At 46.4% G+C, this 72,089-nt stretch overlaps 3 protein-coding genes and 2 long non-coding RNA genes across 5 annotated transcripts in view; 3 read left to right on the top strand and 2 right to left on the bottom strand.

The window, feature by feature from the left end:
* The window catches only part of LOC135823605 (uncharacterized), an 8,938-nt gene extending 7,503 nt beyond the window's left edge, over positions 1–1,435 (bottom strand). The window contains exon 1 of the mRNA XM_065336451.1: positions 447–1,435. Within this exon, the coding sequence (XP_065192523.1) occupies positions 447–1,342 (896 nt within the window). The 5' untranslated portion in view covers positions 1,343–1,435. The remainder of the gene's footprint in view (positions 1–446) is intronic.
* A 1,017-nt stretch (positions 1,436–2,452) lies between these two features.
* LOC135823998 (uncharacterized) lies at positions 2,453–6,033 on the top strand. The gene is made up of 4 exons (XR_010554811.1): positions 2,453–3,094; positions 4,617–4,713; positions 5,428–5,534; positions 5,940–6,033. It is a non-coding gene; the product is annotated as an uncharacterized LOC135823998 (long non-coding RNA).
* A 6,161-nt stretch (positions 6,034–12,194) lies between these two features.
* LOC135823604 (collagen alpha-2(XI) chain-like) lies at positions 12,195–19,744 on the bottom strand. The gene is made up of 2 exons (XM_065336450.1): positions 18,662–19,744; positions 12,195–12,260 (listed from the first exon to the last, which is right to left on the bottom strand). The coding sequence occupies exons 1-2, from the start codon at positions 19,742–19,744 to the stop codon at positions 12,195–12,197; spliced, it is 1,149 nt and encodes a 382-aa protein (XP_065192522.1).
* A 2,107-nt stretch (positions 19,745–21,851) lies between these two features.
* LOC135823603 (uncharacterized) lies at positions 21,852–36,721 on the top strand. Its single transcript, XM_065336449.1, has 10 exons — positions 21,852–21,884; positions 25,568–25,647; positions 27,582–27,701; positions 28,244–28,337; positions 28,760–29,506; positions 30,305–30,412; positions 32,898–32,945; positions 33,241–33,383; positions 35,317–35,436; positions 36,062–36,721. The coding sequence occupies exons 1-10, from the start codon at positions 21,852–21,854 to the stop codon at positions 36,159–36,161; spliced, it is 1,593 nt and encodes a 530-aa protein (XP_065192521.1). The 3' UTR covers positions 36,162–36,721.
* Positions 36,722–55,357: 18,636 nt separating this feature from the next.
* Positions 55,358–57,116, top strand: LOC135823997 (uncharacterized). Its single transcript, XR_010554810.1, has 2 exons — positions 55,358–55,728; positions 56,595–57,116. It is a non-coding gene; the product is annotated as an uncharacterized LOC135823997 (long non-coding RNA).
* Positions 57,117–72,089: the final 14,973 nt, after the last annotated feature.

Below are 72,089 nucleotides of genomic sequence, written 5' to 3'. Positions count from 1 at the left end.
CGAAAAAGGACTGATTGAGTTTGTTCCATATGTGTTGGGTTGTGTGTCCATCAATAATATTTTATTACGGACTGGGGGGGTGGGTGGGTGGGTGAGGAAAAATTTGAAGCTACTACGGATTGGAAAAAACATTCGATAATTGCGGACGACCCCTTACGAATATAGGGAAAATAAATTTCAAACGAAAGTTTGTATTTCTACAGTACTCAGTAGTATAGGTGGTGAGATCAGGACTCCCTGGTCTACATGTGTGAACTGTGCCTGTGGATCACTGGATGGCTATGGAAACAATACATTCATGGGTTTGTGTGACTGATTCTTTGTAGTCATATGTCAGATACTCATATCATGAAGGTTCCATGATTTGAAAGCAAAACGACAAATTACTCACCGGCAAAATACTGTTGAACATTGTCAGGAAACCTTTGATCTCTTCGTGTGCCTGCTAGGCTGACGGTCGGTCCCCGGGACGGTTAGAGAGGCAGCGGCGTATCAATGGCTTCAATGGATGTTCATCCGGCAAACGTGCTAGGTAGCGTGCTCTGCGTGTCGTCTCCGGAATCACTTCTTGAACTTCTTGGCCCCGCTCTCGCACGACGACGAACTGTGGCGCTGCAACCACGTCCATGCCAGGCATAACTCCTGTTAGAACGCTCAGCATCATTACACCCAGCGAAAACATGTCTAAGGGACGATCGTAATCCGGAGCCTCGCTCAAAGCCTCAGGTGCCATAAATGGCAGTGTACCTGGGCAGCGAGTCATCTCCATGGCCGATCGGACTTGGTGCGGTTGTTGTCGAGGTGAAGTCAAGCGCACAAATTTAGCAACACCAAAGTCACTGACTTTGGCTGTGCCATTTTTCACGAGCACATTCTTGGGCGCTAGATCGCGATGAATGATTCCGAAAGAATGCAGGTAGCGAAGTCCTGCACTTGCGTCGCAGAGGTACGACACGAGCTTAGGAGTATCTTCTCTGCCATCTCCGATGCTAACGTCTTCTAGAGACGCCGACAACAACTCCAGGGCCAACGCAGCATTCCCTCTTACCCGAGCTAGTCCTATCAGTTGACATAAATTCGGGTGGTGCGTCCTACTAAGACGAAACACCTCTTGACCAAATGCTCTGAGTTTACGCTCTCTGTCTTGAACACCTGGCTCAACCAACACAGGATGTAACACTTTGAGAGCAATATCGATACCTTGCCAGTTGACCTTGTAAACCACTGCATCTGCTCCCCGGCCGATTTCGTCTTCGTCTCTCACCTGAACGTCACCTAGGAACGTGATGTGCTGGTGTGTCAGCCCTAGGTCATCAAGCAACGCCTGACCGTCGCGATTCATCGCTACGACTTTGTGGACGACAGTCACAAGTCTTTAGTCAGTCCGTGTTCATGTGTGATAAGAAAAAAATTCAAACGAAAAGCCTCCTGGCTTCCCTCATATCACTAACTCAGCCGCTACATAATAATGCTCAACAGCCTTTCGTTGCTTCTCTATTAGGTACTCAGTATCGGATCGCGAATGACTGTTGGGACATTCTTCCAAAACATGACGTCACAGAATTCGTAAAAAAAAGACAACTTTTGTCGCAAGCGGCTAGCCTGTCGCGCTCGCGAGACTCATCTTGGGCGCGCTCGAGCTGCGAAGCGCGACACACGAGCGCGACCCAAACTGTGTCACGTGTGTGTCGAATCTGACCGTCATTAGAGAGGTTTTGCAGAGCGAACGTTCGCGCGAATTTTCGTTTGACGTCACGAAAAGCGAAACTTCGTGCGAACGTTCGCAGTTTTGAACGCGAAAGTTGCAGGAAACGCGAAACAAACTTTCGCAGTAATTTTCGCTCTTTGTGGACCGCTGGTCAGCCTGGCCTGCGGCCTGGTGCACGGTGATCTTCATCATGTTTGTGCTTTATCTCTACTCTTCAAAGTCTCTTGGCTTGGTCCGCGAGTGCTAGCTTTCCTATACTTGTGGCAGCCCGTGTTGCTTCATCTCCAGAACCATCTCCGATCTCCTGCTTGCTCGTCTTCTCACTGCTCAGAGTCGGTTACATCAATGATGCCTTTTGAATCTCACGTGTTGATGCACAAGATTACGGCACAAGCCAACCCGACCCGTTTGTCTGTGGTCTCCGGCCATGGACAACGTAGTCAAAGAGCTCTCGTCTCAGGCCGTGACTCAGGGTACCTGGTGCGCGTGCCGCCACTCGCAACAAACAAATAATCGGATGGAGACGACTTCTCAAAAACAAGCGAGTGCACACGAACATTTCTTGGAGCGAGATACATGCAAACTTTCGCAGTAATTTTCGCTCTTTGTGGATTGTTCGTGCACGGTGAGCCACCCTCAGTCCTCATGTTTGTGCTTGATCTATACTCTTGGCTTGGTCCGCGGGTGCTAGCTAGGCTGTACTTGTGGCGGCCCGTGTTGCTTCATCTCCGGGACCATCTCCTGCCTGCTCGTCTTCTCACTGCTCAGAGTCGGTTACATCAACGATGCCATAGATGCCTCTTTGAATTTCAGGTGTTGGTGCGCCAGATTACGGCACAAGCCAACCCGTTTGTGACTGTGGGTCTCCGGCCATGGACAAGGTAGTCAAGGAGCTCTCGTCTCAGGCCGTGACTCTAGGTGCCACCACTCGCAACAACAAAAATAATCGGATGAAGACCACTCACTGCACTTCTCAAACAAGCGAGTGCACGCGAAAATTTCTTGGAGCGAAAAACATGCAAAACACAAATTTCGCGCGAACGTTCGCAATAGTTTTCGCAACCCGGAACGCGAAAATCATTGCGAACGTTCGCTCTGCAAAACCTCTCTATTATGATCGCCTTCGATTATTTATTTTCGTTCTACTCGACAATTCCAAAAATCAGTGCCATTGGCTTTAGCTTTGCCCTTGAACTTGAAATCTCGTGCCTTATTCTTTCCTGGGGACTGGTGTTGGATATTGAACGGGCGGAGTTACCGCCGGGATGATGGATGAAGGAGATGATGGCCTAAACTTGGCTGCGCGCATTCTCATTTTCGCGTGGCCTGCCACTAGTGTTTCGCAGATTCACAAAGGGTGTCACAGGCATAGCTGGAGGAAGAAAGGTGAGAGAATCGGTTGCACAGTGCGTGCAGATCAACCCAACCATTTGGTTGTTTTAATTTTACTTCGCACAGTCAAACGGGATGACCACCCAATAAAATTTCCGAACGTGACATTTTTGTAATTTATTGATTTTCCCGCATTATACCACAGTTTATTGTTCAGGTTATTTCGCTTCAACTTTTGAGGTATGAATTCCTTAACTGCAGACTCGACATGCAAGCTCCATACTCACCAGGCTGTGTCAACATCAGGTCACGGCTTTTTTGACTTTGTCCGTTAGGCTGTGTTTGCATAGATATTCTGATGGCGTCAAAGACAGTTAGAGATTTTGTTGGTCGTGTGTCGGGGGTATTGTCCCCGCCGAAACTGAATGCAAGTTTAAGAAAGACTAGGTCTAGTGAGTTATGATCAGAAGTGTCCTGTGGGTCTAGCCCTCAACCCCTCTGCGGCAAGCAGTAAACTATATTTACACCAAAAAGCGCAAAAGAAGACTTGATTTTTTACGCGGCTCTTTTCACCATGATAATTATTGTACACGTTTGAAAATTTGAAATACTCATGGCAACTGGTGGGTGAATCATTCAAAAATGCAAACGTGCCCGCTGTTGAGTGCAGCCATGTGAATCCACACAGTCACTTTTCTCGTAAATCACTCGCCGTAAAACGTGCAAGTGGCTGTCGTGTGAATCGCCTATAACTGACTGTCTGCAGTTGTCGAAGTATTTCCCTGCACTCACTGTACTTTGTTAGAGATGTTCCGCATAACGTAATTACGTTAGTTAAAAAATGTAGTCGATCTACGGAAAGTCTTACGTAAACTGCATGCGCATCTGGGTTCCGCCATACGGAGTTTTCAAATCATAGCAGACTCAGCGGAGGACGTTCAGGTTGGTTGTAACTCTTGAGTTTCATGCCGTTAGGCAAACATCAGACAACTGATACTCGGGTCTACCCAACAGTGAGTCAGTATGCTTATAAATACATAGGGCCACAAGCATAAACAAATTTAGCGCTAAATCTGGTGTAAGGTATGGGGAGAACAGCTGGTGCGGGCCACGGCGCGACAGTAGAAGTGCCAGGAGGGTGGCAGGCAACAGGCAGGTGTGAGCATGAAAGCGCAGAAAGAGGCGATGGGGAGGCAGTGTACAGCAGATGGGTGGAGGTGCCAAGAGGATGGCGGGCAATGGGCCAGTGAGATCGCTAGGGGGTCTTTGGGTGATGGGCAGGCGTGGGCGTACTATTGACATCATGGATGTGTCCTCACAACAAGGCTCCACCACGAGCATGCCAAACTTTACAAAGTAAGCCTTTCAGTGCAAGTCTTGGTGGCATGGTGTCTTTTGGGTGTTTTCTTAGGTTCCAAGAGACGTGGAGCTACATTGTGTGTGTGTGTGTGTGTGTGTTTGTGTGTGTGTACGCGTGCGTGTGTGTGTGTGTGTGTGTGTGTGTGTGTGTGCGTGTGCGTGCGTGTGTGTGTGTGTGTGTGTGTGTTTGGTACACGCCATGTACTCTTTTGTGCAGATACTACACGAATGCGAAACGCGACAAACTCTACAACGTCATTAGCCTGGAGTTCACCAAGACTAAGTTGGAGCCTCAAGTGGAGTCACCCAGTCTGGTACGTCAGCAATCCTACATACACTTGAGAGAATCAAAAGCGTTTCTGCTGTAACTCTGAGTTTCACGGTTTTAACCGATCATCAGACAGCAACTTGGACTACAATTTTCAGAAAATATGATTGATATAAGCTGCAATCAATCAATCCTATGCATGTAACGTTATATGTAGTACACTCTTATCTGTTGTATCCGGGCGGTCCGGGACCGAGGGCTCTGCCCTTCATTTGGAAATGTTCGTAATCACGTATATCTTGATGTGGAAGGCACGTAGATCTGGCATATTACGTCACTTCTGGCATTTCCACAAATTGGTAGTAAAGTAGTAATATATCCACTAGAACTCACTCACAGGGTTCCCCGTAGACCAAGATGCCCGTAACTTGGAGGTCCGGATAGGAGTCGTGAGAAATGAGTGCACTGTAGTTGAGCACTCCACTGCACTACTGTCTCCCCTGTATGCCGTGTTGGGGGGTTCGGTGGGCGTTTGAGGCTCATGTCATACATGATCATGCTTAGGCTCGTTTTGAGAAAGTATGGATTTTTAACTCCTGATTGGTTTGTGCAATGTGTTTATATTGGTTTATCAATGCCCCATCACAAGCTGTATTATGTATTCGCAACCGTGTACAAATTGCTCATTTGTCTTTTCTTCTTCCTACTGCTTGCTTGCTGCGGCTGCTGTTGCTGTTGTTGTTGTTGTTGCTGCACACAGGTACGTCATATGGATGGAGTGGACTTGGTGTGGCCGGAAACATTGCGCGCTTTGCAGCAGGAGGCCACCAACCGACTGGTCGACATGAAATATCCCAAAGTGCAAAAGTATGTGTTTTGTTTGTTCTTGTTGATGGTGCTGCTGCTGCCGCCGGTGTTGCTGTTACTGGCCGACTGCTGGTGCTGTTGATAGTACTACAGGTGTAGCTGCCCTATTGCTGGTGCTTGTGGTGCTGCTGCTGTTGTTGGCTTACTGATTGTGCTGCTGTTGCTGTTGCTGGCTGCCCTACTGCTGGTGCCGGTTGTGCTGGCGCTGCTGTTGCTGGTCTACTGTTGTTGTTGGCTTACTGATTGTGTTGCTGTTGCTGTTGCTGGTCTACTGCTCTTACTTGTGCTGTTGCTGTTGCTGGCTTACTGATGGAGCTGCTGTTATTGTTGCTGGCTTACTGATGGAGCTGCTGTTGTTGTTGCTGGTCTACTGCTGTTGCTTGTGGTGATGCCGTGCTGTCACAGGTACTGCCTGATGAGCGTCGGTGGCTGCTACACAGATTTCCGTATCGACTTTGGTGGCACATCCGTCTGGTATCACATTCTCAAGGGTGGAAAGGTCAGCATTCCCTGTCTGTTTGTCTGTTTTTGTGTCACACACATGTACACAGTATATAGATGGACGATGGGTGTAGATACAGACATACATCTGTCTGTCTGTCTGTATGTCTGTTTATCTGTCTGTCTGTTTACCTGGCTGTCTGTCTGTTTATCTGTTTGTCTGTCTGTCTGTTTATCTGTCTGTCTGTCTGTCTGTTTATCTGTCTGTCTGTCTGTCTTTCTGTCTGTTTCTCTACCCATCATCCATCCGTACTTGTATGTATATTTACCTCTCTGTCCATCCTTCTGACTGACAAGCTCCTTATAATCACGAATGTGTCTTGTAGAAGAACCTTGGAAGGAAGTGGAATGAGAAGAAGAAAGCTGGCATTGGCTTAAGTGTACAGCATTTCACTGATTAGAAGTCGCACTTGATGATAAGTCGCAACAGGTCTGAGCCAAGTTGTTTCTATACAGTACATTCACATATTACGTAGGAAGAAGTCACGCTCGATTGTAAGTCACACCACCTTCTTTAGGGTCGTCCGTAATTTTCGAAAAATTAAAAAATCCGTCCTCATGCAAATTTGTCTCTGACCCACCCACCCACCCCCATTTTTTCCCGTTAAGTTTTTGATGTTTACCAATGCCCAGCTCGAAAATAATAACTCCTGACCCCATGTTTTCTGACTGCACCTACATTGTATGTCAAGTACTAGTAGCTAAGTACAGTGAGTAGTAGGTCAACCGACGGCCATGCACGTCCTACAACTACATGAAAAATCTGAAAAGTCATGTATATTAGATACTGGTGTTTGCCGGACAATCGATCCTACACTACGTCTACAGCAGGGAGTCGTAAATACCGGTATTTTACGACTCCCTGGTCTACAGTACACGGCTGTTCTGAGTGCGACATTTATCAATATGGCGGCGTACCGTAGCAACCAGCATCGCAACAGCTCGCGTACGCACAGCGTGCCGACGCGTGCAGTCTTTCTGCACATTTTTCAAATTTATCGAAGAAAGTTTTTTGTTTTTGGGGCGATGGATTCGTGCCTTGGAGAGGTCGTATGAGGCCATGCTGGAGGAGAATAAGTCTACCACCAAGACCTGGAAGCCTCCCTTCGGCGAAGTACTGAAGTTAGTATGTCCTGGAGTCAATACAGTCAATACAGGAATTGTTTTCAAGACGATGCAGTGTAATAAATTCTAGTAATGTAGTGCATCATGGAATTCGGTGTGTTTGAAACTTCGGAACAAGAAGGGGGCACGTTTGCTTGACTCACTACCATCATGACGTGAACAGATGGAACCCCACTGCTCTTATTCTAGAACATGTTCTCCCCTGAGGACAGCTTACAGCCAGATTTCCGTGCATAAGAAAAGAGCGCAAATAAATCGTTAGACTGATTGCAATTCATCTTGGAGAAGGATAGAATTCGATCGTCTGCTACTCTCTCAACGCAAAGTTGATGACATAGCAGCTACATGTACGTCTCTTCATGCGTGTGCTCTTCACCTTGGGATCAATGAGGATATTAGGATTGCTGGAAATCAGATTCTGTATACTATTGGTCAGCAGTTTCTGCATTGCACATGCTCCACAGTGCTCATCGGCAAGGATGTTGAATTTGCATGTAACCCTTCACCACCCTACTCTCCATACTATTCCAGATCAGCACTAACTGAACATTGAAGTGTTTCATTTCCAGTAGAATGTGCTCCTCCAATAAGTGCGGCATTGGAGGCGGTGATATTTATTGCCACAGTTGCACTGCTGATCTTCGTTATGAAAGTAGCAATGGATGATGATCAAGTCAACCAGTGGGCTTGCAGTGATAAGCAAAGTACCACAATACATCATCAAGTGTCATAGCATGGCGGAGTTGGTTGCCCGCAACGCTTCCATGTTGGTCTTGTTAGTGTACAAATAGAGGATATCTTCTAGTCTCCAACTTTTAAAGCACATGGACCTGCTATAGGTGTTATTCTTCTATCAATGCTTGTTTCAAGTCACAGAATTATTTAGCTTCTTACAGCTTTGATTTAATTCGCCGTATTGTAATTAATGTGAAGAAGAGGTTGATGCGACTCCGGCGATACTTGGGGAATTGTGTGTTGCTCCCTACGTGGGAGCTTGCGCTATTCCTGCCGACTTGAATTCTCACTTGACCGACTTGTTATTTTAAAATGAATCCATGGACATCTGTCAATTCAGCAGGTGAACTGCATTGCCATCAAAGTAGGAAGCGACGAGCGGGTTCTGGGCCAGGGGGCGCCCGGGTCCCAAAAAATGGGGTATTATTGAAAAATGGGGTACTAATAGTACCCCATTTTTGCGGTGAAAATTATTTTTGGCCCGGTTTTTTTGCGGATAAAAATATGTGCCAGGGGGTGCCCCTACCTCAAAAAAATGGGGTATTATTGAAAATATGTGTTGTGCACATGTGGGTTTGAATCTCACTTTTTTGGGCCACCTTGCCCCGGATGGGAGTGGGTATAAAAAGTAGAATGTTGAATATGGTGTTTATCATGAAGTTTTTTCCGTGACCTACCCCACCTCCCCATGCAATTTTTCAAAAATGGTCCTGCTCGCACACACGTCAGAAAGGTCAGTTCTTGATAGATACGATACATGTCATTACAAAGAATAATGGAACGAACAGTGAATATCGCAATGGAGTGGAGGAGAAAGGTAGTACAATTCAGTTCTTGTTGTCCTGATTTCATCAAGCTGGTATTGGATGAGAGACCACAAAGTTTACTCTTCGAATACGTGTGAGGATGGATTCACCCATGATCTCTTCCGTGACACGCAGTACGAGGTGGAGTTGTCGGACGCTCTGATGTGCACCAATGGTTCCACCCAGTCAGCAATGGAACTGTCAGTCGACGACCTCCTTTGCACCGCCATCGTGTCAACAGTCGACTCGGGTAATTTGGAGATGAATCCATCGTCGCCGATGTCGATCGTACCAACTCGCACACGAATCCGCGTTACTCTTGTTGCAACGGCACGGAGTTGAACGGCCTTGGTACTACGTCGTACACGCACACGATCAACTCGAGAGACTTCATTTTTCGTTCACCTCCTTGACAAGTTGCATTACGTCGCTGGAATCCAAATAGGTTGCATCAGCGAAGAGGTCGATGATGTGTTGAGAGCACGGTTCGTCACGCATGTCACTAAGCTTGTAGAATGAGTGTCTACCATCAGTCCACCTTCGCAGTATGACACCATCATCAGTCTCACTAATAGTTCCGTAGTCCTCCACACCACCGATGACGATTTTAGGAAGGTGCTGTTTCCTATTCTTCACATTCAAGATCAGACTGGTGACCCTGCAGATAATATACTCAGCAGCAGTGAGTGGTGACATATCGAATCTTCTGGGATGTGCTATCATCGGGTCAAGATCCCTGGTTGTCTTGCTAGCACTGAGGCGACGGATTGAGAACTCTTCATTATCGCATGAAAATAAATACCATTTCTCTGCTCTGCACGTCTCAGAAAATGTCCACGCCATTTTAGCTTCTTCACACTGCAAGAAGGAGTCGATAATGAAACTGCAGGTTGAGACTACTTCACCTCGAGGTCAAAGTTCACGCCGCGATGACCTTTGTAAACAAGGCTACGTCTAGACGTCTCAAACAAGACCAAGGGGTCACGCCACGGGGAGGTGACGACCTTGGAGAACACGATGTGTTTCGAAAGCGGAAAGACGCCCCCGTCATGGTGAGTCTTTTTTGTTCGGGTTTGGAATCTTTCGACTATGATATCAGATTGAGATGTGAATGCCTTTCTTCTATTGAAAGGTCGATGAGACGGAGGATTTTTCTAGCTTTCTGCTCATATAATTCTTACTCTCATAGTACTTGATTTTCATATATTTTCAGGGGTGGAAATACGTAAGGCACACGGACCATGGATGCGCACATCATGGAGTGTGCATTGACGTCACAGTGGATTGTAGGATGCATCATGTACCACACAAACACACACACACACATGCACATAATATACATACACTGTGCAATGACATCACAGCGAACTGCACGATCGGTGGATGCTATACATATACGGAATTCCGTGGTCTCTTCTCATACAGAGATGGTAGAGAGGAATTCAAAAGGAATCTTGGAAAGAGGACTCAACTGTCAATAGAGCGATATTCCCCGCTCGGAGCACGAATATTCCCCGGGTCTTGCGACAGAGTAAATAAGGGAGATGTTAGTGCTGATCACGCTCTATTTGGGATAGTACATGGGATAAATGGATTATACCATTCGTACTCTGTGCATACCGTACCCATTATATTTTCAATCGTGCTGACACACTCATGAAAATATCTAGCGGTGTACCCCTCGTACCAAGAGTACATGTACTCTTGCTCGTACTCGTGGGATAATCGATACATGTCTTAGTGCTGATCGCGCTCTATTTGGAATAGTACATGGGATAACTGGATTATACCATTCGTACTCTGTACATACCGTATCCCTTATATTTTTCGTCGTGCTAACGCACTCGTGAAAGTGTCCAGCAGTATACCCCTCATACTCATGCGATAATTCTCATGAACGCCATCAGCTTGTACATAGCACTCAATCATTTATTTTTTATTTTTCAATATGAATGACATTGTGAATCATGACCGAAGACTGTTCACATCCTTCTTTGTGAGCCAGGTATTGAATTTATTATCTGTGTAGCCTTTCCATTGCACAAGACGTTGATCCTTGTTGTATTTTAACACCTTGTCGAATCTCAAACCGGTCTCTCTGGCGTGTTGCAGTTCTGCTTCGTAAAACGATCCGATGATGTGTTCTCCCATCAGATCACGAATCCTGTAGGTGTGTGGTGATGTTGATAGGATTTCATCCACCTCGAATACTTCCTCCGTCCAGTTCGCAGTGTAGCCCTTCTCGAAATGACGCTTAGATACGGTTAGGCGCACCTCGTCACCCACTTTGAACTTGGGTTTTGACTGCAGGGGGTCTTGTTGATCTGCATCTTTTGGTATTCTACCGTTCGATGCTTCGTGAGGTGTCATCCCAATGCTTCTATGCTTTGACTGGTTGTAGCGGTCTAGTAGATGAGATAGGACATTGAGGTGCGTGTTCGTGGATTTCTCTGTAAAGTGACGCCACATTCTTGCCTTCAACGTTCTATTGAAGCGCTCGACCACCACCGCTTTACCCTCGTTATGGGTGCTGTACATGATGACGTTGTGTTGTGATAACCATCGTTTCATGGGGGCATTGTAGAATTCCTTGCCTTCGTCTACCCAGAGTTTTAGCGGTGTCCTTCCGGATGTACTGACAATCTTATCGAACGCATCTCTCACGGCGGTACCCGTCTTCGATTTCAAAGGCATTGCCCAGGCATAGCGGCTGTATAAGTCGATGACTGTTAGCAGGAATTTGATGTTCTTATTGCTTCGGGCAAACCGTTGCATATCCACGAGATCTGCACTCCATATATGGTCAATTGCTCTGCTCTTCACCTTGCGTCTTTTGAAATGCACTCGTCTGGGCTTGTGCAATTCGTTAGCCAGTTTCGTATGGAACTGTGCGGGTTCTGTCTTCTTCTTCCGTCTTCCATCCTGAATTGCCTTTTGCACTTTGTTGTCCCAAAAGGCTCCAGCACCTTCCATGGCACCTGAACTGAGAACCAGTTGATCGTTTTCCAGCTTTTCGTCATCATCAAAGACTCTTCGGAAAATTCGAAGTGCTTCATCCAGACCATATTTGGAAAATAGCTTTCCCATCAATATGGCATACCATCCACATACTGCTGTGCTTCTGTCTTGAACGGCTTGGGTGTTGGTGATGATCTTACAGTCTGCGTAGGCTTCTTTAAAGAAATCGCACAGTGCAGGTTCAGTGTAATCTTGCTCCATAGTGTATAGACTGCGTCCGAAACTGTCAAAAACCAGGATCACGTTTTGCTCGCGACACACGGTCAACCAATGATGTCCGCCTTCCGTTGCATCGTACACCGGTAGAACGTTGTCGGTGTTGACGATACAAAAGTCTCCATTGTTCAAGGGTGGCAAGAGGTCGTAACTCGTGCAGCCCACGAACCCTCCGACACCATTCAATCTTCCTTTGATATCGGCACTGCTGAGAGGATAGTCCATTCTTGATCATAGCCTGAAAATATTTGGCACGTGATCACATGGAGCGTCCGCTCAGGATATCCTTGATGATACGAGTGATCCTGCTTTTGTCCTTCAGCACCTGTTGAATGAATGATGCATCGTCCACCATCACCTTTTGTGCTCTGATCATGAAATGCTCGGGATGGATCAATTTTGCTTCTGTTGTTCTACCATAGGTGGAAGTCATATCGTTGAGATCTTGAAACTTGAGCTGTGATCCCGGTATAGCTATCACAAGGGTGGTTAGTTCCTGAATCTTTCGTTCTGATCGAAGGAACCCATCAACGTGTTTGTTGATTCCCATGGCACCTGCTATGGCTGCAAACGGGTACCTGGACATGTAGATGCGATTCGTCTCGTTGACCAGAGTAGTGTAGTCGTTCATCGTCTGCGTCTTCAGGGCATCCGCAGCCGCTTCCACCCGACTCCTGAACCTCAGTCGATCTTCATCGTAGAGTTGCAGCAGTTGTGATCGGCTTGTGAAATAGTTGCTCTTCAAAAAGGTTACCGGTATATTTGTATGCCGGAGGAAACTGTCCAGGATTTGCAGGATCCATCGGTCAAATTCATGATCTTGTAGTAGATTGAAAGGCACCGATGTTAAAGGTGCCTTTCTCTTCTTCCTGACATCTGAAACGGAATCGCGAACTTGATCGGTAGTGGAATCATAGTTGAGTATGTTGGATGCAATCACATTTCTCACAGACGGGTAACTGATGTGATCGGGATTGTTTTTGAAGTGGGTGTCATATAGACGCTTTACTCGCGGATCGGCTTGCAGTTCCAACAGGGTGGAGGTGCTCAAACTGTGATCTGGTACTTGGGAAAGAACTTTCTTAACGCTTTTCAAGTATGCATTGTAGTTATTACCTCCTTTTTGCCGCATGAGTGGTGGTATACCGAGAACTTCCCACGAATTTGCTCTCTTCTTAATGATGTGTTGAGGATGTTTCGTCATAAACTGCAAGGTTTGCAACCTTTTACGCTTGGGTATCGAGAAGGATCCCTTTCTGAGTCCCACTCTTTGTATACTACTCGGTAGCCCATTTGAGAATTTCACCGTAAGATGCTCCATTCTTATTCATGATTGGAATTTTTTTCAATGTTGCGGCTAACTTTTCGGCTAACTTTTCGGCTAACTTTTCGGCTAACTTTTCGGCTAACTTTTCGGCTAACTTTTCGGCTAACTTTTCGGCTAACTTTTCGGCTAACTTTTCGGTTAACTCTTCGACTAATATCGTACACACACACACACACACACACATCAACGAGGTTTTTATTCAAAAGTCACCTTTAATGCAGTGTCTTCGCAATACGTGTAGTACTGATTAGAAGAGCAATCAATGGTTAGGATAGGTCTGCGACACACCGCCAATAACTTCTCATACAATCTAAAGATAATGGATGACTTCGTGCACAGACCACCAAACAGAGTATTGAGATAACGCTTGATATTGCTTTTATCAGTGAAGCGAAATAGATACATAAAGTTTGCATTGATCTTCATGTCCTTAATGTTATCAAAGCTCTGAGAGAGAAAGAACACGTTCAACTTATGATGATGACTGTACATGGTGAAGAACTTGTAGAGACACTCTCTTTGGCTGCCGTGCTTCAAACCCATCACTCTGATGTCATCAATGATCACATAGGTGTTAGGCTGGAGATCCATGTCTTCGATACACTCGGGCATGGTGCTGTAATGCTTGAAGGATTTGAGGCTTGGGAGACGATACTGATCGGCCGGCGTGTTGGAGATGACAACTATACGCTCAGGTTGCACACGTTTCAGGAGCTTGATGAGAAAGTAGGATTTACCCATGTTGCTCTGTCCCAGAAACAATACGTTTTGACCCCAGGATTTCAGAGCAGGAATGATTTCCGTGAACCAATCCTTAGACTCGAACTGAAGACCAGGAATGTGCAGCCCGTGTCGAGCAGTGGCCGTGGTCGGAACATCGTCGTTCCTTACGGGACTAGTCTTTTTCTTCCTCCCGATTTCCTGTCCAAGGAGCGAGATAAAGTCCATGATCAGATGTTGTAGGATGGACCGATGTGAGCGGAACTCATAGAAGACGGTCCTGCACTGTTAATGTTCTGTCGAATTTTTTGAGCAAATGGAGTTTCAGGACGGGTTAGGGATCTACGAGGTGCAGACAGGAACGATGAAGCTTCGTCGAGGGCACGATGTCCTAGTTTTTTGAACAAGGCCCTTCCTTGTTTCTTTATTCCTCGTGCCCTGCGGCCTTTGGAGCGAACTTGACGAGCTGGTTTCTTGGTTTTTCGAGATGCTCGTTGCCGAATCTTCTTCGGTGCATGCCGACGACGACGACTTTTAGTGCGCTTCATGGCACCTGCTGAGCTTCCCTTCCTTACTCCTCTGCCGAATATTTTATCCATTACGTTGTCACCCAGTGATGCCATGGTACCCATGGCCAAGGGAGCAGCCAGGTTCGTCAGGAGTGGTATGGCCTTGGCGGCTAATCCTGGTGGAATGGCTAGACCTCCTCGGTGCATGGCAGGGTTGTAAGCTGTTTTCATTTGCGCTTCCACAATGTCTCCGGACTCTCCTCTCCCCAAAAGCATGGGAAGAAGTGTCATTCCTGCCATGGCAGCCAGGGGTCCAAGTCCACCGCGTTGCATTGCATCTTGTTTTGTCGTGGGTTCCGCCATCTGCTTTTCCATCTCATCCGGTCCAGCACCGATTAGGTTTTTCCAGAAGCTCTTTTTCCAGAAGAATCCACCGTGTTGTCGACTCGATGTTTTCAAATCACCACCGTAGACACGATGTCTGGTCTCCAGGTCACCACCTTCCATGATGCCCTTTTACTACTAGGTCGGAATTAATTCATACAACTTCGGCTTTGATACCTTCATCTTTGCTCATGGTGTACAAGTACTTGTCCATGCAGAGAAGGTTGACTTTGATCGAGGCGCCATTTTCGCTAGGTCTCCTCACGGGGGCGTTTGTCACGTCGCTAAATTGATAGTCGATGGACAGATTTCCTCTCGATCTTGGATTGTCTGTGGTCCGATCCAGATTCAAGTTGATAGGCACCATAAAGTAGTGATTGCAGTAATCTGCAGCGGTGATGGGGATTTGCGTTCCATACGTCTTGCCGAAAAAGTCTTGTACCAGATTGTAGCCACGCAGGTAGGAGGATTTGTTGTAATCGTAGAAGTATTGCCCTTCAGTATTACGACTCACATCCCACTGGAACTTGAGCGGGTTGTCAAAGAGCGTCTGGTCGTTGACAGTGACACGAAGTTGACTGAGATTTGCATGAATCATGGCCAGTCTGTTCGAAGAATGCGATGCTTGACCTCCAGCCAATGCTGGCTGTGTACCATGAGTCAAATCTGTGAAGAACAGGATCATCCTGCGTGGAATGTCCGCATTGTGAAGCAGTTCCAGTGTACCAGCATCATCTGAAATGCTCTTTTGTATGAGACGAGGGCACCACGTGTGGAAGAGTTGTTTGGGAAGGCGTACACGATCGGTGAGATTGGGTTCCATGCGATAGGTAGTGTACACAAAGTCCAATTGGAGTAGATCGATCTCAATATCACCGACGCTCAGAGCACTGTTGGCACCACCGCCTTGATCGCTAAGCATGATGTATCTGGAAAGCTCGGATTGTGGCAGATCAAAGCGAAGCTTCACCTGTGTACCCGGGGGTAACCAAGCATCGTCCTGATTGAAAAACGGTAGGAAGGGTCTCAGCTTGTACTGAAACCGTCCAACAGCTGCACGAAGTGCATTTTCCTGAACCGTGTTGGAGAAGCCTTCGTTGGTGACAAGCTCGACGGTGGGTGCACGCCTGAGTGTGAAATCATCGACGAAATCCGGTGCTTGTGCTGCATTAGCGTTTGCAGCGTTTGTTTCGAAGGCATAGCCATGCTTACGCTTCACACCAAGTTGATAGGGCGTTAAATCCACACCTCTCAATGCTCTTTGCGGATCCAGTTTCTGTAGACCGTAGAGATCCGAGTCCACGTACTGAAGGCGTTCGCTGCTGCTTTCCATTAGACTGAGGATATGCTGAACCATTTGCATGTCGGCAACTTTACTCGATTGCGTGACCTCTGTTCCGTTGATCTCCACTCGAATGTTCTTGAACCACGAAAAGGCTGGTGACGTGGTGCACACCCATCGCGTGTAGTCTCCAGGCTGGTTATTGAGATTGTTTTTGACACTATAGCGCATTTTCACGATGAAATAGCTCTCCCCCAGAGCAATGAAATTCGGCGACGAGATGTCTAGTTCATTGTTCAGGGATGGTGGTGATCGATCTGCTGTGGAAAAGAGTCGTACTCCGCGTCTACCCTCAAGCAACGAGAGTTTCTTCTCCGTCCTGTCGAGGATGTTCTTCTGAACGATCTTCGTGTTGGTCAGGAGTCCCGTGAAGGACTCCGGAGCTTGTGGTGAGTATATCTCCTGTGCCATTCTTGCGAGTCACATTATAATAGGGGTGAATTTTTTTCAAAGATCCAATATCCAGTGTCTTGCGAAAGTCGTTCATCATCGATATCAATCGTTGATGCTCCTCGTTAGTGAGCTTCCCATCTTCCAGAGTAATGCCCAATTCCAACATGAACGAGTCTTCAGCTCTCTCCATCTGCTGCAGTTGTTCAATACACTTGACAAGCTGACGTTTGGTGTCGAGAACGTGTTTACCAATGCATGCCATGATCACACCGATGATCGTGCTACTGATGGCGATGATTCGAATGCGATGTTCTCCAGATACAACACCACTCCCTTGAAGGATATTGAGAATGGTTTGAATGAGTATGAGAAAGGACAAGATTGCAGTGTTGTAAATTACGTACTTCTCCCGGCAACGCACCTTTTCGCTCTCCAATTTCTTTCGTTTTGCTATATCCTCCACCATGTCACGCACGTGACGGACACGAACATCTGGAAGATCCATCTAAGTAGTTGTGTTGGTGATCCGAAGATCAAGGTAGACGGGATATCCGGAAGTAATGTGTTCACCGGTGTTGAATTTCAACCAGAACGAAATGCTAGTCACGTTTTCGTGTGGAAGCAGCAGTCGTTTGTCTTCTTTCCCGAACACGTAGTTATTCAAACCGTTGAGGGTTTGAATAAGAAAAGTCTTCAGCACCCTCGAATCAGTATTGTCTTCGTACTCCACAGCAGGTCCAATGAGGTCGGTGTAGAGCAGGACAAGTCTTCTGCCTTTCGTCAGATCCACAGCGAACGGGAACGTGTGAGATCCCTCGATCGTGTATGGCTTGAGAATAGTGCCCACACCCAGCACCAATGCGGGTGAGTCCTTCTTCAACAAGCACCGTTTATTCCTGGGTACCGAGACACTTATGCGGCTGGTGTGACGAGAGTAGGAAAACACAATGTCTCCGTGTCCTGCTCGTTTCAGAGTGGCATTGATAATAGACACCAAATCGTCTACATCGCTGTATGTTCCCGTCTTGATGGAAAGTCTATCCTCTTCTTCTTCTTCTTCTTCTACACCATGTACCACATAGAGTTTGTTCGTTGCCTCGTCTATGTTCTCAAAGTGTACTTCAAACTGAGCCGATTCAACATGCAGGACTTTATCACGCGTATCGAGCTCCTTCACATTTAGAGTAAAGTTCGGTTTGTGCAATCCCCTGCTCACGCCCGACGTGTTGTTCGCCACTGTCAATATCACAGACATTCTGGTGTTGTGATGACACTCACTATAGATAGGTTTTATTTTTCATTTTCATCTCAAGAATGTAGTGTAGCATGTGTGCTATATATTATGTACAATCAAAGTAGCACTTTCATATATCGTAGTGTGCCATGAGTTCTGTGTGGATGCGCTGGACTGTGTGAGAAGATAAACTCTCTGCAAAGTGCAAATGACAGAACAACTTTGATGAAGTGCCGTTGAAGAATTGAGTACCACCAATGCTATAATTGCAATCTTCGATTCCATTGGTCCTGGAAAATGGGACAGTGTCTAAGTTGGAATGTATCAAAATGGAGTTTACGTATAGAGTGAATAGGCCTTCTGAATTCCGAGCGTAACTTATGACACACTTTGTACCCAAGAGATCCGTCATACTCGACACAGGTTTATCCAAAGCCGCCGATAATTGGCTGACTACAGACGAAACGGGTATGTTGAATGATGAATGGCCGGGACGCGTGAAGTAGTTGCCACTTATGTGGGTGGCAGTGAACAACACGTACAAACTATCCAAGCTGAAATTTCCGACAGTATCGATATCGAATGCCTTCAATGACATGTTTCTAGGGTCAGGTGCGTCCACTTGAATTACTTGGAACATTGCAAAAGACATGTTGTCGTGAAACAGATTGACGAATCGTTCTCTAATGGAAACTTGGCTGGGTTGTGTAATGTTGAGGTAGAAGTGATCGTCTCGGAACATGTCGATGCTGTTCACGTTGATTCTCTTGTCCTTCATGTCAACGATATTTCCCCCTCTGTATCTGTTTCTGCTCACCCTGGTGACGGATTCAAATCTGCTAGGATGAGAGTATATGTAGAGGTAGGCGTTTCTCCGAATGAGAGGTAGTAGATGAAACGGATCGGATAGGTTCTGATTTGATTGCGGACCCACGGGACCTCTGGCTCCTGGAGGACCTATGGGGCCGACGATTCCTTGGGGGCCCACGGGACCTCTGTTTCCTGGAGGACCGGTTGCACCGATGGTTCCTTGGGGACCGACGGGACCTGTGGTTCCTTGATCACCTTGAACACCACGTTCACCTTGTGAGCCGTCTTGTCCATCTTCTCCTCTAGGCCCAATCTCACCTTCAGGACCAACTAATCCACGTTCTCCACGTGGTCCAACTTTACCTCTGGGACCTTCTGGACCAGGTATTCCTTGATCGCCTTTTTGACCGCGTTCACCACCTTGTCCATCGCCTCCTCTAGGTCCAGTCTCACCTTCAGGACCGATCAATCCACGTTCCCCACGTGGACCAGCTTCACCTCTTGGTCCACGAAGCCGACCGAAAGCCATCCATTTCGAGCTGAATTTCTTGTACACGATCAGCGTGGCTGCATCGAGGTAGAAGTCACCATTTCTCCCTACAGAGTTCAGCGGCATGCCACCTCCACTAAGCCATCCCAATCCCCGATCACCACGAGGACCTTTCATCTTGCGCACAGCGTCGATGTCGTGTTGCAATCTCGATGAGGATTGACGGATTTCATTCTTGACCCAACCGGCAGGGACAGCACATGTCAAAGAGCTATCGTCGTACGCCAAATTACAGATTGAATGTTCGTTCATGTCGAGGTTAGCATCCATGGACACGGATCCGTCTGTTCTAACGTGCAGCTCATCAGTTGCTATGGCTTGATCTGTGTAGCGCGTAGATCTGTTTTCCACATCTTCCACTTTGCTCTCATCGGCTTTCTCCTCTTTCAGTTTCTCCACATCATGAACCAAGGTGTTTTCGGTGTCTTCGTTCCCCACAACCGATTGCATCTCGATAATGTCATTCCGCATGCTTTGCATGTGTTTGAGGGAGGCCTCATCACCATCACTCCTATGGAAATGCGTAGCCCAGTACGCCATCTTCAAACACACACACACACACTGTACTAATTATGAAAGGAAATATTTTCTTTCTCAAATAAATCTTTATGATGCTCATAAGAACAGGTAAACAACAGGTAATGCACAACAAACAAGAGCCACAGTCATCGTGTTGATGAGTCGACCGTTCATCCTCCTCCTCGATTGTTCATGAATGTGTTTCATGAGGAAATCTCGTGCTAACAACACCTTCGCACGATCGCCTTTCCGTGCCAGCATGTCCAACAGAGTGACTGAATATGCCAAGGTCATCTCCAGGGCAACGACGTCGTTTGACGCATGACTCCATAAACCTTCCATGATGCCGCATATGCAACTTTCAAGTCGTTCAGCTTGTTCACGATCACCATCGCCAACAGTAAAGCTCGCAGCATACCTGAGAATGTCAGGTCTCTTCATAGCGACATGTTTAGCAGATGTCCACACGTGAAACAATGTCGAATCACGAACGAACAAATGGTCAATGGCAAAGGCATGACGAGTCTCCGAGCATTCACCTTCATCCTTTGCGTATGTTGCAAGAACATGGTCAGCAACTCGTACTAGCAGATGACACACCTGACATTCGTGAGTCTTGTGGTCAGCCGATCCGTTAAGACTCTTTGCAACGTGAAACCATCTCTCGTAAAGGGAATTCATTTCCTAGAATGCGAAGACACGAGGCAACTGATCAATACTGTATCGGGTGAAGGAATGACTCGACTGCATGTCAAGCATGCATATTTATACAAGTCAGAATGGGGTGGGTTGAAAATGCAAAGTTGTCAACCAATCACCATCAAGCCCGCCAAAAACAGATGATGTAACCTTGACATGATTGATCTTGTCATGAATGACGCATTCATTGATGGTGTTCACATGAGATCACCCTGGTTCATCTTTCCCAATTCCATTCTTTTCACATCCTGCAACCCATTCTCCACTAGTAGTAGCAGTGGGGATACTAGAGTCCGAAGAGGCAAGGCAGCACTCTTCCGTGGACGTACTACTCGACACAACACCACCCATACTTGTTCTTTAGAAGTTTTTTTTTTTAAATTTGTATCATGAGGTATTGACGTAGAAAGTAGTATAGGATAGTATAGGATAGAATAAGAATGAATGATCAGCTGTGTGATAAAGAAGGCAGTTCATTAAAGACTTCTTGGAAGGTCTCTACCAGCTGATCGTCTTGTTGGACGACGACACTGCATAATGATGTGAAGCTCTCAGTCAGCTGTTTCAGCTCCGTGATAGAAAGTGCCATGTGTGCGTCCAGAGCACGATGAAAACATCTGGGTTCCACGTTGATGCAGATGATTGGAGCAACAGCAAGACGTACCTTCATCACTTGCTCGTCAGTGTCGAGGGAGACTGCCCCGGGGTAGATGAATACATCTTGTTCCACATCCAGTTCAAACGAGCTGGTCGGGACTAGCTTGTTTTCACCGTTGATGTACACCCGACATTGACCGTCGGACGAACGTGATGTATAGAAGTTGGTTATGATCTTCTCCACACGTCCACTTCGGAGAGTGTCACGGAGCGATGGACAAGTCTTGATCAAGTTCGTAATGATGAACTCAGTGGACTCGTTCAGTTCGATGTAAACTTGTCCTTGAGCATCTTTGCGAGCTGTTGCCGTACTACCACAGGCTGGCAGAGCTCCCGAAGGGAAGTACATCTTATATCCAGGCTTGTAGAAGGATTTACCAGATAACTTGTAGGGCAGCTGCATGTCCTCCTGAAACCCATCCACCACAATCTCTTTGTGGAGCTTGGTAGGAGCAGGTGATGCATAGCGACGCTTAGCCGGTACTGGATTCGAAGAGAGCACAACTCGAGGAGGGTCAGCAGGAAGAGCGGAATTCTTCTTCATCCTTCGCTCGTATAGGGAAGCCATCTTCTAGGAAGTGAAGTCAGGACAACTCGTCAGCACTGTATTCGATGAACGAATGACTCAACTGCAGACAATCATTCGTTTATACGAGCCAGAGAGGTATGTGGATTGAAATGATAAGATATGTGTCAACCAATCAAGCCCGCCAAAAACATTTCACCAATCAGCATCAAGCCCGCCAAAAACATTTGACCAATCAGCATCGTAATGGGGCCGTTCTCGGCACTTGTGCCAGTGGTTGTGAGACTTATCCACTCACCCCCACCGTTAGGCGCTGCATCTGCCGCTAGGATTTACCGGGTGTTAGCGGCCGTCGTGAGTTCCCTTCGGGAACGGACACGATAATTTACTTTTTTTTAATCAGCATCGTGCCCGCCAAAATCATATCTCATTATAAAGATTCCTTACATGATACCGCCACCTTGGTGAATTGATACAGTATGGAAAGAAGATCACAGTCAAACGTGTGCATGTTCTGGATCACGTGATCAAGTGAATAGATTTCCCAGCAATAAGCATCAATCAATGATGTCATAAGAGATATATCAGATTGAGATAAAAGCAGCAAATTCGAACGCAACATGGACAATTGCAATGAAGACACCATCCTAGTCGACTCCATGAGATGCAGTACGTATAGGAGTGGAAAATGCTGAGGAAGAGGTTTCATGATTCGACTGAACCTCAACCAGGCTACATTGCTATGAGGTAAGTAGGAATACAGTTTACGTAATGCATCCACATTCGTATCGTATACTATACAGGATAATGCTATAGCATAATTTATACTCTTGTACAAACAGGACTTCTTCATCGCACGTATCTGCTCTCGAAGAGGGTGTACACGAAGCTGATCGGATAAGAGTTCAGTTTTCGAAAGAAAATGCAAAAGATGACGATCCACACCACATAACCGCTCATGCGCAGCGTAAGGCTTCTTCATCAAACTACATCTCTGATGCACATCAACTTCAGGTAAGTAAACCACATCCATGACAAGTCCACAAGAAGAACATACGTATCTTCCTTCATGAACAACATGATCAAGATGATGACACTGCTTTTCCTTCCCTTCTTGCTCTTCTTCTTCTTCTCCTCCTTCTTGTTCTTCTTCTTCTTCTTGTTCTTCTTCTTCTTCACGAAGTCTCTTTTCACGTACATAGGCACGTAAGATCTCTAATTCAGAATCCATCTTCACCCCACACCATCATCTTCATAGTGAAACATTATCCATCAATATATCTACTTTTATACCCACTCCTATCCGGGGATAATAGCAAAATACTCCTGAAAAAATAAATAAAAAATGAACAGAATAAAGATTAACAATGACGATAAGTGTGCCTTATTCAACCCAAAGGTCAAAGGTCAAACCCTGGGGGAGTCCCGGGGTCAGACCAAGCACGACCGACACAGTGTGCCTTATTTGGCCCAAAGGTCAAAGCAATAGAAGAAAGGCATTCACATCTCAATCTGATATCATAGTCGAAAGATTCCAAACCCGAACAAAAAAGACTCACCATGACGGGGGCGTCTTTCCGCTTTCGAAACACATCGTGTTCTCCAAGGTCGTCACCTCCCCGTGGCGTGACCCCTTGGTCTTGTTTGAGACGTCTAGACGTAGCCTTGTTTACAAAGGTCATCGCGGCGTGAACTTTGACCTTGAGGTGAAGTAGTCTCAACCTGCAGTTTCATTATCGACTCCTTCTTGCAGTGTGAAGAAGCTAAAATGGCGTGGACATTTTCTGAGACGTGCAGAGCAGAGAAATGGTATTTATTTTCATGCGATAATGAAGAGTTCTCAATCCGTCGCCTCAGTGCTAGCAAGACAACCAGGGATCTTGACCCGATGATAGCACATCCCAGAAGATTCGATATGTCACCACTCACTGCTGCTGAGTATATTATCTGCAGGGTCACCAGTCTGATCTTGAATGTGAAGAATAGGAAACAGCACCTTCCTAAAATCGTCATCGGTGGTGTGGAGGACTACGGAACTATTAGTGAGACTGATGATGGTGTCATACTGCGAAGGTGGACTGATGGTAGACACTCATTCTACAAGCTTAGTGACATGCGTGACGAACCGTGCTCTCAACACATCATCGACCTCTTCGCTGATGCAACCTATTTGGATTCCAGCGACGTAATGCAACTTGTCAAGGAGGTGAACGAAAAATGAAGTCTCTCGAGTTGATCGTGTGCGTGTACGACGTAGTACCAAGGCCGTTCAACTCCGTGCCGTTGCAACAAGAGTAACGCGGATTCGTGTGCGAGTTGGTACGATCGACATCGGCGACGATGGATTTATCTCCAAATTACCCGAGTCGACTGTTGACACGATGGCGGTGCAAAGGAGGTCGTCGACTGACAGTTCCATTGCTGACTGGGTGGAACCATTGGTGCACATCAGAGCGTCCGACAACTCCACCTCGTACTGCGTGTCACGGAAGAGATCATGGGTGAATCCATCCTCACACGTATTCGAAGAGTAAACTTTGTGGTCTCTCATCCAATACCAGCTTGATGAAATCAGGACAACAAGAACTGAATTGTACTACCTTTCTCCTCCACTCCATTGCGATATTCACTGTTCGTTCCATTATTCTTTGTAATGACATGTATCGTATCTATCAAGAACTGACCTTTCTGACGTGTGTGCGAGCAGGACCATTTTTGAAAAATTGCATGGGGAGGTGGGGTAGGTCACGGAAAAAACTTCATGATAAACACCATATTCAACATTCTACTTTTTATACCCACTCCCATCCGGGGCAAGGTGGCCCAAAAAAGTGAGATTCAAACCCACATGTGCACAACACATATTTTCAATAATACCCCATTTTTTGGGGTCAGGGCACCCCCTGGCACATATTTTTATCCGCAAAAAAACCGGGCCAAAAATAATTTTCACCGCAAAAATGGGGTACTATTAGTACCCCATTTTTCAATAATACCCCATTTTTTGGGACCCGGGCGCCCCCTGGCCCAGAACCCGCTCGTACATTCCTACTCGCGTACTATACGGGTGTGGATATGGTCGTCGTTGAATATCCAATAAAATGATAATTATTAAAAATCACATTATTCTCGTCGATTTGAGTACATGGAAGCATATACATGTACCTGGTATGCCGGGTTTACCATACATCTGCCGTAAGAGACCATCTGCCGTAAGCGACCGCTTTTTCTTGCACCAAGGGGCGGTCGCTTACGACAGATTTGACTGTAATAACGGTACTCATGTTACTGCTTGTAACTATTGCACTGTGCTGTAATTCTAGAAAGTGTGTGTTGCTCCCTACCTACTAGTACATTTCCTGCCGACTTCACTTGGCACTTGACTGACTCACGACGGCCATTCAGAGCACACGATACGTCGATCGAATACTCTTTTGTGCAGTTTATAGCGAAAGAAGAGTGATTTGCTTCACATTTGACTTTGCTTAAAATTGCTAGGGACTTTCCCTACAATGCACAATGCAGCTACGGTGAAACTTCAAAGAACATACCTGCAAGGGATACAAACATCTGCACTTTACAGCTGAGCTACTCTATATTGGAGGTCGAGTGGCTGGACACGGATATGCAGTGTCTCTAAAAAATAACAAAACTTTTTACCTGATGTAAAGAGAAAAGCATGTTCTATCCAGGGTACGTTATATCCAGGGTACGTTATATCCAGGGTATGTTCTAGCCAGGGTATGTTCTAGCCAGGGTATGTTCTAGCCAGGGTATGTTCTATCCAGGGTATGTTCTATCCAGGGTGTGTTCTAGCCAGGGTGTGTTCTATCCAGGGTACGTTCTATCCAGGGTATGTTCTATGTTTTACTGAATTGTTCTACAGTACATGTGCTGCATTATGCTGTAGTTAGAGTGGTATTGTCCTGCATCGTCTTGAATCGTTGTCTGATTGTCTGCAGGCAACGTCCTGGCTTCCCAGTGGACCCAAGTTCACCATCACCGTGGAGAACGCCTTGCCGGAGGATGTGATCAACAGAGTGTACGTTCCTCCCTCTTGCGGTGATGTCTGCATGTGTTTGGCATTGTACTGGATACTTTACTCTACTACATAATGCAATAAAAAACAAGGAAACTCAAAGAAATCCAGTGGAAGCCGCGGATGATTATAATCTTCGGCGGAAAAGCGAGGCCTCGAGCTGATTTTCATCGAGTGGATTAAATCTCTCAAATCTCCCGCGCAGCGGCAAATATCCATGGTATCCACGGATTTTTTTCAAATTATCCCTCAGTGTGACCTAAGGAAATGTTTATACATTACGAAGAACTAAAACAACCCGGCAACAAAACTATCAATATCTCATTTGCAAGTTGAAGTTTCATGCATTACGCAATGATCGTGTACTTCTCACTGCTGGGGATGAGGTTCTGGTTTGCCAGCGTTCAGAAGAATTGTCCAGTTTCATCTGCATTGAAGATGTCTTTCAACTCGAGCCCTTTGTAGAGCGCTGGAGGAGGCTGCGCTTATTAGTCCATGTCTGTTTTGCTGACGTCAGTTGACCCGCCGCTGAGAACAGACAACTTTGTCCCGTGCTTGTTCTGTTCTACTGCCACTGCGATGACTTGGAACGAGTTAAGACAATACTTTGCACAAAGCTATAAACAGCATCAAGCGCACACTCTATACACACGTGAAAGTTCTTGGAAACACTAGACCAACCTGGCTTACACGTGCATGTGCATTGCATAGACTATAGAGTCATGAGTGTGCACCGGATACTGTTCATAGCTTTGTTTTAGGGCTGAAATGATCGTGGATTTTCACCTATCGATTACTCTTTAGCTTAACGATCGATTTATCGATTAGAATCGTTTGCAAATAGCGTCAGAATTTTTTCAAAAATTACTCTGTTCCACAAGATATGTCTTCATAATACCAAAAATCTGCTTTAGCGAGAGGGTAGCTCCGGAACATGGCAGTCTTGAAGTCATTTTAAATAAACATCAGAACATGAACCATACCCCTGGCAACTGCATACTCCCAGCAGAATCTGATTCAAATTTCACGAAAACGGGGTTTTCAGTACTTTTTCGACTCAAATTTCAGAACTTTTCGGTGCTCAATATTTTCGGTACGAGGGCAAACGGCCAGGTTAGGCGAACGAAAAATTTAGGTACAGAGAAGCAGTTCCCTATTGGTTTATGTGTGTTGGTGTTTGTTCGGTGTATTGCAATTTTAGGTATGAAACAGATGCACCGAAAGTACCGAAAATAAAAGTACACCGAAAATTTGTGAAATTACAGTAGTCCATAACGTAACGATTAGTTGATTGTTGCGGGATTATCGATCGATTGCCGAGTGATTGGTATAATCGTTTCAGCCCTACTGAAGTGTATTGCTACAGAGGTTATGGGAATTATGTCAGGGTGGTGAATCAGCGGAACCGCTTATGGGCGCAATCAAAAGTACATAACCCCCAGAGTGCGCAACTGGGATGGGGTTGTGAGGCGGCGTAATCCGTGATGTACGTCATTTTTTGGGTCGGACTTGCCTCATTCCATCGACGCGGTGTACCACGTCCACACTTCCCCTACTCATGATGTCATTATTATGACGTGCAACACGGATTTCGCCGTCCCAGATCTGATAAGTGAACTTGCGCACTCTGGGGGCTTATGTACTCTTGGCGCTATGTGTACAGCGCGAATCGGTGGTTTCCATGGTTTTGCTTGAGCTAGTGTATCGCGCTGCGCCGCGTCCTTGCCGAAGTACCTTGAGTCAACTAGTGATGTAATCGCATAACCTCTATACTTCATAGCATGCCCATAGACATACCGTAATGTTGCATATACAAGCCGTGCGTATTCCTGTTCCTACGGATGCTCAAACTCAATCTCAAGCGAACCGTGAATTTTTTTGCTGCATCTGCTCTATGTCCAATACACTGTACACCGCTTGCGCTGCTTGTTCTGCAGGACTGATACACCACTGGCGGTTGCGGTCAGCTCTGGCTCGTCACGCGATGGCCGTGCCTCGTTCGGCCTGCAAGCTTACTCCATGCTGGGCCGTGAGGAGATGACACAGGTCGTAGGAAAGTAAGCTCATGGGATGAAAGCACAAATGCTCTAGTACTTTTGCTCGAGCCCACCTACTAAACCAGATTTCGACCAGTCAGACGTGCACAATCTAGCACAAAAGGAGTACTGAGACATTCCACGGCGATTGAATTTGTTACCGCTGCATTGTAATATTGTTGGTACAAACTGCAGCCCGCAAGTGTTTTCTTTTAAGGTTGAGGTCTACTTTGTTCTAGTCTCTGGTGGTGCACTGATGTTGTAAAGTGCTGCAGTTTGCAGTTTTGTGTGATCCTCTGCGTGATCCTCTGCGTGATCCTCTGACTCTGTGCACACAGACACAGCACTGTGCTTTGCACTCCGTGACTACTAGTGCTTCTTTTCTTGAACCAAACTCACTGCCGTATCCCGTGTTGGTCCTGTAATCCTGTTATGTATGTGCACGTGTGTGTGTTTGTGTTTGTGCACGTGTGTGTGTGAATATGTGCGTGCATGTGTACGTGTTTCTGTCTGTTTCTGTCTGTACATGTGTATGCTTGTGTGTTCACCACTGCCTGTGACAGGACGGTGTTTTACCCGAACCGGGATGAGCTATGGCGGGCAGTGCCACTCAACAGCAAAGAACAGGCTGGCCGTTTTTGGCTCGTGTGCGGACAGGTAACTAGTTGTACATGTTGTACATGTGTGTCATTGCCAGTGGGTGAGGTGTTAGCCTGTCTCCTTGCTTGCCCAGAACATGCCCAGAGTTGCATGTGCTGCTCGCCATGCGCTGCCTATTTGTCTACGAAGCTTGGGAGCAACCACTGCACAAGACGGCTCAATTCCCTTGCGACGGAGCAATATTATCTGAAAATATTCAATGGTCACCGCACACAACAATTTTGCCAGATGATTGCACCAACTAGTGCATGAAATTCGGAGTAGCAAACTGAACTTATGTCGTTTTCTTGGTGACCATTGTCTATCTTTAGATATTTTAACTCGGCATCCACTGGCTACAGCCAATCTGCTTGGAAGAGACCACTGGCAGCAGTGTGCTTTTTTCTTCTTCTTTTTTGGCTTCTTAACTTTCCCTACAGGACGTGGGTGGATCTGGCTCACTTAGCAGTGCCTTCGATGCAATCCAGCACTTTGTGCAGCGCGCTAGTTCCTACCTGTACGATGGTTCAGTGCATCCGCCGAAGAAAGCGCGCAAGTCGGCCTACGGGAATGCCGACGACCTGCCAAAGTCTTACGATGAGTACCTGGCGAACCTGATTGCTGACAGAGGCGGCGCGGACGCTGATGCCTCACCAGAAGATTTGGAAGAGGACGACAAGCTTCCTACGGAGGAAGACGATGACGCTGAGACTGAGGTATCGAGCACCGAGTTCAAGGAAGCTGCTCTTGGCGCTCTAGCAGAGGCCTTCCCACGTGAGAGGAGTAGCATGTCTAGGTTCCTGAACATTGTTGTCAACGCTGTGCTTGGCAGCGATCCATCCTCTTCTGAGTCTGAGCCGGATGAGGCGGACGAGCAAGATGTGAAGCATCCGGAGGCAGCACCAGTCAAGCGCAAACACGCAAGTGACACCACCGAGGAAACAGACTGTGTCGTGGAAAGTACCACCGAGGTGACTGTAACTGTTGGCGCCTCCTCGTCCCCCTCCTCTTCCCCCTCCTCGTCACCCTTCTCTGCTGCTCCTTATGTGATAAAAACACCTTCTGACGAGGAAGAGAAGGCTAAGGATGCTGCGTGCAAAGCTGAACGCGAGCGCGTTGTTCTAGTTTTGCCGCTTATCTCAGCTGGTGGTGGACATTTGCACTCTAGCGAAGTGCTCTCGGCTACAGTAAGTGTTTGCAATGTTCACTGATCAATTACTGTAAAACCGGGAATTTTCGGTGGTGTACTTTTTCGGTATTTCCAAAATCAACAGTTGGGTAACGCGAAAATCTCGGTAAACCAGTTTTCCAGATCCAAAAATGCGTTTTGCATACTGTGTGACATAGGGTTGTTGAATTTTAGGTAAAAATAACCTGTACCGAAGTTAAAGCTATCAATAGTATTAAAGCCGCAGACATCACCACGCTACATGGCACTTGTTCAAGTTAGGGATGTGTAGCTTTAATTAAATTATTGTCTCCTCGCGTAAACACCGATATTTATTTAGAAACGCAAACTAGTCATTTCTCTTCAACCCCCTCCCCCCCCCTGAGAAACGAACACATACAAATGGTATATCTACATAGTATCTATATTTTTTTCTGGACGTGCCCGCACATACTAACTGTACATCGATATTTTTTCGAGAAACGAACAGGCTCTCGACTCTCCTCCCCCCTGAACGACTAGTTTTCGTTTCTAAACGAGAGAGCTTGAAAGCTGGGCCCTATGCTATGCTTTTTGCCTAGCTCATCGTGCATGTTGTTTGAACTGATGGAAATGTTTTTGCAATACAATGATGTAGCCGATCAGTTCTAACAACATGCAGCATGTATGTATGTATGTCCGTGTGTGTGTGTGTGTGTCCGTCAGTGTGTGTGTGTGTCCGTCCGTGTGTGTGTGTGTCCGTCCGTGTGTGTGTGTGTCCGTCCGTGTGTGTGTATGTGTCCTGCACTCTCTGAATGTGACACGTTGCGACACCCAGGTGAGTGCTCTCGGTGACATCAGTACAGACTTCATGCCGGCCTGCGACGTAGACATCATCATCTGCCTTACAACACCTGATCGCAATGCCCAAGGCGGGCGCTTGGCCGTAAGTCGACTACCGTATTTTCACAGTTTACTTTTACTACTAAAAATCTTAGCAGAAAAGGTGAGGGCCGACTTACAACCGGGATTCGACTTACAAGCGGGAACTACCGGTGTTCTCTGAAAATGGCCTGCACTGCATGCCCTAGTGCACCATGTGTACGCATTGTTGCCAGTTTATTTGCTTTTTTCCCCAGAATTTGGACATTCCACCCTCCAATGAGCAGTGTTTGGCTGATTTATTGATGTGTTAGTAGTAGGGAGTGCTAACTTGGTTAGCAGTGCTTGGCTGGATGAAACCTTTAAAAACAGAAAGAAAGCCTTCTGATACCGGCATTCAACGGCCTGATGTTTAGCTGCATCTATGATATAAGCCAGTCTGTTATGACACAACTGGCGAACAAGTACTCTGAAGCGTGCAATTTACTAGTCAGCTCGATTAGTTCATTGCATACATCGAGGTATTCTGCCAGTTTTTGCCACGAAACACTATACTATTATTATTCAAATTCTGATTGTCAGGTAGTTCTAATAAATAGTTGAATTACGAGCAAAGGCATAATACACCACATACTGTAGAGGCAGAAAATTTCGTCGGTCAATAATTTCGTCCAACTCCAAAGAAAAGGAGTTCGTCCGGTTGAAAATTCCGTCCATGGATCATAAGAGTGTATAGAAAAGCTGGACAAATCGATATTCGTCCTACATCTAATTTAGTCCAAAATCTCCTTGGACGAAAAAGACGAAATTAAATTCCAGACGAATATTTCTGCTTATACAGTAACTAGAACATAATAATTATAATGCGCTTCACACAACAAGAAAAAACTACATACGTATTTTTTGACTCATTCACAGAAAGATTGATTGCTAAATAAGGATTTTGGTTTATGCATTACGAAGAGCTAAAACAGTTGAAAAACACATCTTATTCACAAGTCTGAGTTTCATGCATTATAATAGTTATAGGAAAAGTAATCCTCTAGTAAGGAAATGCTGATGCATTATGAAGAAGTAAAACAGCTAGACTACAAAACTATCGCTTACATATCCTTCAATGGCGGGAAGATTGATTGCTAAATATGAATTTTGGTTTATGCATTACGAAGAACTAAAACAGTTCAACCAATTCAAAACTATTACTATCTTATTTACAAGTCTGAGTTTCATGCATTGTCGAAGGAAAAGTAATCCTCTAGACAAGTAAAACAGCTAGACAACAAAACTATCGCTCACATACCCTCTCAGTTGATGTAGATGTGGAGAGTACCCATAGGTACTGATTTGATTACTGTCGTCTGCGGATCACGTCTGATAGAGCCATCCACCTCAACCATCACCTTGCTAACCTCCACTTTGACGATGATGAACTCGGCGGGAGAAAGTTCCAGCGGTATAGTCGACTCGATGCAATCTTTTCGGAAATATGACCCGCCTCTGATCTTCGCGACCAGGGTTACGAAGTCCGGAACTGCTAGCGTCAGAGAGTTGATGTCATCTTGAATGCACTTGCTCACATCTCTAACACATGCCGCATGGGTTGCCTCGATCAGGCCGTACATGCGCCATCTCCCATCCATGAGCTGAATGATCACGTAGTCGTACTTCTCATCACCATAGTCTTGTATATCTAAACCCTGGATGGAGATATTGGGGAGGTGCACCTCCCCAAGCTGACAGGATAACTTTGATGCTGAGATTCTACATAGCGTCTCTATAGCTGCCAGATGGGTGAGCGGTTTCACTTGACTTGCAATTCTCGCCAATGGTCGAGCTCGATGTTGAGACATACGTTGAATTGATACTGTAGGACTCGTGCTGAAAAGCACGCTCAACGCCACCACCACAAAGCCTTCATCGCTCTCCCAATTAATAGACTCGGACGCAGTAGAGAGTACAGAGGCCATGATATTCTCTAAGTGTGGAGCTGACTGGAAGAGAACAGGAGCAGAGGCTTGGAAACTGAGGACGATCTTGAACCACTTCTCATACACCCTCAGCCATTGCTACAGCCTTACCTTCTCATACACCCTACAGCTTTACCATAGGGAAGCAACGGTGCGCGCCGCTTTTACTCTCCACAAACAAAGCGATGCCGCAAGGGTCAACAACAAAGATAGAAAACAGCGGTGCTTTTCTAGCTCATGTGTACAACTCCATGACAATAGTCATGTGTACAGTGTCCTTATGTACACAAGTGTGCATGATCCTATGGAGATTTTATTGCTTTTTTTGGATGAATTGGGCGGACCACATCGGACGAAAGGTCGTACCGTGTGTGACGCTCCTGCTAAAACTAAAGACCGCGATCGAGCTTGGACCAGATCTGGTATGATCAGGAGTGTCACCTGAAAAGGAATCTTCTTCATTTTGTGAGCGTTATGTGTAGTTTACTGATTATCTCAAGGCCAGGTTTAGGTTGGATTTCACGTTCCAACTAAATATGGCGAGCATTGTTTTTCTTTTTCTATTCTTTGCTCCTGGTGCAGTTGATGAATGACATCCAGAATGGAAGGATGCACATCGGAGACATTCTTGTAAGTCGTTGCACACCGGCACTTGTACGAGTACATTGCTGGATCTCTGAGGAACTGTACTCACCAAGTACAGGTGGCTAGCTCCTCACCTCTTTGGACTCTTAAGCTGCATTCCCAAATTTCCAATATCCCCGCTATGCGCGCATGTGTCTGCGTGTGTTGTTGTTTCCAATCTTTGTTCTCATGATAGCCAGTGGCCGATAAGAGATATGTTGTTGTGGTTGTTGTGGGCTTGTGTTTTGATACAAGCTGATAATTGATGTTTGAATGCATTTCTTGACTCACCGTGTTCTAGGCACGCTCCAGCAGCAACACCATGGAATTCACAGCCCTTGCACCCAAGGAGGCTCTGGGTATTCCCATGGAGACGACCGACACAACACGCTGGACAACCCGGCGTGTCCTCTTGCCCCTGAACGGAACACTGCATGATCTACAGTAAGTCAAAGTCCTGGCAGTGCTGCTGCTAGTGCTGCTGCTAGTGCTGCTGCTAGTGCTGCTGCTAGTGCTGCTGCTAGTGCTGCTGCTAGTGCTGCTGCTAGTGCTGCTGCTAGTGCTGCTGCTAGTGCTGCTGCTGCTAGTGCTGCTGCTGCTAGTGCTGCTGCTGCTAGTGCTGCTGCTGCTAGTGCTGCTGCTGCTAGTGCTGCTGCTGCTAGTGCTGCTGCTGCTAGTGCTGCTGCTGCTAGTGCTGCTGCTGCTAGTGCTGCTGCTGCTAGTGCTGCTGCTGCTAGTGCTGCTGCTGCTAGTGCTGCTGCTGCTAGTGCTGCTGCTGCTAGTGCTGCTGCTGCTAGTGCTGCTGCTGCTGCTAGTGCTGCTGCTAGTGCTGCTGCTGCTGCTAGTGCTGCTGCTGCTGCTAGTGCTGCTGCTGCTGCTAGTGCTGCTGCTGCTGCTGCTGCTGCTGCTAGTGCTGCTGCTGCTGCTAGTGCTGCTGCTGCAGCTAGTGCTGCTGCTGCTGCTAGTGCTGCTGCTGCTGCTAGTGCTGCTGCTGCTGCTAGTGCTGCTGCTGCTGCTAGTGCTGCTGCTGCTGCTAGTGCTGCTGCTGCTGCTAGTGCTGCTGCTGCTGCTAGTGCTGCTGCTGCTGCTAGTGCTGCTGCTGCTGCTAGTGCTGCTGCTGCTGCTAGTGCTGCTGCTGCTGCTAGTGCTGCTGCTGCTGCTAGTGCTGCTGCTGCTAGTGCTGCTGCTGCTGCTAGTGCTGCTGCTGCTGCTAGTGCTGCTGCTGCTAGTGCTGCTGCTGCTAGTGCTGCTGCTGCTAGTGCTGCTGCTGCTAGTGCTGCTGCTGCTAGTGCTGCTGCTGCTAGTGCTGCTGCTGCTAGTGCTGCTGCTGCTAGTGCTGCTGCTGCTAGTGCTGCTGCTAGTGCTGCTGCTGGCACGTAGCACCGCCGTTGGAGGTGGTCCGGGGGGCTCTCGCCCGGGAAGATTTCGAAATTTGAGCACAAAATCCTGCATTCTGGGCCCGTTTGGCATTGTGTTAAAAAAGGTGGTCCGGCCAAAGGCGGACCGGCTGCTACGCCCCTGTGCCGCCAGTGCTGCTGCTACTGTCAGTCAGGGTAGTGCTGCCATTGCTGCTGCTACTGTTAGTCTGGGTAGTGCTGCCAGTGCTGCTGCTAGTGATGAGGGATATGATTGCAACAGAGTAATAGAACCTACATAATTATGGCGGTATCTGCTAATATTCTCGAGGGGCAATATTCTCTAAGGTAGGGGGAGGGCAATACTCTCAACAACAACATCACGGTTCGTGTCAGACTCGACTGTAGGCCGAGTTTTCCGCATCCGTAGGAACGCCACCACCCTTCAAGGATCAAGGCGCAGATGCAGCTCCTAAAGCGGTGGGAGGTGAGGAGATCAGATTCACCAAAGTGGTCAAAGACCGAAAATCCCATTCACTGCATCCATGCTTCCCTCGTGCCAGGCCACGAGTTCCCAATTCTCCAAAGAAGGAACACCTGCTTGGGTGCATCACACATTCTCCTTGCAGGGTATAGAGATGCTGCTGCCCTTACACTTGTGCCGTTGGCGATATGATGCAACATTACCATTGCCACTGCTATGCCTCCCCTTAGGACATCGGTTGTAGACACTGGGCTGCTATGATCTGTGTCACTGACCACAGCTCCAAGGTCTCTAGCAATGACTGGCAGCAGTTCACAGCTCCAAGGTCTCTAGCAATGACTGACGACAGTCCACAGCTCCAAGGTCTCTAGCAATGACTGGCAGCAGTCTGGCCGGCCAGTCAGCCCAACTATCTTAGCTAACTAATAGTCTCCCGCGTCAGAGTAAAACCAAGCCCAGGTCTCTGTCGGATAGTCTCCATGATCCTAGTCTCTCGGCTTCTCTTGTGTCTGTGTTCCTGTGCTCCTGTGCAACGCAGACGTGAAATGAATTTCTATGTGGACGACGATGGTACATGTGCCAAGCAGACCTCACTTCTCAAGCTGAACATCACCGACGGATCCATAGTCAAGTTGAATGAGATGGGCGATGTCGTGGCGTAGGCGAACTGCAACTAGCGGGCGATGCATGTGCTTTTGTGTGTGTGTGTGTATGCGTGTGTGTGTATGCGTGTGTGTGTGTGTGTGTGTGTGTGTGTGTGTGTGTGTGTGTGTGTGTGTGTGTGTGTGTGTGTGTGTGTGTATGCGTGTGTGTATGTATGCGAGTGTGTGTGTATGCGTGTGAGTGTGTGCAGGTGCATGTGTGTGTGTTAGTGTGAGTGCACGTGTGTGTGTGTGTGTGTGTGTGTGTGTGTGTATGTGTGTGTGTGCTCTCTCCATGAAATAACAGTACACTGAAGCGACCCCGAGTCGTTTCACGTCCTACTCGACCACCGGGATGAATGCAATATAGCTGGAATCCTGCACCGAATACAACATTACATTTCCCTGACAGCAGTGACTACTGTGACGGAAACGCATCAGAAAATCAAGTAACACTTGGAATATATTTTGTAAAATGAATAGGTACTGTGCAGGTTTTGGTAAAATATCTTACCTTCCCATGTAGGTGTTTTAGGTTGATCCTGTTGTCATCATAGGCTGTCTTCACATGCGAATATCAATGGATCCATCTTTTTTACTGGAATAATTTTATTTTGGCTTTTACTGTCTTCCTTTGTTCAGCTACAGTGTATTTAAACAGGGAGGTCAATTCAGGAGCAGAAGTAACAATTGCACAAATATGAGAGTACCTGAGACCGAGGGTACCTGTGTGGAGCGATAAAATGCTAAAAGCAAACAGAAGAAACGAAATCATCACGTTGCCGACTTCTTGATTTCAAGTCGACTACACGCGCATAGACTTTTGCATAATAGTGCGGCCTTACGTCATTTTTAATTTCTTGAGAGTTCTTACCGTTTCACTTTTTACCGCCCCGGGCACAGCATGCAAATCAAACATGCGTAGTCAATGTTCCAGACGAATCACCCCATCATCACATACTGTTTTAGACCAGAGCGAGCTCACTAGCTATCACCAGTAGGCTCCCTGGGAGCACATGTTGTACACGTGATGTGATGCTCGCTGATCTCCAATATTTTCTCTATACCAGCATAATCCTCTGTTTTATGTTCCTTCCCCGTTTCCAGTATTCAGTATATCTCCATGTTATGTACTACATGTAGTTTGTGTTTCTATATCTCCATTTTATGCACTAGTTTTTTTCTCTCGCTTTCGCACTCAACCTTTCGATCAAGGTTAAATGTTGAAACAAATAAAATCCTCTAGTCTTTCAAATCAAATGACAGCGGCTATAATGCACCTGACTGTGCGGAGGAAAGTCAAGTTTGGTCATTTTTTTAAAGTTTTTTTTTAAAGCACTCCAGCTGCGAGTGATTATGTGTTACACCCCCAAATCGAATTAAAATGAATGTTATCTTCGGAGCAGAATGGCCGCATTCGTGTACCTTGAGTACACGAACCCCAAAGTGTCCAACTACCGCATGCAGTGTCGACAGAATTTCAAGGAGACATCATCAAGGCTTACCTCCTTGCATGCTCGATTGTTGCATGTACAAAGCTTAAAGGTGCATGTCAAAAAAAGTTTTATGCTACAGCCTAGTGATCTACAATTATTATAACGAAAGGTTTCGTGAACGAAAATTTGTACTTATACAAAGTACAAATTTTCGTTCACGAAACCTTTCGTTATAATAATTGTAGATCACTCCACCAGCAGACGTGTTACATACTAAGGGTGCGTTCTTAAATCCTCTCCGAAAAGTTCGAGAGCTGTTCTTATATCCTCTCCGACTTTTAGGAGGCTCTCCAAAGCTCTCCAAGCTTCAGAGGTGGTTGAAACTTGGAGATTCCGCGGTTTGGGATCAGCACATGTGAACTACGGCTAACGTGTTGATCATGAGTGTACGCATTTCCCTTTTCGCATACGCACATGTGTATACTAAATTCATACTAGTAACTCAAGATCGCGGTCCCTTTAGCGCTTCATATTGCTTGACATGTGCAAAATATCTCCGAATTCTTCGAGATCCGTTCTTGAATTATACCCGTTTCTTCGACTTTTCTTCTTCTCCTAGAAGCTAGAGAATATAAGAACACACCCTGAATTTCGTTTTTGGTCGATGTCTGTCACCCCGAACGTTCAGAAAAAAACTTTAGTTTGGTGCAAACTTTAGTTATTTCGTGCCCCCTAACGAAAATTTGTACCTACCGTATTATCTCTAATAAGAGCGGGGTTCTTATTTTTTCAGTGACATCTCTACTCGCGCTACTATTAGAGGCTGGGCTCTTATTTTTTCAATTGTCAACTATCAAGCCAACTCCAGTCTATACAGGCATAAACTGACCATATCAAGACTGATTTTTCAACCCTAAACTCAGGAATATTGTCAAAACAGATGTTTCACAATAGCATTGGCGCCAGGAAGGAAGCAGTAGACCGAAAACCTCCTTACAAATAATGTTCTTGGCATGTTTTTATTTATTTTATTTTTATTCCAAGCAATACATGGCTGGGGTCAGGGAGCCCTACACATACAGTATGTGTAGGGCTCCCTGGCTGGAGTAGCCAATGACCACTTTGCGTGACGATTGCAGGGTTTTTATAGCCAACCACGGCTAACAAGGAAAAGAGTAAGAAGTCAAAAAGAAAAGGAAAAGAAGAAAGAAGCAAATATGGACTGAAACTGTGGTCTACTGGTAAAGCAAGGCGTTCCTGAATGCTGTTAACGTAGAAAGGCCCTTTGTCTCCTGGTGCAGCTCAAGCCAATGCAAATAGCCATTGAAAAGGGGGGAGTGTAGCAATGCAGAAGAGCGGGCTAGAGGAAGGGAGAGTTGGTTCCTAGTGGAGTTATCCCATCGGAACCAGTCAAGTGGTTTAAGATGCGGGGGTATTTTGGAAAGTCGAATACGATGGATAACACAGCACATCATGATTCTTCGTCTTTCTAGGAGAGGTCTGGTCGAGGATAACATATAGAGAGCGACACTAGAAAGGGACTTGGGCATATGATAAAGAATCTTAAGGAGGGAACGATTGTAAATTCCCAGTTTCTGCTGTTGGGCAATAGATAGATTTATCCAGGCAGTACAGCAGTAGTCAAAATGCGGCAAGATATATGCATTATAAAAAAGAGCACGACAGCTGTCAGGAAGATGAGTGCGGTGTGAGTATATTATACCTATGGCTTGACTAGTCTTCTTACATATGTGGGCAACATGGTGAGTCCAGGAGACATTGGTGTCAAAAATGACACCAAGATGCCTGTGATGATCTACATATTCTATGGGAGTGGTGGAGAAATGGAATACTAGGGGAGGGAGAGGGTAGTAGAGAGTAGTAGACAGAGGGGGAATGATCATTACCTTGGTCTTCCCGACGTTAGGTTTTGGCTTCCACAATGCCATCCACGAGGTGATATCCGTGATACCCGCTTGGAGATCTAATATAAGACGGGAAACAGAGGGACTACTGCGCAGCATACAAGTGTCGTCTGCAAACAGAGACACGCCAGCGTTGAGGACAGGGAGGTCGTTGACGAAGGCCAGGAAAAGTAACGGTCCTAGAGTGGACCCTTGCAGTACACCAGAGCAAATAGGGATAGAATCCGAGAGGACTGGACCAAGTTTGACTGATTGAGTCATATTGTTGAGATAGGAGGTGAGCCACGACTGCAGGCGTCCGGTGACCCCATAAGCATGCCGCTTGGCTAGTAACCCCCCTATGCCAAACTGAGTCAAACGCTTTCACCAGGTTGAAGAAACACAGGCCAAGGTAATGGCGGCGGTCTCGGAGGGTGCACAGTCGCAGCTAATGACATCGCCTTAAAAGTCCGGCTGCATGGACCACAGTGGTACAATGCATTAATGGAGCTGACCACACTAGGGTGTGTCCCTCTGGTTCTACCAACATGTTTTGGTGGAAACTAGTACCGATGGAGATTGAACGTTATAGCAGCACTTCTTCGGGAGTATCGTATGATGAGAAATTTAATGTCAAAGCGCTCGCGATCTGTCACTAACCCCCGCCAATCTTCCTGTGAGGCACAGACAATAGAATCAAGTTACAAAGCTCAATTTGCTGCATTTTTGCAAGGTAGTCTACAGTCCATTCAGAAAAAGATAAGCGCTGGCTCTGGAGTCTGGAGAGCTCCCGTATTTGGTGATTTTTCGTGATTTTGTGGTACAGTGCCGCGAGATTCGAAACTTAAAAATTGGTCCGAAAAAGGTGGCTCAGGCTGCGTTTACACGACAACGCACGGCCAGTTTTCCGTTTTCAGTCCCGCATTTCTTTTTTCGTTTTCGTGCATTTACACGATCAAAACTGATCCAAGCTGGTCTCGGTTTGTATCGTTTTCACGCGTCTACACGGGAGCAAAGGATCCACAAAAGTTCGACATGTGCCAAGTGTTGCCGCGGAAGCACCAATCACACCCAAGGAATATTTGAAAACAGGCCACACGACAGAACTCGTCACATGACGAAAATTGTAAAAAACAATTTTTTGATTGTCGGATCCGTGTGAACGGCCGAAAACGGAACAAAAGTGACGGGAAACGAGGCCAGCAGACCGTTTAGACTGTTTACACACCCAAATTCACCCGGCAGAACATTTCCGTTTTCAAATTCTTCCACCTTGGCCAGCGTTTTGGTTTTCTTCCGTTTCGGTGTACAACTTGCACGTTTTGCTCCGAGTACCGTGTAAATGAACCATGCATCCGAAAGGATTGTGTTGCGGGATGCAGGTAACTGTTACTTCTGAAGGAAGTTGCACAATGAAGGCAGCTCGCTGTGTGGGTTGACTGGCATATTGACCCATAATCACAGTTGCGAAAAGAATTCGGGTGGACACACCCATTCCCATAGCGCTGCACATCACATCCGAACCAGTTCCGTTATTTTTACAACGTTTCGGCACTTGGCCATCGTCAGGTAATAACAATGAATTGTTATTACCTTGTTAATTCATTGTTATTACCTGACGATGGCCAAGTGCCGAAACGTTGTAAAAATAACGGAACTGGTTCGGATGTGATGTGCAGCGCTATGGGAATGGGTGTGTCCACCCGAATTCTTTTCACAGATGAAGCTGCAGGAAGCCTCAGCCCTTCTTCAAAATCACAGTTGCGTACTGCAAAAGTCTTGCTTGTGGACTCTTTGTACTGTACATGTGGGGAAACAGTGAGTGAGTGAGTGACAAGACAGACAGACAGACAGACAGACAGACAGACAGACAGACAGACAGACAGACAGACAGACAGACAGACAGACAGAGAGAGAGAGAGAGAGAGAGAGAGAGAGAGAGAGAGAGAGAGAGAGAGAGAGAGAGAGAGAGAGAGAGAGAGAGAGAGAGAGAGAGAGAGAGAGAGAGAGAGAGAGAGAGAGAGAGAGAGAGAGAGAGAGAGAGAGAGAGAGGAAGAGAGAGAGAGGAAGATAGAGAGAGAGGAAGATAGAGAGATACATGTAGAGAGTTCCTCCTCAAAATGTGTTCAGACCAGGGAGTGGTATGTGACGACTCCCTCAGGGTCAGGGTCAGGCTCGGTGTGCTGGAGCTGTTCATATGAATGCCATCACTGATCATGAGGTACACACTAAAGTCAGGGTACAATCACAATTAATTATTATTATTTGAAATGCACTTACTTTTCTCCATATCTCCATGACAACTAGCATGCGTGTTAAGGACATTGCGACGTTTCTCCTTATAAATGCCAGAGGTGTGCAGAGCAGACATGGCATACGTGTATGTTCTGTTCATAGTGTTGTGCTGAGCCGGGGCGCCGGTGTTGCATAGAGTCCTTCAGCAGCACACAGACTTCTCGCTAGATGTGGCCGTGTAGAGGGTAGCAAGAGACACCGCATCCAGAACAGATGGCGTGAAGTACACCTGGACTACAATAGGAGGAGACTGCACACCGGCTGCATACTATGGACATTAGTCACGGCCATTCTCAGTGGTCGGGTCTAGTTCAGTTGAGCAGCTTTAACTCCATTGTAGAGAAGAACAGCAGCAACCAGAAAGAAACACACACATACCTCTGGACCTTTGGAAAGCCCATCGCCACGATGACAGCTGTTAGGCGATGCAATCATCCTTGTGTCGGGATAAGGATAAGTGATTCTGATGGCGAAAGTCGCGGCCGCAGACACAGTCGAACACTCTTGCACATGCCTGGATAAAGTCACCGTCCAATATAATACAACATGAATAGGCAACGAGGAGACAATAACTTTATTAATGCGATAAATAGTATAAGCAAAGCGGACATTACGAAATGATGAATGAGAATACATGTATGTTAGAATTGATGTTCCTAATCGATTTTCTTGAGACTATCATCAGGGGAAATCGTCTCACAATAGAAGCTATGCGGAGAAACAAACTACTTATACGTCTATAGGATAGTGGGAAGAATACAAGGCGAGGTGTGAAAAAAACTTAAGTGGGAGAGACATTTGCTTTCTGAATGCATAGATTAGGATTGTGTTTTCACACCTCACCTTGTATACTTCCCACTATCCTATAGACGTATAAGTAGTGTTTGTCTCCGCATAGCTTCTATTGTGAGACGATTTTTCCCTGATGATAGTCTCAAGAAAATTGATTAGGAACATCAATTTTAACATACATGTATTCTCATTGATCATTTCGTAATGTCCGCTTCGCTTATACTATTTATCGCATTAATAATAATAGACATGGTTAGAATTTTACCGTTCCCGCTAAATCCAACGGTACTCGCACCCAACACCCAAACTATCGTCGGTTTTATATCGTTTCGACGATAGAAAGCTCTGTTTAGCGGGAGAACGAAACGGTAAGATTCCAACTACAGTCCATTTCAAAACTATAGACGCGTACCTAGGCAAAAACCGTTATGCCAGCATCTATACCACATAAAATCTGTGATCACTTTGTGCATAATTTTTTCCAAATTGGGCGTCTGTTATCCAATCGTTTAGAAACTATAATTATGAGAGTAATTGTGGAGCGATACTGAGCAATATTCCGAAAACTATTCTCAAAAAGTTCCAGCCAAATTTGAAATATTTCAAAAACCCTACGCGTCTATAGTTTTGAAATGCACTGTAGACTTATGTCACAAATCGATAGGCCTTGACAGATTATGCTAATATTTTCGTGAAATTATGCCTTTCGCATTGCTGAAAAAATTGCAGAATTATGCTATTTTTATGCTAAAACTTATCAAATTATGCCCCATTATGCTCACATACATGTATGCTACTAATGTACTGGTACAGTGTATATGATGGTTCTGTGCATGCAAAATAACAGGGGAATTTTTTTGTAGAGGGCGTTGTACTGTAGTAGCAAAAGTTCGTCGGGGTCAACGCACCGTCCGACCAAGCTACGACCGTCACTAGTGGATGGGACATGTTATCAAAGGAGTCGTAAACCTACGACTTCCTGGTGCATCTAGTATGATCTACTTGTACTTGTACTTGTAGAACATGTACAACTGTATGGAATTTGATGCGGACAGGCGGATTATTCCAATTTATGCAATTTGCCTCGAATTATGCGATTATTCGATTTTGGTAGGAATTATGCGAAAAATTATGCTAGCATAATCTGTCAAGGCCTACAAATCGATCGTTGTGTCAGAAACCGGAATGCTTACCATGTCTTGAAAACGCACAGAAAACGGAAGTCACTCTGAACTTGAAACTGCGTCGGTGAGAACGCTAGCTTGCTACTTGCTTGTCTTTCTCGGTAAACCGTACTCGTACCTGATGAATTTTCATTACAATGTAGAAGTGTGTTGTTTTCCTTTGCCATTGGGGCACTCCGCCGCACTCGGACGTATTGCACGTATAATCCTGCAATACGTCCGAGTGCGGCGGAGTGCCCCAATGGCAAAGGAAAACAACACACTTCTACATTGTAATGAAAATTCATCAGGTACGAGTACGGTTTACCGAGAAAGACATTGGCGGTAGTACAGTGAACTGTTGAAGGAGACTGGGACTGGGAGAGAGAAGCAAAGAACCAAAGCCGGTTTGTCTATCTACATGTACATGTACCATGATGTGTACATAGTACTTACAGTTACAGCTGGTTACTGATACGCTCCACGACGTGCCGACCGTGAGCAGACTTGAGCCATGTACACTCGTGCTACTCGCGACAAACGCTGGAATAGATGCACCAACTCCGGACCTCAACATAGATAGTACTGTACACTGACTGTAGCACTCGTAAAGTTACCAAACAAAGGCCAGTAAGGGTGGTAAGGGTGGTCGCTCTACTCATCACCAACCCGACACGGTTACGGAAAGCGTTGAAGAAATTGCTCCGCGTCGAAAACGAAGTAAGGAATGGTGAAGGGACGACTGCAATCTTCATCTTTAGACTTTGTCACTCCGGCTTTGCTTCAGATGAAAACGCAGCTAACACGAGCTTTGTTTCTTCAAACACTGTATTGCCAGCGTGGTGTTATTACACTGCAGTAAAGTCAGTGCCGCAGCGGCCATTGCCGAGCCACCATGCAGATTCTGACGTCTGTACTGTAGAGACTACAGAGTGCAGTAGCGGAAAATAACACGAGCACTTGTCCCGTGGGCCGTGTGTTGCGAAAAATGGACCACAAAGAATTATAGCAATAAAAACTGCTTTATGGCAGTTTTCTAAAAAAAGTTATTGTGTTCTAGTCCATGGACCCCGTCTAAAAAGTAAAAAATTAACGAAATGTGATAGCCGAAAATTACAATTTCACACAAAACCTCACAATAATCACGACACTTTCAACACTTGTTTATTCCGACACTTGTACTTGTACAAGTACATGCATATGAAAGAGGACCACGAGGGGAAAAGGTCGTCTCGCATTCTGTGTGTGATTATTGTGAGGTTTTGTGTGAAATTGTAATTTTCGGCTATCACATTTCGTTAATTTTTTACTTTTTAGACGGGGTCCATGGACTAGAACACAATAACTTTTTTTAGAAAACTGCCATAAAGCAGTTTTTATTGCTATAATTTCTTTTGTTTTTTTGGCTAAAGGATATAATTGTGTCACCAATGGAATGCCCAAATAAATGATGGCCTACATGTAGTGCCTCTACATGTTATTATTATTTTATTTTACTAGGGTGTTTCCCACAGACCTCTGGTCTTCTTACGGGAGCCCCTACATGTATGTACGTGTATCATATCAAATTCAATACCGTAGTATACGCAATTACGCATTGATGTGCAAGCCTTTTCTTGCAGAAAATGGAACTAGTCTTGCATACATGTATTCATGTTCTTCCGCAGGGGAATCATATGGGTCGTGGCGGTGATACTTTTTTATACGCAGGTCATTCTGTGGATGTTGCAGAATTTCATGACTCTGTCATAAATTGTCTTGTCTTTCAGAAAATTCAGGTGTCCACACCCTAAATCAGATTTACTTGAGAATTGTAACAAGGTGCGTGCCGCAGATGTTTTTGTTGATTCTGTGTTTATAATTGTAGTCATGGGTTGTCGTGATAAGGTCATCCAGCATCATATTGTAGTGAAATCGTAATCCTGTTGATGTCGATAAAACTTTTGGAAGCAGTTCAATGACTTCAAAGTGTTACAAGTCCACGATTGTCTAAAACAACACAGCAAAGTGGGAACAATAAACATGTATTAAAATGTAAACATATACATTGCTGAGTTCGACACCTCGTTCCAACAACTACACTGATCCTGAGGATATACAATGTAAGGGGCAAGGATATATGGTTGGAGGTACTGAGAGATAAACAAGGCACTCCATAATAATAATATGTTACACGACTTTGGGGGAGTATGAATGATATCCAGTCAAACCTCTTTAGGACGAACATCAAGGGACCGATGGCATTTGCTCTGTGAGTTTGTCTTAACCCTATATATAACGAGTGAATACAATTATTTCTCCAATAGAGACACGAATAGATTTCTTCTACAGCGAAAGATTCGAAGCCAGACCAAACCATTGACTAGTCTTTTATGAAAGAAATGAGTCACTGAACCTTTCTTTAGCAACATCATGACGGCAACTGAAACAACAACAGAGAAAATACGATACATGTACAGCACATTCTTGCAGGTACTACAAACAGATTGCAGATCGTAATTCTTGCTCTACCGGCACGCAACTTTATTTGGGGCAGTGCAATCTCGGCGCTACTCACAAATCAAACAGCCCAGACTCGAGTAAACAAATCCGATCGTACGAGATTTTCACGAGACTGCACCCATTGGCTTGTTTCGTATGAAGCAAACAAGTCACTGAATGCATGAACCTCTCCATAATGGAGATTTTCCCTGATATGCGAATTTAATTTGCATACTAATACTCGGCCAATGCGTCCTTGAACCTTTCCCTCCAGATTGGGAACTGCCAACGATGCTATGCCACTGATTCAGATTCTACCCTATGATCGGAGCACGGAATGCCGGAAGTAATCATGACCAGTGCCTTACTTGTAACGTACTACCAATGTACAATGAACATGAGTATTTCGACAACACATCTAAGCCTCAGCAGCAACATAAGCCTTACCGTCAAGAAGGTGAACTCGCGTTCTTCGCACACTGTTGGCAAGGGCAAAGAGATACGAATGGATCTAAATCCGAATAACAACAGCACACGTTTCCGTAAATGAAAGGGTGAGCATAAGCAAATGAATCGAAGGAAGCTGGTCAATTCAGAGATCACCTGTCATTGAGTATCCCGTAAAAGGAGGCCTCGACAGCAGAAAAGTTAATAGTATAGAAACGAGATCCTGTCAGCTTTTCCATTATTAATTTTATTGTATTCCACCTAAAATCAGCCCACTTTTCGTAAATGAAAGAGTCAACACAAGCAAATGAATCAAAGGGAACTGGTCAACTCACCTGTCATTGAGTAATATTCCGTGAAAAGAGGTCTCAGCAGAGCCGAAGCGAAATAAGCCAGGACACGAAATATCCGAAACAGCTCATGCAAGAAGCAGTTCCAAAGAAGGAAGTTCCTCGCGCATGCATATCCGAAAACGGACTGCACTGCATGCAACACAATGTCTGCCGTGCACGTGCACAGCATGCGGCTACCACGCGTTGGTAGATCTAATACCGAGCACCTTACGTAGAAACTTACGTAGCCTAAGTGAAGTACCGAGCACCTTACGTAGAAACTTACGTAGCATAGCGGTGTCGTTTTTTCTGCCATGTGAACACAATAATAGAAAAGCTGACAGGATCGCTTTTCTAAATAGGTACACCGAATGCGTGTGTGTCTGTGTACATGCATGTGTCTGTGTCCATGGTGTCTGCTGGCGCGTGTGAAAGAGAAAGAGAGAGAGAGAGAGAGCGCGCCAAATATAACAAAATAAATAACTGACGACCACCATGCTTACTTGCTGTTGGTCGAAGTTCACACCGTAGGCGTAGGCTTTTTTATTTGAGTTCTACATGCAGTGGAGACAACCTCAATAGACTATTATTTTTAACGCTGGGAAGATCGCTACCTCATAATTATAGCACAATCATGTAGTAGTAGACTACACACTTGAGAGGGACGAAAAGCGTTTCTTCTGTAACTCTGAGTTGCTGTCTGATGATCGGTTAAAACCGTGAAACTCAGAGTTACAGAAGAAACGCTTTTCGTCCCTCTCAAGTGTGTGTACTAGGCTCTGCACCTTGGTGTATTGAGCACTCTCACGAGCAACCACAACTCCCTCCGAGTTAGTAGTAGAATATATTATTTTACTAGGGAACTCCCAACAGGCGTTGCCTTTTTACTGGGAACCCTAGGAATGACTTGGTGCTTGTGACAAATGCAGAAAGGGGCTTAGCTTGACGACATCCAGGTGGAAGCATGTTCCATCTGTCTGCGGCCAAAAATGAAATAGCATTCATAATTATGGTGGAAGCAGCAGCCGCTACGGCAACCCCATCACTTACATGTGGGTCTACATAATCGCCTTGCAAAAGTAGTCGAACATTAGGGTCCGGCGGATTCTGCCGGCAGAAAAATTGGCAGAATTCGGTTCTTTTTCAGGTAAGTTTCATGCATGTTTGGTATGTGGATAAAAAATGGAGCAGAATTCGAGGAATTGCCCACCATAAGGTTTGTAAGGTTCTGCCGAGCAGAATCTGCCACCTTTTCGAGCAGAATCCGCCGGTCCCTATCGAACATGACATTGTATATTGTTGAAAGTGCGATGAAGAGCGACCCCACAACTCGAGAAGAGAACATTACAAGTCTACATCCAGTAATTCAAGGTCGCTGAACACGATGGTGGACGTTTCCAAGTCGTGCACTCAGGGGAAGCGATGAAAAATCCAACTGAAAACTTCACCTCGCAGCAAAAAAAGCTCCAACTACGGTTGTCCCAGCAAGTCAATGCCACGATAATAGGGGATTCACACACACGGGTAAAACCACGGTTATGGGAAAGTTGTTATGGAAACTATGGTACTGGTGGAACGGAAGAACCTCTCGGGAAAAAAATGGCACAGCCGTGGCCGTGGGCCTCAGGGCGTTTGTCAAGGGAAAAATCCCATCATCGGGCTATAAGACGCGCATGCGTAGATCTTGTCTTTAGACAAAAAATGCATTGTTTTGAAAGAAAGCAAAATATGAAGAATTATCACTCCCTTCGTATTGACTCACATAGATTTTTGCCATACCTAAGCAGTCAAATATTCCTGCATATTTCACTCCTTAGGGCTATATTGACTGCTTATATTTGACTGCTTAGGGTTTGCGCAGTTGAACGGTGCCTAGTGCAGCATTGTCACTGCATGAGTAGGTGGTGGTGCAACGGTTCAATAATAAAACCGGGATTCATGAGGTTATCGTTCTGGAATTTGAAATACGGACTGTTTGTCGTGATAAATCTAATATTGACTTTGTACTTGGTCAGTATAGGAAATAAAAACCTCGTAAAAGACCTCGGCTTCGCCTCGGTCTTTTACTCGGCTTTTATTTTCATATTGACCTCGTACTCAGTCAATATTAGATACTTATAATTATGAGAGTATGCACGTGTGACATGGCCATTTACTATACTGTATACACAACATAGAACGCCAAATCATGCGCTACTCCACGGAGGAAATCTCTTGGTGGTCGCTGCTCGACGGACTGTAGCAGAGCCCTCAGCCGTTCATCACATTACTGATATCTCTTCTTCCCCTAAGGACCAGAGTTTCCTGCCACAAGCCGCTCAAGCTCTCGTTCCGTGGTGGCCTGCTCCATTTTCAAACACTCGATAACCTTCCAAATAGTCGGATAGTGGCAGCTTCAATTGACGTCGCTGCTACGGCAGCTTGGAAGCAATCGTGTGCGTCGATTCTTGTGTTGTCGCCGATCGTGTCGCTATTGCTTTGCTCACAGTAGCGGTTGCGACTCTAGTTGCTTCAGGAGCGTGGCTGTGCACGCCCATAGTTGCCGTGATCATTGTGCCATTTGGCATTGGTCTTCAACCTGCCTTTGCATCCCAATTCATCTTTACGCTCGCACCTCCACGGCTCCAGTACACTACGTCACCGGCGCCGCATTTTTCTTTCACATACCCGGCCGTAGCCATTCTGAATGATCTTCTGCTCCCCCTCGACGCAGGGCCTGCTGGAGAGCCGGGTCAGCCGGGTCACGCGCCCGGCTGGGGAACTGCACGACCTGGCTGGACAGATAACACCGGGTCCAGTCTGACCCGGCTGAAAAATGTCTCAAACTGACAATGGATTCCTAAAATACCGGCATTTTACGACTCGCGGACCCCATCTGTTGCAAATCTAGCGCAACCGTACACACTACAGTACAAGCGACAGAAACTCGGCTAGGGTAGGGTCAACCGGTTCGAGCACGATCAGCTCTAACATGTGAACGTGTTCGTCCTGCTACTAGCACTAATTAGAAAACAGAATCCTTTTTTTTCAAATTGTTAAATCAGAATCCAATGGAACTGCTTTGCATTCTTCACGTAATGTCGTTTACCTTCTACGTTTGCGGACTTTGATAGTTCACCTTGTTTTTTTTTTTATGCTACGTAACTTTCTACGTAAGGTGCTCGGTATTTTTTTTTTTTTTTTTTTCTACCGAGAGAAAATGAGCTGAAATGGCTGTGAAAACAGTCTTATACGGAGGAAGCTACAATGGCTGTGAAAACAGTCCAATAAGGAGGAAGCTAAAATGGCTGTGAAGACAGTCTAATGCGTAGCAAGGCGAGCCTCAGCCTGGACGAGGTCGACAGGCACAAGGTTGATGTGACGGCGGCGAACGGAGCGTGATCCTCGAACGCACCGGATCGCAGACCTAGCAAGAGAGAAAGCCAAGCAGCAGCGCATCCAGCAAACGACTTTGCTGTAGCTCTCCTTGCGCTTAGAAGCCAGAGCATCAGCAATCCGCTTGACGACGATGGCTGCCTCTGGACCCATTCCGCCGCAAGAGGAGAAGACCAGTGGTGTGAACGAGCCATGTTCAACTTGGTTAACTCTTTCGCCATACTCCCGCTTCTTGGCACCTTCCAACTTGCGATAAATAGATGCAATGGGCTGGGACCGATAGCTCGCTGCGTGGGGATAGAACACCCTCGTATCGAAAAATGCATTGCGGCTATGGTTCCAAAAGCCCCGCACCCGGATGTCCGCTCGCGCATCGGGCTCAACATTGGCAGTACGATAGCGAAAGGCTTCACCGGTGATGGGTTGGAGTGTCGGCTCAACTTCCACATCGTTGTGGATCTCTTTCATGCATGAGGCTAGGAAATTGGTGACCTCATCATGGCGCATGTGAATGAAGCCCGACAGCTTACATATCTGGGCATGGTCCCCAGTGAACCGCTCTCCACAGGGACAGGTATCCGGCAGCCTATCCAAGGGCCAGCCATAGCGCAGGTGGACATGATCATGGAAATCGGCTTTCGCGTCGAAACACAGCCCATGTTCCGATACTGGGATGGACGTGAGCGTACTAGAGCCCTTGTTCTCTAAAATTTCCGATTTCCGGTAATAAATTCCCCTTTCTGTTTTCTTGCGTTTTGAGAAGGCTTTTTGGTTGTTTTTCTGCCGGATGATCTGACCCGGCTGGCCTGCATGCGCCAGGTACACTCTGACCGGGCTGTGTTGAATGTCTAGAGCAGGCCCTGCGACGTCACTCCAATGCAGTCAGGCTCCATTGTCGTATTCGTATTCGTATCCGTATTCTCAAAAATTGACTTTGAATGATCGAAAAGTCGTAAATCAAGGGCTTCTGTATGACCTGGCGCGTGTGCGTTGTCACCTCTGGCGTGGATATTATTGTTGGTCACGCTGAAACGTACCCGTCCTGCCGAGGATCGAGCCGCATTTTCCCACTTTTGTCCACTCTCGGCGAAATGGGCTGTCTGTGATTCAGTGCAGTGTGAATAAGTCAGTCTGTGAACTGGGTTTTCGTTGAATTGGGTGTAGGTGAATAGTGCATTCTGTGAGACTGGCACTCTGTGAAGTGTCATTCTGTGAGTTGGGAATCTGTGAAACGTCACACGGTGAAAGCGGATTCTGTGAACTGTCGCATAACCATTATACCGGTATCGGCATCGCAAGAGGATCGCCCTGCGTCGTGCCTTGACATGATGACCTGGCCACCCACAAACAGACGAGAGGGCGAGCGGTACGTGTTCAGCACAGCGGAGGCAAACTCTTGTGAGTCTGGGCAGAGATGCCTGATGCTGCGGATGTACGCTGACCTGTTGAGCATCGGCAAACAGTATGCCTTCCACGTCGTCGTCGTTGGTGAATGCCTCCCGCATGGCGTGGATGGCTGCTTCCAATCCAGATTCCTGGCCTCCACAAAGCTGTAAGCAGCCAACAGCTTGCTCAATGACAATGGCCGGTCCGACGACTTTCAGGATCACTCTGGATGGCTTTGCCAATGATGCGTCTGACCACCTCACCAATCCGGGATATCCGGACGCACACCAGGTTGCTTGTCGAGAGGGATCAAGCGGCTGGCAACATAGAGCTACGCATCCAGGCCCTCACTCAGGATCCACGTACGAAGATGCAGTACGGCGTGCACACAACTAGGGCTCAAACGGTCACGGTTTTACCCCCAACGGTTAGCTGCTAAGCTAACGGTCGGTTTAATTTACCCCCAACGGTTAGCTGCTAAGCTAACGGTCGGTTTAACGGTTATAACCTATAAGCCACGGCAATCCTGCGGACTCTTTTTTAACCGTATATTTGGCTATACTTATTCAAAAAATGTACCCTATTCAGTACAACGCACACATGTATATTCCCTTGCATGCTCATTCATACATACTCTCACACGAAGAGACCAGATATGACCGAGTTGACAGCCCAGAATTTGCGTACGCGTGCGACAGCCTGCGAAAGTGCATACTTAGTCTTTGCAACGACCTGATACTTGAAAAATCGACTGAAAAGTTACTGCGTAAGCCGTTATCTTTATCGGTCAACCGTTAATTCTTCGTAACCGGTCTGCAACCGGTTAATCGGACTATTAAACCGTTTGAGCCCTACACACAACTATTACATTGTACGAGGTGATTTGGCTTTTTTTTAACATTTGGCATTTTTTAACAAATGTGTAAAATTTGCTTTTCTTCTGGCTGTTTCTCTGCTCCGGATGGCTGTATCGAAACATGGTTGGTGGCAAATGAAAGCCAGTTTATCGTAGATAGCCCTTTCCCAAAGATGCCAAAATATTTCGCAACTTATGCTTTTCGCAACCATGCCAAAACAAGTGAAAGTTGCTGAAATCGCATCCATATTTTCAGAAAATGCTCTAAAGTTGCTGATATCGCAACTCAAAATGAGCGAGTTCTTGTGCATATATATGCCAAATTATAATATCATAATACTTCATAGCATCATTGCTCAGTGCTGCCACATTATCCATGTACTTGTACATGGATAAACCTTGTTTTGTTGAAAACATGGTGTTGGTTGACAGCATGGTACAAGACGGAGGAACACTGTGTTCGGAAACAAACTCAGTGGCCTTATCACAACCATCCACGGTTGGCAGAGACGGTTCAAATGGTCGCAAGACCGGGACGTGTCATGATGATTAGATGCAATGTTTCAGCGCTTCTTGTTGAAGGGGAGCATCAGGGACACTTCGTCTCCTCCAAGGCGCTTCTCTGCTCACGGTTGCGGAAAAGTTGCGAAGTACAGTAGTTCGTGAAAATGAAGAAAGTTGCGATTACTTCCAAAACAACCAAAAGTTGCGAAAAAAGTGGCGAGCATCTTTGGGAAAGGGCTAATCGTAGATCAACATTGACCAGAAAATTTGGTGCATATAATTTAATTCTCCCTGCCACGTCGGTATAACTAGTGGTGGGTGCTTTGCCATTTTGTGTAAAATGTGTAAAATGAGCCCCTGAATGGACGAGGAGGGCAGTGAATTGCTTCCGCAGGGCCTTTGGACGACGTCAGGCCGTCTTGCCATCACTAAAGACAGTAATGAAGAACAGTAGGTCACGGAATACACTCTGTGAGCACGAAAACATCGCTGCGATGCTATGCTACCTATCCCGCAATTCCACTGTATAACACAGCCACTAGTTACAAATACAAAAACACGGCTTTCGCAGCATACAATGCAGTTCACTCCTCTGTTGACAGATTAATTTTCATCCACTAGCAATCCTTGAAGTGATATCTATCAACTTCAGAACATTGATGACCGAATATCCCAGTTTGTGATGCCATTTTACAAATTTGTTAAAAAATGACACACCAATTATTAATTTTGAATCCTGAGAATACTATGAAAGTAGGACATGATTCAAGACACTTTCCAAAGTGGGATCATTCCCATTTTTGGACACACCGGGCATGAAGGATAGCACTTCCACTTGCAACAATTCATTTGGACGTAGCTTGTCTAGAAGTGACTGAAAAACGTCATTTTACAACCATGTTAAAAAAGCCAAATCACCTCGTACTTACACACAAGGCGAGTGCATCGCACAGGTAACAATCATGATGGTAACGTAACTCGTCGTTGTCGGATGCTGCGTGGAACACTGTCTGTGCACGTCCGGCCCAACAAGTACGGTCCAAGTACAGTAGGTATCGGTTATAGCGTGGGTGTTTGAAAAACGACTGTCTACTAGTACTAGTATTCTTATTTCCGATATTTCTTTATACTTCGAAGTACACACGATAAATCAAGTGTGGCATATCACATGCATGTGCGCAGGGCCTAGGGGCAGGAAGATCATCGTACATGCAACGCAGTACTTCTGTGCTGCAGTGTGCATGTGGCTAGGCCGGCTGGTCATCATGGTCATAGTCCCATAGGCTTACCATGTGGCTATGCAAAATGAGTTACATGGCCACAACAGTTGAATCTGCAGCACTACGACGCAACGAGAGTCACATCAGAACGGACAGATGTTATTACTACAGGCGATACACTTTGTACTAATCATTATCTGGCATGTTTCGCTACACGAAGTCCATTCTTAGGACCGATATATTCTACTATGGGATAAAATTGCTTGTAAGAATAAATGTGCACTTGAAATCCATGTTATGATTATGAAAACTCTGGCCTTGCCTTCTGCCCACACTAAAGCTGGTTTTTCTCGTCTTGGCTACATAGGTTCTGATCGGTGGAATATGCTGCCTTCCACTGTTCGCTCTTGTACAGATTATCGCCCATTTGTTCGTTCATGCTTAATGACCGGTGGTACAGGTTGCGCGAGAGTTTGTATGCAGCTCGTAAGGAATCGTTGAGTGGCTCCTTTCGGTGGAGCACATAGAGGCTGTTAGTTCGCTGACGTTGCGTCTTAAGTTTTTTTGTGAACCATGGTTGGTTCGACTGGGTGTTTTTCCGGCGTGTGATGGTCGTTGCTGCCTGAATTGCCTGGTCCAGCAGTGCAGAGTAGGCCATGCATCTGAAACTGATGTGCACGTTGGTGCCCTGCATGCATTCGGTCAATGGTAGTGTGCTCAGTTTCTGCCTGAGGAGGTGCATGTCAACCTTTCTGGAGACTGCGGCTGCGTTGACAGTACTTCTAGAGTGGCGTTTCTCTGGTGGAGAATATGCGCAAAATAGAGGACAGTGGTCTGCAATGGGCATGGATGTGTAACATGAAGTGACAAGATGGGGCATATTAGTTAAAATCAGGTCTAGGGACGGATTAGAATCTTTAGTTGGCCTCGTTCCATGGTTCTTGGAGACCATAGTGAAGCCATAGTCGTCAAAGGCGGACTGCATGTGTCTACCTGCAGTGTTCGTAGGGTCTGCGTTGTTCCACTCATCGTTCTTGGAGTTAAAGTCTCCCACGACAATTACTGGACGGTTGTCAACGAGGGGGTGAAGAGGACTGAATGAGTTGCAGAATGCAAGACTATCGTGTCTTGGAGGACGGTACATACAGGAAATGATTGTAGCTCCTGTTTCGACAGTTATCATCTCTGAATTGTTGCACTCTAGATCCCGGCGGCGCATAGCACAAAGGGCGGACGAAGAGAAGACTGCTACCCCACCACCACCCAAGTCGCTCCATGTAGTGCTGCACTGGGACCGGTCACGACGGAACAGGTCGTAACCCGGTATCTTAATGATCTCGTCTGGGATACACGAATTTAGCCACGTTTCCGTTAGATCTACCCCGAAGCCCACCTTTGCCGCTTTGGCTTTGGCTATGGACCAGCGTTCCCAGCTGCATCCACAGGTAGGAACCTCGTGCTACTGGTGCGTTCGGGTCCCGTCAATCGCGATTTAGGTGGATCAGTTCACATTTGGGAGGACAATGCGCCAGTTCTAATTTCTTACTTTTACGACGGGGCTGCACCAGTAGAGGTTTTTCAGAACCGCTCACAGAGCGGTTTTTATATGGGTAATTATACTAGTAGACGACGAGACAAGAGACCAAGACGAACGAGACGACTACATTGAAGAGTGAGAAAAGAGAGAAAGAGATCAAGTCTAAACGGCAAGATAAAGGGCCTGGGTAGCTATGGCAAATATGCAGTCCGTGCGCCAAGCCTTGATTTGCCCGATTTTTATTTTATTTGCGGGAAAGGGTGATACAGGTTTTATGCAGGGAAAGATGACGACGCTCATGGCAGTTGAGGGAGAATTTTGCCTAATTTTTGGCAATTGATTTTGCTTCTCCTATCATATCACTGGGTTCCTAAGTCACCAATGTAGTGGGAAATGATGAGTTCTATCCTTTGCTGTGATGACGAGTGGGAATTTGAGGTCGTAACCTCAATGTACCTCTTTTATTAGGAAGAAACTACATGTATATTCCCTATTTTTCTAATTTCGTCGACTCGAGTCGAGAAGTAGACGAATTGCAGCTGCCAGAAGCCGCGGACACGAGGCAGTCATTAGAAACCTCAGTAAGTACATAATTGTGTGCCCTGTGATAGAAATAGTCTGAGCATACAAGCACGGCTAAGCCGATGGCACTAATTGAAAGACTTTGTATATCATTTCGATAATTTTTATACATATTGTTGTCATGTGGAAAACGAGTATACCAGCAGCCATTAAAAGTATACAAAGTGATAAAACGTATTCAGTTCTGGTGTCTGAACTATTGTAGTGCATTTGTGAACTGTTCTGAAATACCTCAGCTCTCAGAAACCATCAAAACGCTCTTGGAAAAAAGATACAATATGTAGTTACGTGTGTGTGTGGGTTTAAAATTGTACATACATACATGTACATGTACGTGCATTTCTGTCCACTAACATGCTTGCGGTTGAACAAGTCGTGCAGCTCCTTCAGGTCAACACCGAGAAATGAGGCCGGACCTTTGGCATTGGAAATAATAACTCACCCCAAAATGGACATGCATGAAACAGCAAAGCCATTAGTTAAAATTTCAAAACCTCAGCAAGCACAGAGATGTCAACGGTGTGAAATTGAACACTTCCAGACAGTTACACACAACATACAAGGTATGCTTGCAGACCAGTTGCAGATTTGAGACTATTTGCAATCTGCGTGAACATGCATAACACAATTATGACATTATACACGCATCCAAATATGCATACCGGTACATGTACTTGCATACATACTTACACGTAGCTCAATTGCTGGAGGTGGTGGCGCTTGGTATGTTCTGGCAGTTGTGACACTTGCAACCTGGGCCACACAACCCATTTGCCTTCACCAGCCTGTGCCCTAACCATCATGTGTACCTGCTCCGCCATTGCCGAAACTCCATTTTCTGATTCTGTCCTGTTGTTTACTACAGGTATGTCCGTGGCAAGCTAGTCGTGTGACATTGAAGCGCATCGCTGGGCGGAAAGAGCATCATGCAAGGGCCTGTTGCGTGTTGCACCCTCTCCGTAGCAACAGGATACCACGTTTTTTCACATTCGGGTATACAACTTCAATGTGCTCTGCCAACACTTCCATTATCTGGCTGAGAAGCCATTTTGCTGGTTTGTGTGAGCCTGTGGCAGCGTGGTGCATGAAGTGCAGTGTGACCAACAAAACTGCACTCTTTGAGAGCAGTTGCTCTCCAGCAAGCACGAGTGTTGCTGCTAGAGCCGTGTGTATGCCCCGCTGTGCTATAACAATGGCATTCAATTGGTAATCTGTGCTTGCGTAGCCGTCTACTGTAACCAAGGCCAGGTGTGCATTGTAGCACTTGGTACAGTAGACGGCGTCCTCTGAAACAGTGATGCCCTCATCCTTCAGCTTTGCTGCCACAACCTGGTAATTTGCAGCCTTCCGCAATGGCTCTAGCTCCATTGGCGCATGGCAATCGCCACAGTGGTGCTTACGGCTGCTGGTCAGCTGGCTATAGTGCTTGGAGCACACCACTGCATCCTTCATGTCCTGCCCATCCTGCAACGGCAGCGAGTCAGTTTGTGTGGGTGGATAGCGTGTAATTGCATCGGCATCGCAATCTGCCACGGAACATTGCCGGTGCCGGACGGGTGGTGTGTCCACACTGCTGCTGCTGCTGCCGCTGTTGGTGCTGCTGTTGGTGGTGGTGGTGCTGCTGCTGCTGCTGCTGCGTGTAAGGGATTTCTTGCAAGGCCAGCAAATACATGCATGGCCGTGCAAGTCCTGTGCATGCGGGTACCTGTCAGTTGCCCATGGTGCAGTGATTAATTGTTGCCAGTTGCTGATTGACGTGTTGTGGGTGTACTTCCCGTCAAGTGCATTCACTCCACATATGCCACAGGGACCACATGAACGCTCGGGGTGGAGGTCTGCAGCATGGCTGCGCCTACCAGGCATGGTGTTTCAAGTCTAAAAACATGTAGAAAATAAAGAAAAAATAGGGTATATGAAATTGGCTGTCCTGAAAGTATGGTAGCCCGGACACGAACGAACTCCGGGATGTGAGGAGAGGAAGACTTACTGCGCCCCAGACTGGGAAGTATGTCACGGTGAAGCCGCGGCTAAGGTCATGGCACTAAATGAAACTTTTGAAAACAAGAATCTCGTCGAAATGGCAGTCTGGATAAGAAGGCGAAAAAAGGATCTTCATAAGCACTGGGCAAACTTTGAACGGCAATTTAGGGAAGAAATATACCTAATAAGGATAAATTTCGGCAAAGGCTGATGCGATACGAAGGAATAGCTCAGTAAAACAGAAAGTTCACGGGCTGTCAATGGACGTCAAGGTATGCCTTTCACACGATCTTCTCTCTCAACACTCAAATTTCGCGCCGCGCGGAAAATAAAAGTCACGGAAAAAGAAGGTTTTTTTGAATCTGGCGATCGGACTGTATGGGCGCGCAAGTAGCTACCCAGGCCAACGGAGCAAAAGGAGACAAAAGGTGCGTACGCAAGTGCATGCAGGCCAGCTAGAAAAGGTACGGGAGGAGGTACCTAACATGTTAAAGGGGAAGTATACCCTGAAATCAAATTTTCACCAGTTGTAGTCTTCGGGGTGCTGAGTCGAATGGTCTTGGTCCGAGGAAGCTGAGGCGCTCCCTTCCTACTTGAATCCCAATCGAACTCGCGCACTTCCACCGAAACTGGGTGACTGCGCCCTACTAGATGGGGATTTGTATGCAAAATGTCACTAAAAGCGCCATTTCGTTCTTATAAAAGCACGGATGACCGCGATTGGCCCATATGTTGTAGTCTTTTGGACGCTGAGTCGACTGGTTTTGGTCAGGGAGCCCTACACATACCGGTATGTGTAGGGCTCCCTGGTTTTGGTCCGAAAAGGCTGCGATGCAGCGTTCCTCCTTTATTCCCAATCGAACATGGTTGAACAAGCGGTCACGTGCTCCTGCGTACACCAGTCACCTGGTCACCGTGTCTGCAGGGTACAACTTAATATTATAGCAATAAAAACTGCTTTATGGCAGTTTTCTAAAAAAAGTTATTGTGTTCTAGTCCATGGACCCCATCTAAAAAGTAAGAAATTAACAAAACGTGATAGCCGAAAGTTAAAATTTCAAACAAAACCTCACAATAATCACAACACTTGAAATGCTGCTTTCAACACTAAACTTGTACTGTACCAACAATTGGCAACATGCATGTCATGCATGCATAGGAAAGAGGATCACGAGGGGAAAAGGTCTTCTACATGTAGCTTTTCATTCTGTGTGTGTGATTATTGTGAGGTTTTGTGTGAAATTTTAACTTTCGGCTATCACATTTTGTTAATTTCTTACTTTTTAGATGGGGTCCATGGACTAGAACACAATAACTTTTTTTAGAAAACTGCCATAAAGCAGTTTTTATTGCTATAATTTCTTTCTTTTTTTTCTGTCACCAATCAATGGAATGTCCTTTATCAATAAGTAAATGATGGCCTTCACATCATATCAATACCGTATTATACGCATTGATGTGCAAGCCTTTTCTTGCAGAAAATGGCACTAGCATGTTCTTCTGCGGGGAAACATGTGAGTAGTGGTGGACCGTGGTGATCCTTTTTTATTTTATACGGAGGTCATTCTGTGCATGTTGCTGTAGCAGAACTTCATGACTCTAATTGTCTTGCCTTTCAGATTTCCCCACCCTCGATCAGATATATTTGAGAATGTAAATGTAACCAGGTGCGTGTCACAGATGTTTTTGTTGATTCTGTGTTTATAATGGTTTATAATCATGGGTTATCGTGATAAGGTCATCCTGCATCATATTGCACTGAAATGGTAATCCTGTTGATGTCGATACAACTTTTGGAAGTAGTTCAATGACTGTTAGTCCACGATTTTCTAAAACAACACAGCAAAGGAGGAACAATAAACATGTATTAAAATGTAAACAAATACATTGCTGAGTCCGACACCTCGTTCCAACAACTACACTGATCCTGAGGATAAATGGGGCAAGGTTGGAGGTACTGAGAGATAAACAAGGCACTCCATAATAATAAAATCTTACACATCTTTTGGTGAGTATGAATGATATTCAGTCGAACCTCTTTAGGACGAACACCAAGGGACCGATGGTATTTATTCTGTGAGTTTGTCTTAACCTATTTTATAACCAGTGAATACAAATATTTCTCCAATAGACATACGAATAGATTTCTTCTACAGCGAAAGATTCTAAGCCACACCAACTCATTGACTCGTCTCGTATGAAAGAAATGAGTCACTAGAGCTATAGAGAGGTTCTGTAAAACGAAAATGCGTACAAACTTTCGTTCTACGTCATGAAGTGCGAAACTTCGCACGAACTTTCGCAACTTTGGACGCGAAACTAGCAGGGAACGCGAAATGAACTGTCGTACACACTTTCGTGAGATCGGGTCATGGCGTACGTGCGCTTGGCCCGCGCAAACTACGAAAATGTCCAGAACGCAAAGCTCTTGCAAAAATTCGTACACACTTTCGCAAGGACTGTCGCGAAACTTCGTTCGAATTTTCGTTTTGCAGAACCTCTCTACTGAACCTTTCTTTAGCAACATGACGGCAACTGAAACAGCAACAGAGAATGTACGATACATGTACAGCACATTCTTGCAGGTACTACAAAACAGATTGCAGATCGTAATTCTTGCTTTGGCGGCACGAAACTTTATTTGGGGCACTGCAATCTCGGCGGTACTCACAAATAATAAATCAAACAGCCCAGACTAGACTCACTAGAGTAAACAAATCCAATCATACAAGTGCGAGATCTTCACGAGACTGCACCCATTGGCTTGTTTCGTATGAAGCAAACAAGTTTACTGAACCTCTCCACAATGATTTTCCCGGATATGCGAATTTATTTTGCAAACTCGGTCAATGGATCCTTGAACCTTTCCCTCCAGATTCGGAACTGCCAACGATAGTATGCCACTGACCAGTGCCTTACTTTTAACGTACCATTGTACAATGAATATGAGTATTTCGACAACACACCTAACATAAGCCTTACCGTCAAGAAGGTGAACTCGCGTTCTTCGCACACTGTAGACAAGGGCAAAGAGATAAAAATGGATCTAAATCCGAATAAAATCAGCACACGTTTTCGTAAATGAAAGGGTGAGCATAAGCAAATGAATCGAAGGAAACCGGTCAACTCAGAGATCATCTGTCATCGAGTATTCCGTAAAAGGAGGCCTCGGCAGCGGAAAAGCTAAATTTAGAAAAGAGATCCTGTCAGCTTTTCCATTATTTATTGCATTCCGCCCAAAATCAGCACACTTTTCGTAAATGAAAGAGTCAACACAAGCAAATGAATCAAAGGGAACTGGTCAACTTACCTGTCATTGAGTAATATTCCGCGAAAGGTCTCAGTAGCGCCGAAACGAAATAAGCCAGGCCAGGAGACGAAATATCCGAAACAGCTCATACAAGAAGCAGTTCCAAAGGAGAAAGTTCCTCGCGCATGCACATCCAAACACGGACATGCGCTGCAACACAATGTCTGCCGTGCACGTGCACAGCACGTGGCTACCACCCGTTGGTAGATCTAATACCGAGCACCTTACGTAGAGACTTACATTGTACGTAGCCTAAGTGAAATACCGAGCACCTTACGTACATGTAGAAACTTACGTAGCATAGCGGTGTCGTTTTTCTTGCCATGTGAACACAATAATAGAAAAGCTGACAGGATCGCTTTTCTAAAGCCGACGAGCTGGAGCTGAGAAGACAGCTCGCAAACCACTGTCCAGCCTGACACCAGATCGTCAAGCCCAGTGCGCCGGAGTGTCAGAAGGTCCTGGCGATAGTGATGCTGTAAGGCAGATCAAGGGCCTCTTTGAGACGTTTCAAGGGCAATTTCGATCAGAATTCAAGAACATCATCGAAGAGACCCTGGGACCACGACTGGACAGCCTTGAAAAGAGGCTTGACGAGCAGCGCCAAGACATCAACCGCTTGTCAGCGGAGAACCGTAGGCTGAAGGCAGCAGTAGAGAAATGTAATGACGATGTTGGCAAGGCGGACAATGGCGCCAAGTCCGCCATTGTCGAGATGAAGAAAACATTTGCCGACATCACTGCCAGACATCCTGCCGCCAGTCCAAATTCTGCTGCAAGCTCCAAATACGGACTGTCTGAGGACACACTGCGTGACCTTGTTGCGGAGGCCAGTGAGCAGCAGAACAGAGTAAACAATGTCATCCTTCGCGGCGTACAGGAGCTCCCATCGGAGAACCTGTCTGCCATAATCGGCACCCTCGCCCCACAACTCGCTCCAGAGGACATCAAATCTGCAGCCCGGCTTGGCCCCAGCCATTCATCACGGCCACAGGATGAAACATCTAGCTCACGTGCTGGGGCAAAACCAGCGCCTCGTCTCGTGCGAGTGGTGTTGTCCCCACAGGGGAAGAATTTACTTCTACGCAACAAAACGTCAGCACAATACAAAGGAGACAACGTCTACATCCAACACGACCTAACCCGACAAGAACAACGACGACGGAAGGACTTAGTCCCGAAGTTTCGAGCTCTTCGCGACAAAGGTGTACGATGCCACCTCCCCCGTGACAAGATTATCAATAATGGTGCACTGCTGTCATCAGACGACATCACCCGTCTCCTCAACACAGTCGCCCAATAGGATACTGCCAGGGCATCCCCTCAAACGTCAGCACGAAAGCTAAGTATCGCTCACCTTAATGTATGTAGCCTGTATAATAAATTACATGAAATTGAAGCACTCATGCATGCTCACGATTTAGACATATTAACGTTAACGGAAACGTGGCTATCCGACAGTGTACCTGACATATGTATTACAGTACCTGGATACACCATGCATAGACTTGATCGGAACTCAAAGAGAGGAGGTGGTGTCAGTATATACGTGAGAGAATGCTTCGGTAATCGAGCACTACATCACTCCTCTCCCATTGAAGCCCTTGCAGTACACGTGAACATTCACCCCCAGCCTCTCACTATCCTCTGTGCATATAGAGCTCCAACAGTACCTGTAGCATTTTGGCAAACCTTATCTAGCCTAACTGATGACATACTGGATTGTACACCGGCCTCCTCTGCGTGCATAATTCTAGGCGATTTCAATGTCAATGTCCAAGACCCTAGTCACGCACATTACCCTCACCTACGAACATTCTGCCATGATTTTGATCTCCGAAACGTTGTCACGTCACCAACTAGATTCCCTAGTGCAACAACCATAGACCTAGCACTGATCTCAAGCTCTTCCTCCACCACGTCTACTGCGAGACCAGGCAGGGATGAACTGATTTACAAAGACTGCAATGTTATTCCATGTGATATTTCCGATCACCAACTTGTTTGTGTGAACTACAATATCCATGCTACCACCAGCACGCTCAAGACAAACAGACAGGTACAAGTACGAAAGCCACCGCTGCGTACGTTGAAGATTAAGCAATTCCAAGAGACAGCTGCTAAACATATGTCTACTCTCCACCAGCAGATCACATGCAGTTCATCACAGATGTCTCTAGATAGTTATACTGAACACTGGCAGGATGCAGTCAGTGATGCATTGAATGAGTACTGCCCACTAAAGACTGTTAACGCCAAGAAGAGCTATACTCCATCGCCTTGGGTAGACGACGAGCTCCGGCAGACTTTATTCAAGCGTAAACGAGCACACCGTGCAATGATAAAACGTCCTGATCGCTCAGACCTGCTGCAACAATTCCGAACTCTACGAAGACAATGTAAACTTTTAACTAGGAAGAAACGGTCTACATACTTCCAGCAACAACTAATCAATCATCGAAACCACCCAAGAGAGCAATGGAGTGTCATGAACAATCTACTGGGTAGAATTAAAATCAACCAGGAACCTGCTGCCGAAGTAGCCGACATCACAAAGACATTTACAGACGTTGTCAACGATACATCACTTTCTGGCAGTACACTACGCACTCCTAATGGCCCTGTATCGGAATACTCCCTGACACAGTTCACACCAGTCACTGTTCCACAAGTCCAACTCCATATCCAGAGAATGAACAGTCGTAAAGCCACAGGACCTGATAACATCCCCGCCCAGGCCTACAAGCTCATCAAAGATGAGATCGCCCCATCTTTAGCCAAACTATTTACCAAGTCTCTTACGTCTGGAGATTTTCCATCGACATACAAACTAGCAAACGTGCGGCCTATCTACAAGCGTGGAGATAAGTCAGTCCCATCCAACTATAGACCAATATCACTCCTGTCCCACATGTCTAAGCTACTGGAACATATTGTACACGACCAACTAATGTACTATATCTATAATGCACCACCACCACTGTTACCCCTACCTGCTGAGCAATTTGCCTACCGCAGAGGCCACTCCTGCGAGGACTTGCTCACTCCCGTGATCAACGACTGGATGCTCTCCTTGGACAATGGTGATTATGTCGTAGCTGCCTTTCTAGACATGTCTAAGGCATTCGACACAGTTAGTCATGAAGTTCTACTGAGTGAACTTCTGGAAATCGGTGTCGGTGGTACTGCCTTGCAGTGGTTCTGTAGCTACCTTACCCACAGGAAGCAACGTGTGGTCACCAAGACACAGCAAGGCCTTACATATAGCAGCAACAGGGGGGTTCCGCAAGGCTCTGTCTTGGGGCCCTCTCTCTTCAATCTGTCAGTCAGAAAGCTCCCATCTGTACCCCAGCACTGCAAGGCTCGACAGTACGCGGACGACGTCTCCCTGTACAAAGCTGGCAAGAACGTCAAACGATTGTGCAAGGAGTTGACAGAAGACATTGTGAAAGTGAAAGAGTTCTTGGCGGCCAGAGGCTTACTGCTGAATCCTTCCAAGACGCAGTTTGTCGTGTTCAGGTCAAAGTGCAAGCCCCTTGACCCTAGCGTCGCTCTACAGCTGGGTGAGGTCACAATCAACCCTAGTGCACACATTCGATACCTTGGCATTATACTCGACGAACATCTCTCCTTTGGAGAGCACGTTAGGCAACTAGAGCGGAAAGTTGGAAGTAAGTTAGCCATGTTCAGAAAGGTCCGAGATCACATGACGGTAACTGCAAAGCGTGCATTTTACATTTGTTCCATTCAGACAGTACTCGAGTATGGGAGCAACTCATTTGCTCACTGCTTGTCAGTAACTCTGCATGACCGTCTAGTCCGTCTTAGTAATAGAGCTCTACGCATTGTGTTCAGTATGCCTCGTTTTTCTGACGTATCCCTTATTAATGCACGCCATCACATTCTCCCTTTGTCTGTGCGCTATCAGTTCAAACTCTATATCTTAGTGTTTCGTGTCCTGAATCAGTTAACTACTACTCTCCTTACTGATTGCTTTTGCCTTCGTTCTACTTCTACTCGTACCAATTCCTGCACTCGCTCCCAGGTATCTTCGTCTGTGACTCTACCCAAGGCTAAAACTCGTTTCGGTCTCTTTTCAGTTTCTTTCATCGGTTCCGACCGTTGGAATGCCCTCCCCGCTGCAGTCCGCTTATGCTCTTCCCTGCATCTATTCCGTAATTCAGTACTTTCATTTCTAGGGTACCCTGTAAGAAGGCCTTAGGCCTGTGGGGATTGCCCTATCAAAAATTTGATAATAATAATAATAATAATAATAATAAACTAGCCTGTTTGACCTTTTTTGGGTGCAGTCCTGTCACCATGGTCACTCGAGTTGAACTCGAGTTGAACCTTGGTGTGAAAGTTGTCGCCTGCTGGCGCGGTGATCAGGTGATTTGGGCATCCAGGAGCACGTGACCGCTTGTTCAACCATGTTCGATTGGGAATAAAGGAGGAACGCTGCATCGCAGCCTTTTCGGACCAAAACCAGTCGACTCAGCGTCCAAAAGACTACAACATATGGGCCAATCGCGGTCATCCGTGCTTTTATAAGAACGAAATGGCGCTTTTAGTGACATTTTGCATACAAATCCCCATCTAGTAGGGCGCAGTCACCCAGTTTCGGTGGAAGTGCGCGAGTTCGATTGGGATTCAAGTAGGAAGGGAGCGTCGCAGCTTCCTCGGACCAAGACCATTCGACTCAGCACCCAGAAGACTACAACTGGTGAAAATTATTTGATTTTAGGGTATACTTCCCCTTTAGCAGTACTGTAGCACTTTCAAAAGTATCATGTCAACAGCTAGCTACATGTACATGATGTACATGTAGCTGTTCGCGAGCCAGACGCGCACGCGCCAGTATAACATTGCCTGTTAGTGTTGGGAAATCCCTAACAAAATAAGAAAAAATAATAATAATAATGCGTGGTAGATCTATGGTAGAAAACTGGTCTTCGAGCTAGCTAGCTAGCGGCCTCGCCCTGGGATCGGTAGACATGGTTTACCGCTGTACGAGTACAATCATGGTGTTGGTTTGACAGCATGCATGAAGCGAGGTCAAGGTGGAGGACCCGTGTTCGGAAACAGCAAGAGGAAACAGTGACCTTTCTACAATCATCCGCGGCAACAACAACGTCACATGACTGTGTGAACAGGAGCTGTGTGAACATCGTAAAACAAGGTTTATCTGAGTACAATGTCACTCAATCTGCGGACAGCATGCTGTTTCGTTCTTTGTGAACTCATCAGCGCAGCACAGAGGAAATGAGGCCGAACCTGATAGCAATGAAAATAAAACTTTTGATTTCCAATCAGGCCCGAACGTACCTTGCGGCCAGAGTGCTCAAACTGACAAGTCAGTGAGCTCTGCGTAACTCAAACAGCACCGGTAGTTGTACAGTGCAGATCTACAGGTAATAGGTAATTAATTTTATAACGGTTGTACCGTACTTGTACTTGTAGTTGTAGTCAGGAGCGTCTATATGCGTCCTTGCCTTGCAACAACATGCTGTCGAAATCGAAAACAGGTACCGTACCGCGGGTCGCGCTCAAAGTCAAACCATGCAAACGAAGCATACAGTCTACAGAACACTCCATCCATATCTTTTTAGTAGTAATCCATATCTGGCTTCAAGTAACCATTATGTGCATTACAGTTCAACCAAGAGTACAAAAGTTCATAACCATGTACATGTACAGTCCATTTCAAAACTATAGTATAGACGCGTAGGGTTTTTGAAATATTTCAAATAATTTGGCTGGAACTTTTTGAGAATAGTTTTCGGAAGCTCAGGTCCGCTCCTCATTTCTAAACGATTGGATAACAGACGCCCAATTTGGAAAAATTTATGCACAAAGTGATCACAGATTTTATGTGGTATAGATGCTGGCAGTCTGGCAGAGCGGTTTTTGCCTGGGTAGATCTACGCGCCGATAGTTTTGAAATGGACTGTAGATCTACTCTTATCTTGGTTCGATCGACTGCATGCACTGGGTATGGGACCCGAATTTTTAGTTTGAGCAAGAGTCCATAAACTGTTTATGCACTCTTGGTTTGAGTTTGAATGAAGGTGCAGGTTGACGAAGTAAAAATTAATGCTGTTGTCGTTGCGCGCGAATTGCGGATAACATCTGCATGCAGTCTGAAACTCGAGTCAAGGGTTGGATTTGGTAGGGCAGAGGTGCCTGCCGATGAGACGTGGCCGTCTGCTGGCTCTGGCTTTGCTGGCGCTCTCTTGTAGTGTAATAGTAATACTATGTCTTGTGATCGAAGTGGAGTGGCTGCAGTTGACTGGACGCCGCGTGGTGCTTGAACCATACAATTATGTAGTGCCATCTCTGGCGAGCAGCGCATCTGACTTGGAGGTGTCTCCCTTGCACCCCGCTCGTCGTGTCGTGCCGTCTTACGACCCCGTCGTCAACCAGACATGGAAGCAGTTAGCAACTGCTCCGAAGCTCCAAAGGACTAGATTTAGGCAATCTGGATTCCTACCTTTTCCGACGGCGTCATCAAACAAAGCGCTGCCGGAACAAGCTCCCAATGAACGATGGCCTCGGTATGGACGTTCCGAACAGCAGCTGCAAGGCGCAGAGCTTCGGTACAGGAGAGAGAACCGGATGAAAACAGCTGTAGGTTGGTGCGCTCGGTATCGAGTTGTCTTTGCTAGAATACCCGGCGGCGGCAGCGGTGAGTACATGCGCATGTCAATAGCCGCCATTCAGCGTAATGCCGGAGCACTGGTTGACTTCCCTGGCTGCTTGGCATGGCAGCGTTATGAGCAGCAACAGCAGGCAAACAAAAAGTCCGTATCGCCAACGCCGGGTGCAGATGGCCCTACTGTAAATAGTGACCTGACGCAGGCACATCTGGACGAGTGTTGCAAGGACGTGGACAACTTCACAGGCGTTGTTTACCCAACCACCACCGGCAAGGACAGCAATAGGCCGTACACACCGATTCACAGGCCAGCGAGTGCGGAACGTGGCCGACGCTTTGGTGCGCACCGGACACTGCTGATCGTAATTTTCAATCATGCCTACTATGCGAATACCGAGTTTCTGCTGGAGCTGTACCAGGGCATCTTTGCCGGTGTTGTGTTCTATGGGCCCAAAGCCAGTGCTCGCTGGAATGTCACTGGCGTAGATCTACAGGAGGGACTCCTGCTGCACCGTGCCATCGCCCAAGCCATGCTCGACCATCCGGACCACGGCAGCTACCTGTGGATTGGCGATGACGTGTTCCTCAACTACCCAATGCTGGCACGCACTGTGCTGCTGCAGCCGCAGCGCGTCTGGATGAGTAAGCCGTGGCGCGTGGTGGATGCATTCAACAGCTCGCACCACCATCTCAACTGGATGAACCACTCGGCGTTCGGCGCCCATCGTTTCCCGGAGGCATGCATACCGCAGGAGTTGGTCAGCCGCATGCAGTGCTTGCAACCGAGGTGGCCTGCAATCCTGGGGAAATCCGTGTCGGACGTTGGCTACGTACCCAGACATCTTACGGCTCCCTTCCTGACCATGGCGCATGCATTCCGCAACCTGTTTGAGGAGCTTGCCTTGCCCACCCTGCTGAATGTGATCGTGGAGAACGTGGATACTGACTTATCGCCATGGCCGGCCACTGGCTATTTGTTAGATTCGCGTACACCGGCAGCTGCGCAGGAGATGTGGAGCCAGCGAAACGTGACGTTTATCCATCCACTGAAATTCAGCTCTTCTGGCACGCGTGCGATGGCCAGGAAATGGCTTGCTCAGGCACTGGAAAGGTTCCCATGTCCCTCTTAATTATTAATGCCCGTAATTCCTACGCTGGTCGTTGTCGTCATCATCTATTCTCCCCTGCTATGTAGTTGTGATTTCCGTGCCAGTGAGCGTGTGTATGTGTGCTCTCTCTCTCTCTCTCTCTCTCTCTCTCTCTCTCTCTCTCTCTCTCTCTCTCTCTCTCTCTCTCTCTCTCTTGATTTCTTTTGAGACTTGAAAACAAAGAGAAGATAAACGATCTCTCTCTCTCTCTCTCTCTCTCTCTCTCTCACTCACTCACTCCTTTCTTCCCGGTTGCCGTGCTTGTGACTTTTTTTTTTCCCCTGCTGCCGTGCTCATATTAGTTATCTAACTACAGCTGTATCTTCTTCTTGGTTCTGTTTGTCCGCTTATTATTATATATTTTTCTTTTCTTATTATCAGTGGGACCATTGTCATTAGGTTTAGGCCTGTTTTGGAACTCCACTTTAAATAAAGCCAAACAAACAAACAAACAAACATCATGTAAAAAGTCATGGGCTTCGGTTGATTAAACTCACTACTTCGAGTACAGTCAGACCTCGCATAACCGCACGCATCTGTTTTCCACAAAAAATATCCGGATAGGCGAGAGAACCGGATAACCGAACACCGTTTATGTTGAATGCATCAAGTATGCTGTAAATATGTAACCAGCTAATTTCTTCCGGATAAAAGAGGACCGGATAAGCGAGGTCTGACTGTACTAGTAGTGAATAGGACATGTTCTTGTATCGCTTGATCTACATTACATTGCACTGCTGCTGTGTCTGTGTAGGACTGTGGGGCCGGGGGGGGGGGGGGGGGGGGGCTGTATGTGGGTGGGTGGGTGTGCGCGCATATGTGAAAATTTGAATAATTAATATTAGGCTAAAGTTAGTGGCGGTCACTTCATCAGCCTTGCAAGCTGTTAAATGGTGTGATCACAGCACAAGTTGCTATATCTACCAGCTATCATCGCTTCAGCGATGGGCGTAGGTGTGTGTGTGTGTGTGTGTGTGTGTATTAAAGGGGAAGTCCGGTGAAAAATTTAAATTTCAGGGTCGGTAGAGTTTCGGCCGCTGAGTCGAATGGTGTTGGTCCCACGTGTCTCCGACAAAGCGTTCTCGAGATATTTCCGTTTGAAAAACTGAGTTTCGGGGGCTGCGCCATGACGTCATGCGGCCGCGCCACACCCTCCGCAACGTCATAGCGTGCAGCTAGGTCAAAAGGAGTGCGTGAAAGCAATAGTGTCAGTGCAATTTCAAATGATTTGGCGACCCATAGTAGGTGGTGCAAGCGACTCCGAAGACGTAACTCCTTGTGAGAGTGAGGATCCAGCCATGGCTGACCTTCATGAGTTCGGTCTGGGGCTGAGAACCTCGGTATTCAGCTGAAGAAATGGCCGCGCGGGCCGGTCAAGAGTGACTAGTGAGCGCTACTGAGTTTCCGACTGATGAAGAAGCAGCAGCTAATATATCAGATCGCTGGAGAGCAGAGTCGCCAAAATGGAGAAGAGTGATGCGAGTGCTCTAAGACTAAATGTTGTTCCATACCGATTCGCGTAGACTCCAGTAACCTGCCACATGGTGATGTTTTGGTGCGAACTAAGCGTATTTCGGACATTCAATTGGAGAACAGTGCAGGCTCTTTGAACTACGGGCACGACTCTTCGCTCGCAACGCTACGGGATCTGAAAGTTCTAGGTCCGGGAGCTGTTCGCTGTTTTGTCACTTGTCACGGTTGTGCACTCATCGCTGTAGCATAAAATAATGAGGCGGGAGCGGAAAACTAAAATTTTCTTTCTCAAAGCACAACCACCGGTGCACCGGCACAGGAGAAACGCTCGTTCGCTGACTACACGACTGACAGTGATACGAGTGTGGTACATGACAAGTCCGTGTGTTGACTAGTTTTCTGAGTCTTGTTGTACCTACATGTACCCCAGAATGGCAGTGCGGGAGTAGTTCCGTGTGTGATGAGTTTGTTGACTACACTACAGTACAGGTACTACTAGGTAGCATGCACGCAGCGCATTGCTTTTTGTAGAACCGTAGATAGAGGCCAGTGCACATGGTGCATGTCGACGGAAAAAGTCCAACTCGGAAACGGCTAAAATACGGTATAACCTCGAGGTTTGCCGAGCTGAAAATCACAGGGTACGTAGTGTTTGTAACACTGAATCGAATGGTCTTGGTCCGAAGAAGCTGCGACAAACGGTTCCCCAATCGAACGCGCTCCGAATATGGCCGTTTTTGTACACATCTAGATGGTGTGGCTACCTGGCTGCACGCTGTGACGTCATCACCTGGATCTGGGTGAGGCGCGCTCAAATCCGCACATGTTCGATTGGGCGTATCTGACGAACCATAGGCCGCAGCCTCCTCGGACAAAAACCATTCGACTCAGCGCCCCGAACTCTACGGACTGTGAAATTTAAATTTTTCACCGGACTTCCCTTTTAATAAGCAGTGTTGTTTGGATGGTTTGGCAAGGCTTGTCCGGCACATGGTCCACGTCTTCGGCTCAAGAACCGTGTTCATCACTACCTACGCTCCTTGGAAACACCATGGTTTACAACAGCCCAGGTCCCCGGGCCAGGATCGACCTTTGTGGAGATCGAGTGTCATTGATGTTGTGCCTCCACCACCACCTTCTAAGCCAACTGTGCACTGCAGTGTTTGCGACCGCCATCTTAGTGCGTCTGGGTACAAGCGGCATAAGTGCAGTGCGGCCCGTCAACTTCCTGTTAGCCAACAGCCTGGTGCAAACTGCAAAGTCGTGTCAACGTTTCGGTAGATGGTTCAAGAGTGCTGGTGGGCTGAAGGTACATAAGTGCCCTCTCGCAGGTTCCTCCCAACAGACTTCGGATTCTGTCGATCCTGCACCTCGCCTAGTGCTTCAACACCAACATTGTTGCTCATTCCACTGCCCGTCATGTGACCCGTGATTTCGATCTGCTGCTGGATTTAAACCAGTAAACGGCACAATGCGAGCGTGGCAAGCGACCAACAGCGAGGGAGCGTCTCGAGTTCAAGTTCTGCTGTGCTGTGCGAGAGATAGTCGCAGGCAGCAGGATCTGCAACGGCATGAGGCCGGATGTTCTGCCGCGATGCCGTAATGCTACTCCTTTGTTCCCCTCCTCATGAGGACAGCTTAGCCATTTAACGGCAGCTGTATGTCAAGGTGTGTGTGTGTGTGTGTGTGTGTGTGTGTGTGTGTGTGTGTGTGTGTGTGTGTCGTTTAAGTGTCTTGGTAGTGCCATACACCGCGATGGTTTGTCTTCCCACGACTTCCAGACCCGCATTGGCA

The sequence above is a fragment of the Sycon ciliatum genome, chromosome 8 (genome assembly GCF_964019385.1).
Source record: "Sycon ciliatum chromosome 8, ocSycCili1.1, whole genome shotgun sequence".
Taxonomy (NCBI): domain Eukaryota; kingdom Metazoa; phylum Porifera; class Calcarea; order Leucosolenida; family Sycettidae; genus Sycon; species Sycon ciliatum.
Note: the sequence above shows the minus strand (reverse complement) of the source record. Positions and strands in the feature narration are given on the sequence as shown.

Excerpts from the sequence above, each read along its gene's own strand:
- LOC135823604 (XM_065336450.1), bottom strand. The coding sequence starts at position 19,744 with ATGGCGTACTGGGCTACGCATTTCCATAGGAGTGATGGTGATGAGGCC. Across the intron at positions 12,261-18,661 it reads GATTTGAATCCGTCACCAGG|GTGCTGAAGGACAAAAGCAG; the intron begins GTGAGCAGAAAC and ends TTCATTCAACAG.
- LOC135823603 (XM_065336449.1), top strand. The coding sequence starts at position 21,852 with ATGGGGCCGTTCTCGGCACTTGTGCCAGTGGTT. Across the intron at positions 28,338-28,759 it reads TTTGGCTCGTGTGCGGACAG|GACGTGGGTGGATCTGGCTC; the intron begins GTAACTAGTTGT and ends CTTTCCCTACAG. Across the intron at positions 32,946-33,240 it reads TGCACATCGGAGACATTCTT|GCACGCTCCAGCAGCAACAC; the intron begins GTAAGTCGTTGC and ends ACCGTGTTCTAG.